General features: G+C 40.1%; 5 protein-coding genes and 1 long non-coding RNA gene across 6 annotated transcripts; 3 read left to right on the top strand and 3 right to left on the bottom strand.

The window, feature by feature from the left end:
- Positions 1 to 665: 665 nt before the first annotated feature.
- Positions 666 to 11,395, top strand: LOC135472302 (uncharacterized). Its single transcript, XR_010444521.1, has 3 exons — positions 666 to 799; positions 8,317 to 8,415; positions 11,288 to 11,395. It is a non-coding gene; the product is annotated as an uncharacterized LOC135472302 (long non-coding RNA).
- A 1,719-nt stretch (positions 11,396 to 13,114) lies between these two features.
- LOC135473111 (monocarboxylate transporter 12-like) lies at positions 13,115 to 20,401 on the top strand. Its single transcript, XM_064752930.1, has 3 exons — positions 13,115 to 13,226; positions 13,728 to 14,627; positions 17,861 to 20,401. The coding sequence occupies exons 1-3, from the start codon at positions 13,133 to 13,135 to the stop codon at positions 18,028 to 18,030; spliced, it is 1,164 nt and encodes a 387-aa protein (XP_064609000.1). The 5' UTR covers positions 13,115 to 13,132; the 3' UTR covers positions 18,031 to 20,401.
- Positions 20,402 to 22,377: 1,976 nt separating this feature from the next.
- On the bottom strand, positions 22,378 to 28,350 carry LOC135474107 (FAST kinase domain-containing protein 5, mitochondrial-like). The gene is made up of 5 exons (XM_064754117.1): positions 28,258 to 28,350; positions 27,105 to 27,261; positions 24,861 to 24,948; positions 22,898 to 23,012; positions 22,378 to 22,506 (listed from the first exon to the last, which is right to left on the bottom strand). Exons 1-5 carry the CDS (start codon positions 28,348 to 28,350, stop codon positions 22,405 to 22,407), a joined length of 555 nt encoding a protein of 184 aa, XP_064610187.1. The 3' UTR covers positions 22,378 to 22,404.
- Positions 28,351 to 30,644: 2,294 nt separating this feature from the next.
- Positions 30,645 to 32,365, bottom strand: LOC135473441 (FAST kinase domain-containing protein 5, mitochondrial-like). The gene has a single exon (XM_064753292.1). It carries the CDS (start codon positions 32,076 to 32,078, stop codon positions 30,645 to 30,647), a length of 1,434 nt encoding a protein of 477 aa, XP_064609362.1. The 5' UTR covers positions 32,079 to 32,365.
- Positions 32,366 to 39,119: 6,754 nt separating this feature from the next.
- Positions 39,120 to 41,240, top strand: LOC135473442 (uncharacterized). The gene is made up of 3 exons (XM_064753293.1): positions 39,120 to 39,251; positions 40,090 to 40,494; positions 40,684 to 41,240. Exons 1-3 carry the CDS (start codon positions 39,206 to 39,208, stop codon positions 41,238 to 41,240), a joined length of 1,008 nt encoding a protein of 335 aa, XP_064609363.1. The 5' UTR covers positions 39,120 to 39,205.
- Positions 41,241 to 54,180: 12,940 nt separating this feature from the next.
- On the bottom strand, positions 54,181 to 68,375 carry LOC135473826 (uncharacterized). The gene is made up of 2 exons (XM_064753735.1): positions 67,352 to 68,375; positions 54,181 to 55,098 (listed from the first exon to the last, which is right to left on the bottom strand). The coding sequence occupies exons 1-2, from the start codon at positions 67,909 to 67,911 to the stop codon at positions 54,792 to 54,794; spliced, it is 867 nt and encodes a 288-aa protein (XP_064609805.1). The 5' UTR covers positions 67,912 to 68,375; the 3' UTR covers positions 54,181 to 54,791.
- Positions 68,376 to 72,089: the final 3,714 nt, after the last annotated feature.

Consider the following 72,089-nt stretch of genomic DNA (forward strand, 5'->3'; position numbering starts at 1 on the left):
GATACGCGGAGACCGCTGCCATCCTTAGCCTGGACGACGTCTGCACCCGAGCACCAGGCGCTCAAAGTTATCTTTCATTATTTGAACAGGCGCAAAACATCGTTGGCAAGAAATCACGAAAGGCCAATAAAAAAAACCCTTTGATTGTAATCGCACTTGCTCGCACTAAACGAATGTCTCTCTTAATCCCTGTCTATTAAACATCTCGACTTTCGCGTGAACATCACCTCCGAAGGAAATGTCCAAAGTCTGTCAACTCCATCGTTTATTCCGGCTCTCCGCCATTTATAGCCTTTTCCACCCGCCTTCAGGAGCTGCACGAACTGGCGTGCATGAGCGTCACACTTGAGACAGATACCATCGAGCTGTTAATTCTGCAAGACTGATCGGAAGCTAGAGACTACTTGATCTTCTTAGTAACAAACAGCGTGGGTGAAGAACGGTCCTCTCAGCGTTATTGCATAGGAAAATGCTTATTTTTGAATCCCTATGAGTGATCTTGTATCCGTTGCATTTTTATAATTCTCAGCTCTCCAGATGGTCAGTGTAATGCGTTAACACTGGGCGGCCATCTTGTTTTAGACGCGAGGGTGGTCACGTGACTACTACGACCTGTATTACAGAATGACAGCCAGCAGTTGGCACCAGCAGAATGCTGTGTGAGGTTGTCCGAATTTGTCTGGACGGCCACAGTATTTGCCTCACTGGACAAGCCGCTACAGGGAAGACGTTTACAGTAAATTAAATCCAAGAATCAGTGAAAAACTTTGAAAGTCAGATGCAATAACATGCGTAAGAGGTAAGACAGTTGTTTTTATGATATTGATAGCTAAACACGGGCCGATTCCGCAAAGCCATTTCTGACTCTTTAGCATGTTCGATTCTGGATGTAGAATTTTGAACAGATTTATATTTAACTACTACAGATGAGGGTGACAAAATTTTAATTTCTGAAGCAGAAAAACTAGATTTATGATCGCATTTCAGTTTTGACTTCAGTCAGAAATGGTTTTGTGGAATCGGCCATGGTACGATGCTTTTTAAAGATAGTGTCGCTAACATTTTTGAAAAAAAAAAAAAAGACGAAGAGAGTAGAATTAATAATAAATAAATAATTACTGAGAGGATTAAAGGCAGAATTGCCTATATATGTACATTGGATGTGACTCCTTAAATATTTATTAACCTCAGGTAATACATGTATTTGGTGTACAATAATAATTGGTAAACTTAAGTTATCAAAAACATAAATTAAGATATGTTCAAATTTTAATGGCCACAAAGTACTGTACATATATTATTCTCACATTAATTTTACATACTGAACTCAGTTTTTATTTGTCCAGCTGTGTTTAGTTAGTAAGGTTAACTATTCAACTACAGTTGCTCTGTCTCTTCAATCTCTTCTGATGTCCCCATACCCAGGTGGTTGTTACAGGTAACAACTGCTACAGCTACTCTCCTCTTCTGTATTATAACTCCCTCTGATGTGCACATACCCAGGTGGTTGTTACAGGCACAGGTTTTCATCCATCCAGCTCTGTTTAATTTGTAGGCTAAACTGTTCACCACAGTTAACCTGTCTATTCTTTTCTGTAGTTGAGGGCCTCCGTGGCTCAGTCGGTTAGCGCGCTAGCGCAGTGTAATGACCCAGGAGCCTCTCACCAATGCGGTCACTGTGAGTTCAAGTCCAGCTCATGCTGGCTTCCTCTCCGGCCGTAAGTGGGAAGGTCTGCCAGCAACCTGCGGATGGTCGTGAGTTTCCCCCGGGCTGTGCCCGGTTTCCACCCACCATAATGCTGGCCGCCGTCGTATAAGTGAAATATTCTTGAGTACGGCGTAAAACAACAATCAAATAAATAAATAAATAAATAAAACCTCTGGTGAAGTGCACTTACCATGTGGTCGTTACAGGTAACAACCACTACAGCTACTCTGTCCCCTTCTGTGGTATAACCCCCCACTGATGTGCACATACTCAGGTGGTCGTCACAGGTAACAAACATTACAGCTGGTTTAGCCTCATTTCGCCTACTTTCACACCTTTATGAGTCTCATTTCGCCTACTTCAGATTTTTCGGACAGGCATCCTGTAGATGGTTGGGGGCACGCCCCCTAATGGGCTCCTACTGAGCGTCTCTCACTCATCGGCTGAGTGAACTTAGTAGAAGCGCAATGCTCACTGAAGTCTTGATGGTGAATACCGTTTGCATCAGAGTGACACTGGCAGAACTTTACTCACTTATCACAATAAATTCGCAGACGTCGAGACAATCATTAAGTAACATCATGGCAGCAGTGCAAGCACAACTTGAATTCATACCAACTACGAGAGGTGGGGTAACTCTTGTGTGGAATAATTACGAATACCGACTGAACAGAAAAAAATCTGATTGGGAATCATGGAAATGTAAAGTTGCGAATTGCAAAGCTACGGTTTCGACAAAAAATCGTATACTCTCTCACGTTGGAGAGAAACCCCACGAACACACGGCGAGTTCTTTCAGCAGAAAAGTTCAAGACGTGAAGAAAACTATCCTTAAAAGAGCCAGAGAAGAACTTACGCCAGTGCCAACAATTTATGACGACGAAGTGGCAAAGTTGCATAATGAATCAACGGAAGACGCTCTCCTGCTCCCGACATACTACTCTGCACGGTCTGCGCTGTATCGCCAAAGGAGGAAAATGATTCCATCAGTTCCCGAGTCACGGTCAGATGTTAAGTTGGAAGGCGAGTGGGCACAAACTGCTTCAGGATCACGTTTCCTTTTCGCTGATGATGGGAGCGAAGACAAGATACTGATCTTCACCACTGCAGAGAATCTCAGAACACTTTGCCAGTCACCTACTGTATATTGCGATGGTACTTTTTACCTTGCCCCCAGTACTTTCGATCAGGTTTACTCACTTCATGGAGTGGTTGAGGGGAAGATTTTCCCGTTAGTGTATGCACTGCTTCCGGACAGACGTCAACAAACATACCAAAGAATGCTTCATCAACAACGTTGAAGGGTGGCATCATAGGATGAATTCAGTCGCTGGTAAATCACATCCAAACCTTTTTGAATTCATCCGCATCATCCAGAGAGAACAGACGTTAACAGATTTGAAAATCTCTCAGCTACAAGCTGGTGGACGTTTCCCTCCAAAGAGGAGGAAATATCGGACTCTGGACGAGAAGTTACAAAGATTGAAAGAACAGTTGCAGGGAGAACAACTGACATTGGTGGAATTTGCCGACAAAGCATCGTTCTTGCTACACTTGTAATTTTTAACTGTCATCATTTATCACTTATCTATTTACCACTCTTATGTATTACATTCCTAACAATATGTTTTTTACTATGATCTATGCGTCCATCTTTGGGTCATTCTTTTGTCCACACGGTCCCTGAGGTTTAATCGGATTACACCCTGGAGTTTTAATCCCATTAAATGGTTATCTTCACACCTTGGGGATTATCATTTCGCCTACCTCCAATTTCTAATTTCAAACAAAAGAAGTAGGCGAAATGAGACTACACCACTACGGCTACTCTGTCCCCTTCTGTGATATAACCCCCTATAAAGTGCACATACCCAGGTGGTTGTTACAGGTAACACCCACTACAGCTGCTCTGTCCACTTCTATAGTAAATTCATATCTGATAAAGTTAGACAAAACTAGAGTTCAGCTGTAGAAAAAAATACACCATTTATTGTTACAAATGTTTTTAACTTTCATTATCACATTTCTGTAATTGTAAGACCATGCACACAATGGAACAGTAAGAAGTCTTTTCTGTTGGTGCTGAACTAAGACATATATAGTCCCTATAGTTAAAAAAAGAGACTTTACAAGTCATCACTTTAAGACAGTTTGAGACATAGTCATAGCTCAACTATAGATACATGTGCATGAGTGCACCTTTATATATAACAAATGCTGAACATATACAGCAACCAGTTGTACAACAAGAGCCATCAGAAGATGGCATACCCCCTGACCCCATACAGGTAAATCAAGAACTTTTCTGTGTGGAGTATCTTTATCCACCCCTCTTATTAGGATTATAACAGTTTGTCTTACCATAGAACTTACAGAGCTACTTTAGTGTTATGACATGTATGTCTCAAAGGCAAGGTTAAACGATATGGATCGAGATAGTTGGAATTGCTTCCTTAAATTGTAGAATAAAACGTATTGTATTAAAGGCGTTGTTGATAGTCCGGGAGGATAATATGGAAAAACAGAAGTTTTCTGCCGTTTCTAATTTTGCCTGCTGTGACGTCATGCAAAAACACTTGACGTCACCCATCACTGACTTATAACACAAATGACGTCATACTTCAAACATGCATGACTGTAACTGCCTTACGTGACGTCATATCAGCCTGATTCATTGTCACGTAAGGAACGTTACGTCACATCAGGAAAATTTTATGGAAACTGCCGAAGATTTTGTTTTTCCGAAGTCTTCACTTATAGGGGTTAAATAGCGTTATTCAGCATAAATTTTTTTGAACAGTGGTGCTAGCTATATTCCATAGGGTATCCTTTATATCAATTCAATATTTCAACCTGGCGTCTCTTAGAACTGAAATAGCACTTTAACATATCAGTTTATGTTTCCGCAATTAAATACCATAACAGTGTGTTTTACCAAAATAATGCAGCTGAACAGTATATTGTCACTCGGATATAACTAAATGTGTGTTTATTATACAGAATTATCATACCACACAGGACTATTCCCAACCACATGTAGGTGTCATTCTGTGAGGTCAGTGTACCATAATTTTTAGTAGTCAAGCAAAGGATCTTGAGCCGTTTAACAAAAAGGGACCCAAGTAAGGTTGATGACACGTTTGTGAAGATAATACCAATGACAAAAGTCTGAATACTAAAGCTGAACTGGAATTACTTGGACAATAATTTAAAATATGTAACCAATATCATCTTCTATCAGTTTGTTGAAAATGAAGGACAGGTTAAGCTCTCATTTTCTCAAAGCCAGTCTTTGACCTTCAAATATGCGTGGAAAATCATTGATGAGATTGAACAAAAATGGCACACGTACATGAACACATTAAATTGTTCCCAACAAATCTCTGAAGTATAGCACATTGCAAACTGTGTGAAGAACTGCAGTAAATAGCTCTCGTTGAAGTCAGATTTTATCTTCAGACAGTGGAAACAATTCATGAAAAAAAAAATCTCACACATATCTGTGTGTGCATACTCTGACCTGCTAAGTTTCATTATATGACTGTATTACTGTCAAAACTGTTAGAGATGACAAGGTATGGATTGACAGAGAGACAACCTGCCAGTGATCTCTACATTCCCCTGCATTATATGCCTTCACGGGAAAGATTGAACTGTTCAGTGAAGTAGCATCAGTAGAAAGACCACTGAACACTGTGTATGAAAACACTAATGCACTAATTATGTCCTTGTAACTAATACTATAATACATGTAACTCAGTGAAAGAAAAAAAAAAGATAACGTTTTCAATGGGTCTTTTTTACAGATTATTGCTTACTTCAAGTTTCTTTCCTTTAAAAAAAATAGTGGCTACTGACAAAAAAATTCTGACAGTGAATTTGATACACTGCAGTAAAAAAAAATTTCACTTTAACATTCAATAATTGGCTTGAATTGTCCATCTAAAGATGTTAGTTCAACTTTAGGCAGTCCTTCCTTCAGCTTAACATGGCTGTCAGCTGCAACAACAACCAGGTGAAATCTATTTCTTGCAAGGATCACAAAAGAATGTCAGTGGTGCCCTCCCTACACACCTGAAGCGCATCCAGAGGACACATTTGTCACATCTGATCCTTACGTTATGCACTTTACAGACAGGAAAGTCACACACATTTTCACATGATTTGGCTGAAATCTGGCACCAATGTACTTTCAGTCCAATGACTGGTGTCTCTGCTAAGCTGACATGCATTGCAGGATATTACTTTACAGCTGTGCTTCAGCATTCTGTAAGAAAGACATACATAGAGTAATACAACAATATGCTTAACCATAATGGAGATGCCAATTTCTGTCTTATATCTGAGTTAAACCCATGCATTATTAATAAAATATAGCGTATGAGGTACTAAGTCATAATCAATCATTCTCAAATTAGATGACAGTGAAAACTATTATCATTTTGTTACCATTGACACCACACTTAATTCCACACCCACATCAACCTACCATCAAAACAAAAATACCACAATTGAAGGTATCTCTTTGCTGGGATGCTTTTATGGTTTGCAGAGTCCATGAATCCCCAAGGCCTATATGTCACTGCACTGTGAACACTCACACATATATCTCCTAAGAAAAAAATTGAAATCTTCCGCTTCATCAGAGAAATGTCAGTAAATGGGAAAAGTTATGACTGGGCAATAATAAAAAAGTCATAAATAGTTCAAATTTTTACCCATAGATCTCTTCTTTTCTTTGACTTTGAGTTTTATCCACTGTGATATCCAATACAGAACTAGTTTTTAGGCACATCCACATTTTGAACAAATACTGATGTATGTTTCAGAAGTGATGAAATCAGCTATTTCTTTCCACCACAGATTTTTTTATGAATACCCCATGTAGTGCTACGTACTTCCAAAAGTCTCTAAACTGTTTTTTTTTGTTTTTTTTTTTATTGGTGTTTTACGCCGTACTCAAGAATATTTCACTTATACGACGGCGGCCAGCATTATGGTGGGTGGAAACCGGGCGGAGCCCAGGGGAAACCCACGACCATCCGCAGGTTGCTGGCAGACCTTCCCACGTACGGCCGGAGAGGAAGCCAGCATAAGCTGGTCTTGAACTCACAGCGACCGCATTGGTGAGAGGCTTCTGGGTCACTATGCTGCGCTAGCGCGCTAACCGACTGAGCCACGGAGGCCCCCTAAACTGTTTTACAAGCAAACATAAGTATAAGTTACCCAACATCATGACATATGCGGGTATGTTGTATAAAAGATCTAAACATATGACCGACGAGCTGCACGAGTCACTGATATAAGTTCATATGATAAGGGTGAAATGTATGAATATGTACCAAATATTATCTCACTTTTATTGTATGTATATACCATTTACTAGTATATCTTTTAGGGTTATCGTTAAAACAGACAGCTGCATTGAAATGTTTAACACCTAAGATTTAAATCCCCATATACGCTTCTCAACACGCGGATAACAAATTGTCAGCTGTCGACAAGTGATATTCAAGAGACATCACTTCTCTCAAACTGACAATTCCCGATATCCCATCCCTCAGCATGCATTATCTGTTTAATAGCTGACTGCCATCGTATTTACTAGTGAGTAAAAAAGCTACAGTTATTCTCCATTTTGCTGGCATGTAGAATGGCTTTCTATTATGCCCGACTTTACTTCAATTATTTTGTACTATAGAAAGAATATTTTATATCAGCTGTCTTGATTAAAATTCGTTAAACGATGTAGACTACATGTCACAGCTGTTTTCACACCAGCTTGATGAAGAACAATTCTCGCCCACTGCCTGCGGTAGTTAGAAAGGTTTGTGCTCAAGGCTATATTTAGCCTATAGCGGTGGGCGTAAGCCTATATATGTAAGCCTATATGGACCTCAAGGGTCACACCACGCACATTTGCTGCTAGCAGTGCTGTGCATAGCTAGGTCTCTATAATAGCGCTGCTGTGCGTGTGTACATAGGCATACTACTCGTAGCAGGCCTGTATAAATGACTGTGGGTGTTTAGGTTAATTGTACACCGTAAAGCAAGCTTATATCAAAACAAATGTGTATAGTAATATGCTAATTTATGCTAATTTGGTCTGTCACGTTGAATCCTCCATGCACATTTTTAACCACATCGGAAGCGCTTAATTATAACCACGTGCAGTAAGTATTATGACCCAAATTTTAAACTCTCATTGTCAGTAAAAGAAAATCGCAAAAGATTTTGAGAGATATAGGCTACCCAGGAAATTTGTGCAATACCATATGGCGGTTATCTACACATGTTGTAAGTTTTAAGAAAGATAAAGCTTATAAAACATATTTATGTAAATGATCCGCATATATAGAATTTTTAAAGGGACATTGAGGAATGGGAACGATATCATCAGATTTGTATGTATGGATAACAAATTCTGTAACTTATTAGTTTGCAGACCAGTATATCCAAATGCTGCGAACTCCCACAAATAAATAAATAAATAAATATTGCAAACTAATAATTCAGAAACTACAGCACCTGTGACGATGCACATATACAGAGCTGGGTTATATATATATATACATCCAGTGACAAGTTTACATCCGTGATTGTTGCAGATCACAGCATCGTTAAGATTGTGACAGCGTGACATACAGCAGAGATGGAAGATGAGGGATTACCTATCGACAGAGGATGGGCCTGGGTAACTCTGGCAGGTATGATATAATCATGAAGTCACAGTTACTACACTAAAAGAATTAATCTTAATTTTGATAGAAAGTCTGTTTTTTAATGATGCTAGAATGGAAACAATATCCTGTTAATCTAATAGAATCTTTATTTTTGAATTAATAGAGTATGTGTGTTATATTTAACGGAACAAGCTGGTGCAATAACAGAATACATTTTAGCATCACTCAGATGACATACTTTCTGTTCAAATTAACATATTCATGTTTGAGTGCAGAACTAAAAACTTCTTTGGTAAAAGTGAATTTCATTTACAGTGTACATACACAGCAGATGGTCATGGGATTCCCCCAGGCTCGGCCCGATTGTCTCCCACCATAATACTATAAGGGGAATATTATTTTTGGAACACGGCGTAAAACGGCAATCAAATAAATAAATAAATAAATATACGGATGTTGTATATACACACGAGCATTTGTTTTCCTTGCAGATCTGCTCCTCTTTTTGTTGAGAGGAATTGTACAGTGGGCTTTTTGTTCACTTCACCTTTTTTAATTATTATATGGCTACTTATTTACTTATATTCTGTAATGTCCTTGTAAATACCACCTTTCATTTCTTACACTTTTTAGGGCTTATTTACATGCACACCTGTATCAGTTTCAAGTCAGTTATGCCCTACGGGGTTCTCTTTTCTGGTAGCAGCATACATGAGGCAGCCTCAATGTTCCTGTTTTTTTTCTTTATTTTTCAGCTACTATATATATGAGTATGTTCTTAGTCTTACTGATCACTGAATTATTTATTTGGAAAATGGTGACATGAAATCCCATGCATTTAAACATAGAATTCCGTAACGTTTGCAAAAGTGCAAGTCACAGCCTGAATATGCTTGTTTTGGTGATGTTTTGACAAATGTTGTCAGTGCACGCATGCATAAAAAAGTTATCGTTTTTTGAGCCTTGTCTATTTTATTTATCAGGCACACTACTTATGTTCTTTTCTTTTCTGTCTAGTATGGAGTTAAAATGCTTCAGTAATGTTTTCAGCTATTGCGAAGCTTTAACCACGGTAACACATCTAAATGGTGCACACTGAACACAATTTTCTTTATAATAACATATCGTACGGAATATGACAGGTGGTACCACATGTTACATTCATGTCTAGGATTTACCACCTGTTGTTTTTTCTTTGTTGTTTTTTTTTTGGACATTTGGGATATAGTATACTGAATTTTCATTATCACCATACAGTGGGTATTTTAATGCAAGTGTCAAGTTATCAGTGCTACAAAATGTTGCATTCATGCAGGATTTATCTTTTCTTTTTATCTACAGTGTGTATTTTAATGCAAGTGTCAAGTTATCAGTGCTACCAAATGTTGCATTCATGCAGGATTTATCTTTTTTTTTTATCTACAGTGTGTATTTTAATGCAAGTGTCAAGTTATCAGTGCTACCAAATGTTGCATTCATGCAGGATTTATCTTTTTTTATCTACAGTGTGTATTTTAATGCAAGTGTTAAGTCATCAGTGCTACCAAATTTTGCATTCATGCAGGATTTATCTTTTTTTTATCTACAGTGTGTATTTTAATGCAAGTGTCAAGTTATCAGTTCTGCCAAATTTTGCATTCATGCAAGATTTATCTTTTTTTTATCTACAGTGTGTATTTTAATGCAAGTGTTAAGTTATCAGTGCTACCAAATGTTGCATTCATGCAGGATTTATCTTTTTTTTTATCTACGGTGCATATTTTAATGCCAGTGTCAAGTTATCAGTGGTAACAAATGTTACATCCATGTATGGTTTACAGTGTGTTTAACACGTGGGCATGCATAGTGGTTAGATATTAAATGGTTCATTATCACCATATTGCTCTCCAGCCGTACCTGGGAAGGTACACTGGCCAGGTCTACTTGAGACAGTAAACCTAAAACATTAAATAAGGATATAATCCGAGTGTTTTAGAACACAATAAAGCAGGAGAGATTCTTAATCCAACAAAATGGTTTCGATAAATTCGCAAAACTGTACCGATACAATAAAAAGGTGTCACAAAAAAGGTTGAAGAACTTTTACTGGCACCATTACATTATATATCAACCAAGCGTCAAAGCACAACAGAATCTCCATGCTCTCTGTGTTGAACCCCGAATGCAGCATCCCCTATCTAATGATAATCCTTGCAGTCACTGAAACTGGAATCGAAGTCTGTTGGTCATTCCCGCCCTGTTTGCGATGGCAATTTAATTGTGAGTAAACTGGTAATGTTGTACCCATGTGTATGTATATTACTAGAGAAGAATAGTCAGTCCTGCTTCGACCAGAGTTGCCATGGCGTGAGAAAAGGTATACATCATAGGAATGTATGCCAATAAATGAATGAATGCTTGGGGTTTTACGTCGTACTTAACAATTTTACAGTCATGTGACAAACGACGAGTCATTAGGTGTGTGTACATATAATGTGTTTTCTTGTGGCAGGGAGAAGGTACAGTAATATGATTACTGAAGAAAGCAGCGTGAAGTATATCAGAGTGAAGACCATTTCAGTATATAGTGATGATTCTTCACTACGTCCAGTTAAGTAGTTAATAAACAAGTAACAAGAAAAATTGGCCAATGTGCAGTCACTGTATCTATGACGCATGCGTATTGAAAAAATGCAGCGACAATCAAGAACGAGAGTTCCCATATCTAAGAACACCGTTAGATTTCAAAAGTGAAATACATGTATATCACTATTAAACAAGAAGTCCATGATTTTCTCATTTACAGGTACGTGTCTTATCCCGATGATGGTGGAATTATGCATTATTAAACGATTTGAACACACCATGATGTAAAAAACATAATAATCAATCGGTAATTGTCCGGTTATATTTACAGGCACTTTCCTCATTCAGATGGTGACTATTGGTTGTCTGAAGTCCTTCGGCTTGATCTATGCGGAGTTCCTGGAGTACTTTGACACGAGCGCTGGTGGGGCTGCCTGGGTGCTCAGTCTCTGTGTGTTCCTCCTGATGAGTTGTGGTAAGCCGTCAGTGAGGGATAACTAGGCTATCTTATACGAATGAACCTATTCAGCAGTGCATTCTACAAGCTCTGGTATTCACCCGTGAACGTGATTTCAGCATCGATCACAAGGATGATACGAAAGACAAACTGGATGAAATGGCGGGAATGTGCCTCAAATTTAGTCCTTTACGTTGTGGTGTGCAAATATATAAATAATTGGTAAACATTTTGTAACCGGAGTGACAGCCGTGTGCAAGACTGGAAGGATAGCAGATACAAGCATGGAGAAATGACAGGCAAATAAGCGACAGCTTAACTCAAACTGACCGCGATTGGCGAGGCAACATCCATGTCATGGATACTCGTGTCAAATAATCTCAGACAGCATACCAAATTAGTCACATGTTACATCCACTTATCAATTATTGTATATCACATTGTAGCTATGGTAAATACCAGAAATACTCAGTACTTCGGTTTCCAGCTAAGTATACCTGTTATAGGCATTTAACCACATTAAGCATGTCCAACTGAGTAACGGCGATCAACCAAACTCCGGTCACGTAATTACACAGCTGAATGTACTGACAACGTCACAGCATAACACTTGACAGAAAATCAAACAAAAACAGTGACCTTTGCGCTTGCAGACTTATCAGATGTCATGTCAACTTATTGAATACTTTTACATACCTGAAGGATAAAGAATACAAGCTGGAGCGATGACAGGCAAATAAGCGACAGCTGAACTCAAACCGTCCGCGTTTGGCGAGGCGGCAGCCATGTCATGGATACTCTCGTACCCAAGCTGGGCCTTGTACATACGGATGTAGTTAAAACTTCCCTTCCCGTATAATAACAGCATTCAAATGGTACTGTCAGTAGAAGCAACAAGTCACAATAATGTACCCAAAAACGAAAAAAAAAAATAGTTCTACACATCTAACACAAATACAAAGGAGGTGTGAGCACTTGTGCACCTTCAACATAAAGTATATAACGTAGCGATAGCACAGTTGGTAGAGCGTCCGCTTCGGTGGCAGTAGTTCCACGGTCAATCCTGGTTCAGGTCACACCTAAGACCTTTGTTCTTTAAAAAAAAAAAAATAGAAAGTTGTAAGTTCTTCGCTTGGCATTCAGCATTAAGAGGATATTGCAACAACTGGTTGACCCGTATCAGTATAATGGCTCGGGTGGTGCGGCTTACTTGCCTTCGGTAAGTCGCCTCATTGGTAAATTGTTAAGTACGGCGTTACACCCCAAGTAGTCACTCATTCGGTATGAAATAGCTTCTAACCTAGAAGGCTAAACACTGACAAACTCGATGGCCCCCCTGTCACAGTTTTGTATTGCCGTTTTCAGCACACCACCACGTTTTACCACTTGCAAGTTTCTGGCTTCGGTTCCGCGTCAGCATCGCCACCTCACTTCTTCGTGAAGAGGATTTAATTTAAAATCGGTTATGAACAGATGATACTTAAAGGATAATACATTCACAAATGTTGACCTCTTGTATAAAGAACTTGTAAAACCGTACCATGACCTACAAAATTTACTAGTGGTGGCAGTGATGTGAAGTACACGTATACAACGGAACGTCCGCTGTAAGGAGTATGTGTAATGTCTTGCTTTATCAATACATTTCCCCATATGTTGGATTTTCTAGGTACCTTGAGCTCCACCCTTGGGAGGAAGTTTGGCTTCCGACCCGTTCTAATGGTTGCCACCATCCTCTGTAGTATTGGCTTTGTAAGCAGTGCCTTCGTTCCTCGGATAGAAGTGCTTTACCTGACCATTGGAGTAATCACAGGTGAGTTTGACGAACTGACCCTATCCTATGTACATTTACAGTGACTACCCTGACAGCGTATTATCTGATTTTTTGATGATATGAAAGTGCTACTGTTTCGGCTTTTGGAAGAAGAAAAAACATGATCTGAAGAAAAGTGTAAAGAGTCTTAGGGAGAGTATGTAGCGTCGGATTGAAAACACGAAACAATCAATATGTATCAACTGAGGCTGGAATATTAAGGAAGAGTGTTTATTCAATCTATTTTTTTAACTAAAAATACCATTGCAGCTTTTCATGTTGGCGGTTCTTTAAACACACTACCGGTCCTATAATTTATTATTATTGTTTATTATTACCGGTATTTTATTATTACCGGTACTAATACTATTATTGAGATTGTGGCAAAAAGTTAACATGCTAAAATTAACGTGCTAAACGTGCTAAAATTAACATGACTTCAGAATTAGTATAGCAGATCATCGCTTTATGGCATATTTCATTTCGAATTTTTTGCTCCAGGTATCGGCGCAGGTTTGACGTACACTCCCACGGTCGTGATGGTTACCCTCTTCTTCAAAAAGAGAAGATCGTTTGCAAATGGCGTTACAGTGGCCGGCAATGGGATTGGTTATTTCCTGTATCCGTTTTTGATGAAGTACCTGTTCGACGAGTACACACTGTTTGGGACCCTGATCATTATAGGTGGGGTAATGTTACACAGTTGTATAGGTGCGGCGTTGCTGAGGCCATTAGAGAGTTTCAGGAAAAAGACGCCAAGAGAGATGGATGATTTGAATCCAGAGGACGACGTGAACGAGATACAAGGGGGCGCAACTCAGGAAGAAGTGGACACGATGTTTGAAAAGAAAAACACAAAAACTTCGGAACATTCAAAGGCACAGTCCGAAAATTGCTGCCAAAGTTGCGTCAAAAACTTTTCTTTTAAGGATATATTTGATTATACGTATTTATGTAACCCTGTGTTTTTGTTATTCGGACTATCCTTTGCCTTTGCTAACATGAGTTATTCTAACCTATTCATAGTAGTACCTCCACATGCGAACGAGTGTGGTGTGACGAAAAGCCAGATGGCGCTTCTTGTATCAATGGCCGGACTTGCTGATCTCTTTGGTAGAATCATCTTTGGATTTGTGTCTGATCTCAAATTTGTCCGTCGCCGCTTTGTATACATTCTGGGGATGCTGGCGGGTGGGACGTCTGCCCTAATGGCACCTCTTGCCAGAGATTTCGCTACTCTGGCCGTGTATTCCTGCTGGTACGGGCTCTTCGGTGGCTCCTACTGGTCTCTGGTTGCACCTCTTATGGCAGACAGCTTTGGAGATCAACAGATTTCTAAAGTATTTGGACTGACAACAAGTTTTATTAGCATCCCTTCCCTCCTGTCACCCCCGATACTAGGTGAGTACATACAGATTCGCACCCATTTAATTATGCGTCTGATTCGAATTCTGTTGTGTGATCAGCATTTATTCATGATAGTCTGGCCTCATGACCCCATGGTGGGCTCACCAGAATGTCCCTTCAGATACACGCTCCTGATGGGCCCACCAGATGGGGTTTCCACATGAGCCCTTCTGATGGGCTTTCCTGTAGGAGTCTCTAAATTTTCCACCTTGATGAATCTTCCACATGAGTACACCTGATGGGCCTACCTGATAGTGTTACCAAATGGCCCCTCTTGGTGAGCCCTGCTGTTGGGCTTTCCTGTAGGAGTCTCAAAATTTTCCACCTTGATGAATCTTCCACATGAATACACTTGATGGGCCTACCTGATAGTGTTACCAAATGGCCCCTCTTGGTGAGCCCTGCTGATGGGTTTTCCTAATGGCCCCTCCTCCAACTTACATGTGTCCAATGAGGTTGCGTGTTGGAATTCAGCTCTCAACTGTACCTCGGCCCTTTTTTTCACTGTAAACTGTCCACCCCATTGTGCACCGGATCCTTAAACCGTACATGACCTCTCTAGCATAGATGAAATAATCTCGCGTTAAACATCAAAGAAGAAAGTCAAATATTCTTTTACGATGGTTTGTGGAATGACAAAACTGAAGCCCTACTATAAAGGTGTTTCAATAGAATTGTCTTAAATGAAAACATGCACACATGCAAGATTCGCCATAACATTTTGTTTAACATTTAGTTTAACATAACGATTTTAGCTGTGAGAGCGACGAACATTGATGGTGCCAGATTATTTTAGTTATTCCTTGACTTTAGAACCAGTGTGAAGTTTTTTTCCTAGCCTTGCAAATTTTGTCCAGAATACTTCCAATTTACATTGATTTTGTTTCAAAACTCATAATATAAATAACTGTTTCTGGTTTCCATATACTCAACCTCACGCAAACGCTTCACCGGTATTAACTATGACTCAAAGAAATGACATGCGCTTTTGTCAGAACAATAATGCGCGAAAAAATGTAACATTAATTTTTACTAAACGCCCTTTCGAAAACCGCTGGACTGTGGCCTTCATGTGTATATAAATAAATCTTGATATCATCGTATAGTAATGTTGTCTGGTTCCGGGTTTCTGTAGACTTTCTCCTCGAAGGTCTGCTTTAGGAATATCTTCGTGTAGTAAGACTTTAAAAGGGAAGAATTATAGAACTTGGCGCTTGATATAAGAGAATAGCATGAATATAAGCCTTTGGACCGGCCTGATAAAAGAAACATCGTTTTGATGACACCAAAGTTAAAACCGGACCACACACAAACGAAATATAAGACTAATAATTACACATATATCTGTTATATAAAGCTAGTTTTTAAACGTGTAAGATGGGATGTATGGAAGTTTTGGAATATGCAAGAAAATGAAAAATGACGCAGACGAAAAAAAAGCAGATGTTCGATGTGAAGATCGGTTGTCTGTTAAGTATATGATTGTACAAAAATGTTAAATATATGTATACGTTGTCAAGGTAAGCCGACATTTCTCTCATCTACTATGTATACAGTATTTCACCTAAAGCTTACCATTCTTCAAGTGAAATATTTTTGCTTGATTCATCCATCTTTTAGGGCCACCTAGACGTTTTTGATGAAGATTGATTAATTTCTTCTCAGAAATATACTTAGGTGTTGGCATCAGAAGAATCATTGTGAAGGCTCTATGTGCTTCTGAAAGTGCTGTTTTACATACCAAACATCTAATGAAATACTGTAAGGAATTGGGGAATGTTTGATGGCCAATAGTATCCACTCATGTAAATGGGTTTTTAGGTGTCAGCATAACGACTGGATGGGATGTCATGTCTAGTGTCCTTGTTATATGATGTTGTACTGAGGCATGCATGCATGCAGTACAAACAAGTTGGCATTATCAGTGTGTTTGTATATGGTTTATTGTCGCTTGAACCAATATTTTGATCATACATATATATCACACTGCCGCAACCCTTCTAGCAGGCTCTTCGTCATGTCCATGTATTTATAGTGCTGCCTCACTGGAACACCATACGGAAGACACCGGGCACACCGCCTAATGCAATTAGAGTATATATGTATGTATACTCACACCTTGTCAACCATACACACACTCGTAACATACTCGAAATAGTGCTGCCTCACTGGAACACCATGCGGAGGACACCGAGGCACACGGCGAAATGCAATTAGAGTATGTATGCATGTATACTCACACCTTGTCGACCAGACACACACTCATAACATACTCGAAATAGTACTATGTTACTTAGAGTCCAATAGGACTCTGGTTCTTGTCGATCTATGTAGGCTGGCGATCACCGGTAACTGCAGAGTTCTCGGAGTTGAACATGTTCAACTATACTGCGACTCGGAAGATCCAGTTCTGTCGATCTATGCATGCTTGCGCCCAGTTAGTCACAGATGCTCATGATTGAAATACGTTTTCAAGCTTTTCGACGTAAACGTTACGCTTAGGTCGAACGGTCGAGTTGGACCCAGTTGCCTGGGATTGCGAATCAACCTATACACGCTTGCTTTAAACCCCAGTTAAAACACCCATTCCCATCCTAATCAGAATATATGCATATACTTCCAATTATAAGACGTTAAAAACTTGCCCATCAGAATCCATGTAAGCCAAACATTTTGCCACTTGACGCTTGGTTGATTCATTAAGCGCAAAGTTGTTTCTTAGGACATTGAAACATCAAATTATAACTCGTGTGTCGATCTATAAAATGAAAATTTACCTCTAGACATATAGATTTTGATAACTGCGACGATTATACCACATAAAAAAAAATGTTTGAGGAATTTGAAAGGCGGCGGAAGACCTGCGTGACCTAGATGTTATAGTGCTGGCGCACCCATGCGATCGTGAGATCAATTCCAGCTTATGCTGGCTTCCTCTACGGTTGTATATGTGGGAAGGTCTGCCAGCGACCGGCACATGTGCGTAGGTTTCCCCCGGGCTCTGTCCTGTTTACTCACACCATAATGCTGCGTGGCCGCCGTCGTAAAAGTGAAGTTTTGTTAAGTATGGCGTAAAACTCCAATTAAATAAATCTAATAAATGGAAAAACGATCTCCAAACCGCACAGCGATATCCTTTTAATACAGGACAGGAATTCAGTTGGACGTATAATACGTCTAAAACGAACATATCAGCTTCTACTCTTACGAGCTTTCTTATGTTTCAGGTTGGCTGAGAGATGGCACAGGGAACTGGGATATGTCATTCCGCATTGCTGGTATTTGGATGCTAATGGCGGCGTTATTCGGATTGTTAGTGCAGCTAGGAGAACGCCATGTACGTAGGAGAGAAGCCGCTGAAAAAGCTACAGATGTGAAAGATCTACCCATAGCATAACATATCTTCACTTTAGGACTGCATTTCGTAGACTATGTATATCCATTTATAAAATACGTAGATTTTTGTTACTTGAAGGCCAATGTTATTGTTGTTATTTTTAGTAATATACTGTCCAAAGAAGGCAGCCAGGTTCACGTGGATGTCGTGCAAAACGTATGCCCGTATATTGCTGTGCTTTGACAATTGTGGTGATCCGTCGTAGGTAGCCTATAAATCTACCCCTTATTCATTCATGCTTATACAATCGTATATTTTTGTGAAATATCAAGCGTGATAAAATATAGTTTTTGGTAATAGTTTATATATTGTTGTTGTTTGTTTCTTTTTTTATAACGTTATATCATGACGATTGCCGTATATCGCAAAGCAATGTTCGGTTAAGTTGATTTTAATCGTTGGTTCAGTTGATTGTGTGGCAACATGCCTTAAGATATTTGTTGCCATGGTATCCTTACAATCTAACTTTGAGTACCCTTGTTTTGTGGAACCAGACGAGTTACTTTAAATACCTATTTAGTGTTATTAGCATTATATGTGTGTGTTAATTGATATCATGACAAGACATGTTGTTGTTGTTTCTCGGAATATATGGTCAAATGACTCCCATCTGTTATGACCAGAACATTGTATGTGATTTCACTAAACATTGTAAAACTTGTGGAAATATGAGTATTTATCTTAAAGGCAAAGAAAACACAAAAATGAAGTATGTATCAATTGAAAGATCGTTGAAAAGTATCAAGGAAAATAGTTGGCTTCATTCTTTTACAATTTGTTTAATCTAGTAAAATGCATATGAATATTTTATTCTGTGGTGGCCTTTTCAGACCACATGGGGACCAGAGACGTCATATAAGGTTTTTGCTACTTAACACGTTACACTACTACATTCCATCATTTAAAATGTATATAGATCTATGAATGCATTCGCTGATTTGACCTTGAAACGAATTATTTCAGGCGAAAATTATAGATGTGAAGTAACATACCTTCTGGGTCACAACAGACCACCGTAGAATCTGTTCTTTTAACACAATTTTTCTCGGTTAGAAAAATTCTAAAAAAAAAAGTAAATTCAACTATTTTCCTGGACAGTTTTTAATGTACTTTCATGTGATATATACTTCATTTTAGAGTGGTTTTTGCCTTTAACGGGAGAGCCTCTCCCGCGAAAAACTAGTCAGGTATAAGCCATCTACTACTTTGCTCATTCCGATTACGTATAGCTCGCCAATCGATGACGCAGAACTCATGTATTGCTGTCATCATCGCGACCATGTACGCACTCTTCAGCTTGAATCAGAATCCATTATCAAAGGGCTAACACCATGAATACTCAAGGATATGTTTTGTTTGTGAGTTCAAAAATGGTTTTCAATATTGCGCATAGCGTAAATGCAGCTATACAGTGCGATTTAGAGAGGATAAACTTATTTTATACTGTATCTACTTTTTAAACATTTTATGTAGGAATTGTCATACCTAGCAAGTAGCATGTGCCATATGTACCATTTCAGTGCTTTATGCACCAAGAGTCGAGTTACATGTTCACAAGTTTAGAGGGAACATTATTTTATGACTTTTTGTAGTTGATTACCTGCTGAGTCTGTTCTTGTACAGAGATGTGAAGCATCAATTCCATATGTTTTTGTTGTTTTGTTTTCAAATGTTCCTTCAAAGTACTGAACCATACATTGTTTACATTAATCAATTTTTCGAACGTTCCAAACAGTGAGCAAAATATCATGAAATTGTTCAGAATGTCACATTGTTAACGTAACCCATAGCACTAATTGTACACGAAGGCCTGTTGAAATAAGTTTCATTTCTGCATCACCAGTTATGAATTCATTTGTTTAGTGTGTAGGGTATAAATTTGTGAGGGTTTCCGTGGCTTAGTTGGTTAGCGTGCTAGCTCAGCGTAATGGCCTAGGAGCCTGCGATCGCTGTGAAGGTCTGCAGCAACCTGCGGATGGTCGTGGGTTTCCTCTGGGCTGTGCCCGGTTTCCTTTCACCATAATGCTGGCCGCCGTCGTATAAGTGAAATATTCTTGAGTACGGCGTAAAACACCAATCAAAGAAATAAAGGAATAAATTTGTGTGAATTTGATTCGTCGTTTACAGAGACCAAACATTATTGGTCAGCTTATCGTTTTCTGAAGATAAAGCAAAATAGAAGAAAAAATGAATTCGCAACGAAGTAGGCTGACTTGAATATTAACTCATGTATACAAGAGGTTGTATTTATTGCCTAGTGAATAATGACTGCTCCCTGCAATTAGTGATATTCAAACTGTGTTGTAAATATGTTAGTCGTATCTGTTTTCATTGCAGAAAATTAACAGAACACATGTTAATAAATGGTTGTGATTTTGTTAGCAAATGAGCTTCTAGTTGTGAATAATTTATATATTTATTTGATTGGTGTTTTACGCCGTATTCAAGAATATTTCACTTACATGTATACAACGGCGGCCAACATTATGGTGGAAGGAAACCATCCCCACGACCATCCGCAAGTTACTGCAGACCTTTCCAGGTGTAACCGGAGAGGAAGCCCCGCATGGGCTGAAATAAGTTAGTTTGAGACCACTTTTCGTTCACTGATAAACGTGGCATACACTTTGACCTTAAAAATGGTACTTGTTGCTGCTTGGCACTTGAGTGGCGGCAGCTCTTTGGCGGCATGGACTCGTCCTGCTGCTAGAAGACACAGTATATACTCCCACACCTAATGACTCGTCGTCATATGACTAAAAAATTATTGTATAGTACGGCGTAAAACCCAAGCATACATGTACACTTTGAACTCTATCTATGACAGACATTCGTTGTCACATATGAGAATTTTCTTTGGTTACTTCCCTCATTCTGGTTAATGGTTTACTCCTACACCCAGTTTTCCTCCAACCATGATAGTTACCGTCGCACAGGTCAAATACTCTTTGTTCATGCGTACGACGTCAAAGAGGCTATACCGGAAATGTTCATCGAAAATTCCATATTCGCTTATGAAATCAAATCTTGTGTTTACCAGGAACAGCCCACATTATTGCTTTTCAATATATATCAGACACGCGTTAAAATGACCGGCTTCCTCTCCGGTCCGGTCGCACGTGGGAGGGTCTGCAAATAAATAAATATTCTAAAATTCTAAAATAATAGCCAAAAATTAATTCGACTGGATTTGTGCTGATCAATTCTTTGGCCAAAAATCTACGGTACTGCCTCTTCTTACATACCTGAATCAATCAATCCTTCACTTATACACAACCTAAAACACTGGGCCCTTCGTATTAGTGATATATCAAGTGTCCACACCAACCGATCGAATCTCTGAACGAGTCACTACCCGAGAATGAGTACACGAGACAGCAAGAGGGCAGAACGATTGTTATCATAACACGTAAAAAGAAATTTTGAAATTCACCGTCAAAACTTCCAAGACATGGGTCATCGCTGAGCCATCACTCGGAATGGAATGAGGTGGGATTACATGGCATGCGCGGGGTAGGAAAAGAGAACTATAATTTGCCAATCAACATAAGAAATTGCATGCAAGAGATATACATGCATATCGGTAAATTTTCCCTAGGCAAATTCAAATTCAAAATACGTGTGAAATGATCTGGCAGTGGCACACAAGGCTGTTCATAGTTGTGCTCCGCACAAAATATCTGCAACAACCAGCTGGCACGGCAGCCTGAACAGGGTCAAGTTTCGAGGCACCGATGCCAGGATTTGTCATGATACAGAGCTCGGCGTCTGTTGTGTTCCAGTTAGGCAGCACCTCTTGATTCAACACGGTGATGCCAAATTTTGACACTGGGATTTGTCTGCTGAAATGAGACATCACCCAGCGTGAAATATTATAGAAATTAAAACCATTCAACCAAGAATGCACTGGCCGGTCATTGGATGAGAGTACAATAGGGGAATTTCGAGTTGGAACTTTTTTGTCGCCAAAAGTAAAAACAGTCCTTCTGTGCTACGTGAATAGTGAAAAATGTTAGACAACCTTATTGAATTTGGTTTACTGATCACCTGTCTCACCCTTTTCCAGAGGCACAAATGACACCTCTTTCTTTTCCGGACTTCTCCAGTTCACAAAAGGTTCAGATTCTCAAGTTTCTCTTTCATTCATCTGCTCTAAATTACTTTTCATGACACTTTTTACAGATGCACATGTTGTACTGAATGGGATCAAAAATAGATGACGTACATTTTTGACAGGTCACATGATACCCTTGGGCTGTTTTCACCTTTGTCGACGTAAGAGTTCCAACTCGAAACTCCCCTGTTGAGCTTTTCCCACATAACTTTTACAATGCCGAAAAGAGTAAGTAAATTTTGATAGCAAGTGTTTTATTTTCATAATTTTGCTTTCAACTCTGTACGCAAAATACTTCTCAAATATTCTTCTCTGCTAGGAGAATCCATGGTATCAAGTTTCTTGGCATCAGTAGCAGATATCTGAGGGGAAAAAAGAAACAGTACTAAATGGAACACATAAAATCCCTACTAATATCTTCACAATTAAAAAAAGAACATAACATTAATACGTAATAAGTAGCGTGTAATCAAACTAAATTATAAAGTAATTAACATAGGCCATGCTAACATAACAGTTCTAGTCCAGATCTTACCCACCACTTTTCTATGCATTTATGATACAAATATTAGGAACGTGTTTAGAAAGTACTTTGACCTAATCCACATTCAGATTTGTGGAGTTTTCACAAGTGGAAAATCTATAGGTCTTTTCAGAATGGAATATTCAAAGTATCCACAATTTACAGAGTTTACAGAGTCATATACATTATCCATACAGACTTCATACAAAACTCAAGTCGACACTACTTACCACATGAGTGATGTAACCAAGTTTGTTCAGTTGTCTCAGCTTACTGCGGGGATTCCCCAGTAACATTTCACTGTCTACAGCATACTGATTCTGTCCTGTTACCTCAATAGCTATTCTGAAAGAGAAACACAAGCAGGTCTGTACAGAACTGGGATACAACTGACAGCTTGGTGAGGGGATTTCCCAGTAACATTTCACTGTCTACAGCATACTGATTCTGTCCTGTTACCTCAATAGCTATTCTAAAAGAGAAACACAAGCAGGTTTGTACAGAACTGGGATACAACTGACAGCTTGGTGAGGGGATTTCCCAGTAACATTTCACTGTCTACAGCATACTGATTCTGTCCTGTTACCTCAATAGCTATTCTGAAAGAGAAACACAAGCAGGTCTGTACAGAACTGGGATACAACTGACAGCTTGGTGAGGGGATTTCCCAGTATCATTTCACTGTCTACAGCATACTGATTCTGTCCTGTTACCTCAATAGCTATTCTGAAAGAGAAACACAAGCAGGTTTGTACAGAACTGGGATACACTTGACAGCTTGGTGAGGGGATTCTCCAGTAACATTTCACTGTCTACAGCATACTGATTCTGTCCTGTTACCTCAATAGCTATTCTGAAAGAGAAACACAGGCAGGTCTGTACAGAACTGGGATACAACTGACAGCTTGGTGAGGGGATTCCCCAGCAACATTTCACTGTCTACAGCATACTGAATCTGTCCTGTTACCTCAATAGCTATTCTGAAAGAGAAACACAAGCAGGATTGTACAGAACTGGGATACACTTGACAGCTTGGTGAGGGGATTTCCCAGTAACATTTCACTGTCTACAGCATACTGATTCTGTCCTGTTACCTCAATAGCTATTCTAAAAGAGAAACACATGTAGGTTTGTACAGAACTGGGATACAACTGACAGCTTGGTGAGGGGATTTCCCAGTAACATTTCACTGTCTACAGCATACTGATTCTGTCCTGTTACCTCAATAGCTATTCTGAAAGAGAAACACAGGCAGGATTGTATCGAACTGGGATACACTTGATAGCTTGGTGAGGGGATTTCCCAGTAACATTTCACTGTCTACAGCATACTGATTCTGTCCTGTTACCTCAGTAGCTATTCTGAAAGAGAAACACAAGCAGGTTTGTATAGAACTGGGATACACTTGACAGCTTGGTGAGGGGATTTGCCAGTAACATTTCACTGTCTACAGCATACTGATTCTGTCCTGTTACCTCAATAGCTATTCTGAAAGAGAAATACAAGCAGGTTTGTACAGAACTGGGATACACTTGACAGCTTGGTGAGGGGATTTCCCAGTAACATTTCACTGTCTACAGCATACTGATTCTGTCCTGTTACCTCAATAGCTATTCTGAAAGGGAAACACAAGCAGGTCTTTACAGAGCTGGGATATAACTGACAGCTTGAGGGGGTTTCCCAGTAACATTTCACTGTTTACAACACACTGATTCTTCTGAAAGAAAAATACAAGCAAGTGTCATTAGAGCTGGAATATAGTTCACAGATTGGCGAGTGATTTTTTAGGGATTAAATATTAGTCTTGTTGGTGGTAACTCATTGTGGGAATTCTCAATCTATCTATATTTATAAGTATACAAAGTATGTATGCTGCTTCTGTCTTATTATTTGTACAACAGCCCATGAGGAGGCAATTTACAATAGGTCTATTCGAGGAAGAACACATTAGTGATAGCTTGGTTTGGGAATTATACAGAGAACACATAGATGTTTGATATCCCCAAGTTTGTTCAGTTGTCTAAGCTTTATATACAGGAATTCTTCAGTAAACTCACAATGTTTGACTCTATCTTACAGCTGCCACAGCAATTCTAGAAAACCTACCAGATGCAAGTTTTATGCTGTTTGCCCACTAATCAAACTTTTTTTACATAATATTTCAATGAAGAAATAATATTTCTAGATCAGTACCTTTTATGAACGTCGGGTTTTGTACTTTGGTCAGATACACCATCAATTTGGACCGGCCTGCCGTCCACATCCAGATGGACTTCCAGATCTAGATAAACAAGATAAACAAACAATGATTTATTTGTGGGCATTATATGATTGTTGTTTATAATTTTCCTGAAGAATTTTCACCCATACAATGACAGTCAGGATTTTAGGCAGAGGAAACCGGAATGTCCAGGTTAAACCACAAACCCCTGGCAAGCTAAAGGATACATGAAAACACTTGATTCTTATTTCTTAATATAAAGTTTTAGGATGTGGCCTAACATATAAAAGTAGAAAAAGGTGGTCAGATTCCTTTTTGAGAAAAAAAAAATTGTTTGAAACTACAGTTTTCCTAAGGAGCCAGCAGTCGGTCCATAAATTAAGAACTCTGCCTTGGTGATGTCAACGGTGATAGTTGTCATAACAACTGTGTTGGTAAAGAGCATGAATTGGTGGTGCCAAGATGGCCCTCAAGTTGCATTTCCAATATAGTCATCAATGGCGTCATTACTGAATATTTCTGAGCATTGACAGAAAATGTGCCTAAAATTGAGGAACTATTCAGAATATAAAATATGCTTTAAATATGAAACTTTGTTCTCATTTTTCTTACATACATTTTCCTTAAAACCATACTCTTTGTATATAGTGCCTTTTTCATGTGTCCCTTAATGATATAAGATTACTATAAGATTACATATAACATTTGTATAAGGCAAATGGTCTTCAACGAATTGCACAACAGCCAGACATTAAGTGTCATTGACCCCCTCATGAACATTCACAGTGAGAGATAATTAAACCATGTTATAATAAAGAAGTATGAGGTCTCCGTGGACAAGGTGTTTAGCACGCCAGCACAGCACAATGACCCAGGGGCCTGTCATGAGTGTGGATGCTGTGAGTTCAAGTCCAACTCATGCTGGCTTCCACTCTGGCAATATGTGGCGGCAACCTGCGGATGGTCATGGGTTTCCCCTGGATTCTGCCCAGTTTACTTCCACCATAATGCTGGCATCCGTAGTATAAGTGAAATATTCTTGAGTATGGCGTAAAACACCGATCAAATAAATAAATAAAGAAGTAAAAACTTTTATTACAAAACTGCTTAAAAATACTACAAGAAAAGAATGAATGATTATGGTTTCATGCCACATCTGCAATCTTTCAGCCATATCGTGGAGAAGCAAGAAAAGGCAACCCAGGCTAAATGTATACATGCATCAAAAAAAGTATCCCATATGAAGGTTAAAAGGCATACACTTGCTGTCTTTGTGATGAATTGAGATACTGTTGTTCAGTCTAAGCAAAATCACACACGCTGAAAAAAATCGATTATGTCGCCATCTTATCAATTTTGATCAATCAGGCTCGAGTTATGTAAATAACCAGAGAATGCACCTGTTTTCACTTACGTCGAGAGAACCCTATTTTACCTGTTATGTGTGTGGAGCTGTGATGAGACATAGTGTTTGCTTTAACATGGTGCATCCAATGGAGCATATCAGTGAGAAGATATAATGTTTTCTGGTTAATCTAACATGGTGCATCCAATGGAGCGTATCAGTGAAAAGACATAGTGTTCCTGGTTGCTCTAACATGGTGCATCCGATGGAGCATATCAGTGACAAGATATAGTGTTTTCTGGTTGCTCTAACATGGTGCATCCAATGGAGCGTATCAGTGACAAGATATAATGTTCCTGGTTCCTCTAACATGGTGCATCCAATGGAGCATATCAGTGACAAGATATAATGTTCCTGGTTACTCTAACATGGTGCATCCAATGGAGCGTATCAGTGATGAGATATAGTGTTTTCTGGTTGCTCTAACATGGTGCATCCAATGGAGCATATCAGTGACAAGATATAGTGTTTTCTGGTTGCTCTCACATGGTGCATCCATTGGAGTGTATCAGTGACGAGATATAGTGTTTTCTAGTTGCTCTAACATGGTGCATCCAATGGCCTCGTTAGAATTCAGATTAAAAGCTGATTTACTGAATTACCAAGCACATCGGAAAATATGGTTCTGACTTTCCAACTCTTTTCCTGAATAACACAGGGTATATTAGTTGTCCTTAATTTTAAATGTTCACATCTGATTCAAATAAAATGTGCTTACTTTCTGCAATAACTTCTCCACTCTAAAACTTACTCTTAATATGTAATATACCATGATGGTAAATTAGAAAAAAACTTCATTGTGTACTCTTACCAGCCGTATGGTAATGAGGGAGTATAAAAGTACAGCGGACTTTATCCTTTCCTAACAACCTCTGCAGTGTGGTTAGGGATGAGGCCAGGCCCTGACGGAATGAGAGCTCTCGGTTCATGTCACCATAAATCTTTGATGGGAGGCTGTCTAAGAAAGTCTGAATCAGAAAGAAACATTGTTCACTCCTTACTGGCATTAAAAACATTATTGCAGAACTATCAACAGGGAAAATCCTGAGGGTTGGGTACTGTAGGAGTCATGTTAATGTATTAGACACATATATGTGACAATCTGACTGGATTGAGACTGCACGGTAAATCTGACTTCACTGTGACCACACTGTGACTCTGACTTCACTGTCAATCTGACTTCACTGTCAATCTGACTGCACTGTGACTGCACTGTGAATCTGACTACAATGTGAATCTTATTGCACTGTGAATCCGACTCCACTGTCACTGCACTGTGAATCTGACTCCACTGTCACTTCACTGTGAATCTGACTCCACTGTCATTGCACTGTGAATCTGACTCCACTGTCACTGCACTGTGAATCTGACTCCACTGTCATTGCACTGTGAATCTGACTCCACTGTCACTGCACTGTGAATCTGACTCCACTGTCATTGCACTGTGAATCTGACTTCAGTGTCACAGCATTGTGAATCTGACTGTGTTGTGAGTTGAGAGAACATTCCCCCCAGAAGCAATACACGTTCCATTTTAAGTCATACCTTTAGATCTTGAAATTACCAATACTGTCACTTTGTTACATGGCCCTCAATTTGGCAAAATCATGCATATATATTGCTACATCATATAAATGAAAAAACAAAAAAATAAAAAAAATGACCATTAGCACAAAGAATAAATACTTTAGAAAACTAAATATTTACAGAAACCTTAGTTTTTTATTTCATTAAATTCAGAAAATGTAAGTTATCAAAGTTTCACCATGAGTAAGAAAATATATAGTTAGCTAGTTGTGTAAGAATACAGAATTGGTTAGTGTTTCGGTAGAAACACTCTACACAGATATGACATTTGCAACAGCATCTCATAATTATACTTTAGTAAATAAAAATTTTATCTGAACAAAAAGATTAAGGCTCATAAACAAAAAAAACAAAAAAAAATCACAATAATGCCAAACCTGTGACAGTGTGTTGCCATGGTAACTTGGGTGCTCTAATTTCACAGAGTGGTGTAAACAGAGCAACTGGTTTGTTTTCTCCAGGACTGGCATGTCTAAACAGAAATTAAAAACTGGTATTAAATGGCCTATAGGTTAATCATCAATAACAAGAAAAAGGAAAAACATACAATGATGTTTGATTTCTGTACTATTATACATTTAAGGGGCCTCCGTGGCTCAGTTGGTTAGCGTGCTAGCGCAGTGTAATAAGGAGTCTCTCACCAATGCGGTCACCGTGAGTTCAAGTCCAGCTCATGTTGACTTCCCCGTACGTGGGAAGGTCTGTCAGCAACCTGCGCATGGTCGTGGGTTTCTCCCCGGGCTCTTCCTGGTTTCCACCCACCATAATGCTGGCCGCCGTCGTAGAAGTGAAATATTCTTGAGTACGGCCAATCAAATAAATAAATAAATAAATTATATATTATTTTACTAGAGTATTTAATGCTCTATAGCTGTCCCCCAAAATATTTCACTTATATGACTGCAGTCAGGTTTATAGAGTGGAGGAAGCCACGTGCCCATAGAAAAAAAATGCCTCCATCATCACTCCAGGCATCTGTCAAGCCTCATAGCTGTAAGACATAGTGAGAATAGTTGGATTTGAATCTAGGGTTGAGGTAAAAAACAGCCTATTAGCTGAGAATGTATATACTGTAAACCTTCAAGCTTTTTGACTTCTAAGGCACTTTTTTGGTGGAATTTATGCATACTATTATTATGAAAATGACAGAATAAAAACAATTTGTTACTGTGTCATTAAAGATGCAGGCTTCATACAACTATGCAGAGTATTTCTGCACCCCATAGTTTTTCAGAATGTTTCAAAATATTGGTCACAGCAATGGTGAAGAATGTATGTACATGTTTATATGCTTGGGGTTTACGTCGTACTCATCAATTTTTCAGTCATATGATGACAAGGAGTCATTCGGTCTGTGTGTATGGAGTTGTATCATTTTGTGATATGTCTATGCTGTCAAACACTGCCGCCATTGATGTATCATGCCGAAGACACCAGACATGACACCCCTTGCACCTAGTCACATTAAACTGACACCATGCCAAGCAGTCCTGTTTCCTTGCAGTAACCTCTCAGCGCTGGGCACCAAGTTAGGCAACAAAACCAGGGGCCTGACCCATGCTTAATCTCCGGTCTCACGATATCAAGTCGCTTCTAACAGCTAGGCCACCCAGGCAGTCTTTAGCTGAATGAGTCTTCTGTCTTCCATGCCTGTCAGTCAATCAACCTTTAAACCCTATGAAAGAGCTCTGAAGTGATTTTCTTTCTTTATTTATTGATTTGATTAGCGTTTTACACCATATTCAAGAATAGTTCACTTATACGACAGCGGCCAGCATTATGGTGGGAGGAAACTGGGCAGAGTCTGGTGGGAAACCCACAACCATCCGCAAGTTACTGGCAGACCTTCCCACGTACAGCGGGTGAGAAAGCCAGCATGAGTTGGATGTGAACTCATAGCAACCACATTGGTGAGAGATTCCTGGGTTACTGCGCTGCGCTAGCGGGTTAACCAACTGAGCCACGGAGGCCCCTATTTACTAAAATAACAGTGGATTAATTGTCTATATACTCAGAGTACCGATTAAAACTGACTTCTGTTATAACACATACACATACAAGTGATTTTCTGTCCAAAAAATAGAGTACTGGTGGTCCTAATACAAGATGAACTTATTTCAAACCATTTTTCTCTATTCTGTAAAGCTCATCATTTGCAACACAAATATGTATACTGTTAATCTTCCACCTTTTCGCGTGTTTGCAAGGTGTTTATTCAAGCACATTCGGAAGGCATTATTTTGTGTAGACTGATAAAATTACACTTTTTTATGAAGCCCTAATAGGGGCTAATCCAACCCATGTAGTTTTGTCTCCAAAGTCCTATTAAGAATGTGCATAAATTGCAGTGAAAGTGGCTCTTTCATGTGGGAAAAGGTTGAGAAATTAGGGTACAAGATTGAGTGAGTGAATGAGTGCTTGGGGTTAAAGGTCGTACAAGGCCAGGTGACAACGAAGGAGTCCTTAGAGTGCATGTAATGTCCTGCTTGTTGCAGAACGGATTTCCATCACTCTTTTATCTAGTCCTGCTTCACCAAGACGACTTACTGAAGGCAAGTAAGCCGCCCCGCCCCAACCAATATACTGATACGCGTCAACCAGTCTTTGCATTATCCCTTTAATGCTGAACGCCAAAGCGAGGAAGCTACAACTTCCTCTTTTAAAGTCTTAGGTGTGACCCGACCCAGGACTGACCCTGCATCTACCGCCCCTGAAACGAACGCTTTACCAACTGAGCTATCATATACTACAAGAATGTTTACTTTCACGTGTCTGTGACTTCATCCTTACCTCTCAACTTGGCTGCTGTACTCGAAGAGAATATAGCATTGATTATATCATCAGAGTAGAGACCGAGATACGCCATGCCCACGGCCACATCAACCAGTGACTCTGGATACTGCACAGTGACATTTCTACTCAGACTCTCTGTAAACACTGGTACCACAGTGTTCAAGAGGAAGTCTTCGTCTTTGTAACAGAATGTTCCTAACGCCCACACAAGTCTGCCCAAGTCCTTGGTGCGTACCACCGAACTACGAGTGGTGCAGAGAATCTGTTTGCTCCTGGAAACCAGAGACGCTAAGAAGGCTTCGTGGTACAGACGCAGTGATCCAAATGCCACCGCCAAGTGCATGACTTGATTCAGAGAGGTAATGTTCGGCAGATTCATGGAGGTCAACCTTTCAGCAAGCTCAGTGAAAAAGCTGACTTTGGTAAACCCTGAATGTCTAAAAGTCTTCATGATGCTGACTAGAGCATCTCCAGATACAATGTTTAGGTTCTGCAAAAGTCTGTCAGCAAGAGCGTTCAAAATGGCGTAATCATTAATTCGCTTGTTTGCCCGGAAAAATCCCAGACAAGCTACATGAACTTCATTGAAGTCAAAACTGTTCATGTTTTCAGACAAGTAATTTTGCAGGTTGAAGAGCAGTCTTTCTGGAGCATCTCCATGGTAATAAATGTAGAAAAGTATCTTGGCAAACTGTGATTTCGTCAGTGACAATTCATCAAACTCTTCGAGAATATGGTCAAAAAAGGAGGTCAAAAAATACAACCTTCTCCCTCTACTACTGAATGCTGCGTGAGCACAGTGAAATAATGTCTCCAAGTCTTCCTCCTTCACCCGTTTGGACAGTTCCACCTGAAGAAGCAGATTCGCATCAGCGCGTCCTGTAACTCGTGTCTTCTTATCATCATACAGGCTTTGGACGATACTCGTTGTTTTGGAGGTTAAATCTGTTTGTTCACGCCAAGCATATAAACACATTATAATATCAGACGTGGACAGTGTTTTGATTTGTTCTTCAGGACTGCCAGCTGTAGCAAGTCTTCTGAGCAGGGAAACTCCATCTTCAGTATTTTTCGGTTTTATCCTTTCGTGGTTTTCTATAAGCTGCCCATATAGATGATGCGCCATGTTAAAAGGTACAGGGCGTCTGACGTGTCTGAGCAGATTTCTCTGTTGAGTTTGGAAATAATTTGGTAATACCTTGTTAAAAATACCCTTAGGACGAACATAAGAGCTGTAAGCTGACAAAACATTTGTCGAGGATGGGCAGACATTAATGGAAACGACTGTAGAATTCAAAAGTCTAGTTTGAATTGATTTCAGCGAATCTCTCCTTTCACTGCTCAGTAAACACCTTTTTATGTATGGTAGAATACTGGCAAGCCTTACGAAAACAAATGATGTCATCTTTACGATGAGAAAAGCGTTAGTTCTCAGCTTTTCGGAACTGCAAAAAATCACCTACTAATGATATTGAACCGGTTAAAGCGCCGGCTAACGTAATATGTTGTTGTTGTTGTGTCGAAATTTTCGATTTCAATTTTTCGTTCATGTTGTATTCTTTTGAGCATTGCTCGTGTAATCTCTCAACGCTGACATCATCACATGTGCGAAATTACTCACTGCAGGACTACCTCATGACTCAAGAAAATCAAGTTTACAATGTTCAACTGTTACCATGTCCATCCCACATGGCCATGTTTTCAAGGGGAATAATTTACTCAGTCTATCAAAAGTTACCGCCCTTGAACCGACTGGGCGCATGTATTCCCTGCGACACCCGAAATACGGTACTGTTTCTGTCCCCAGAATCTATGTTTTCTTATTTAATTTCTATTCATTCAAACCTTTCTAACATTTCAAATACACACAAGAAAGCCATTTCTCCATTTCTTTCCTGGTTTTTCGTACATTGTACCTCAAGTGGGTTACTTCACATGTATAGCCTACATGACTGGATAACCCAATCTCTTTGTGTGCCGAAAATTATTTTACCTCTATACCACCGGACGTAAAATAAAACATTCTTTTTTTAATAGTACATTAATATTTAAATATGGTATTGGCCTTAAAGATTCGCTTTGTGATGGGATGAGAATTACAAGAAATGTGATTATAACTCTTAGTATACACATTTTTGAGATAATGTTTAAAACTAGGCTGAGGGACTCAGAGCCAGGTGGGGATAATCTTTCTTGTCAAATAATTTTACAAGTAATCAAAACGCAAAACGGAAATCTGGGGTATATCTGGGAACTACTTTGGAATAGCTGATTTTCGCAACACTTTTTACTAGACAGCAGTGTCAATAAGTGTATAATATTCATGACCAAAGATCGGGTGTCCCCATCGCCTAATTTACATAAGTTGTGCTTTTGCCGCCGCCAATCCCCCCTCGACCAGTGAGATCACTAATAAGACCACCAGCGAGATCTCCAATGAGATCACCAGTGAGACCACCAGCGAGATCTCCATTGAGATCACCAGTGAGACGACCAGCGAGGTCGCCAATGAGATCACCAGCGAGACCAGCAGCGAGATCACCAATGAGATCACCAGTGAGACCACCAGAGAGATCCCCAATGAGATCACCAGCGAGACCAGCAGCGAGATCACCAATGAGATCACCAGTGAGACCACCAGCGAGATCTCCAATGAGATCACCAGTGAGACCACCAGCGAGATCCCCAATGAGATCATCAGTGAGACCACCAGCAAAATCGCCAATGAGATCACCAGTGAAACCACCAGCGAGATCGTCAATGAGATCACCAGCGAGACCACCAACGAGATCGATAATGAGATCACCAGTGAGACCACCAGCAAAATCCCCAATGAGATCACCAGTGAGACCACCAGCGAGGTCGCCAATGAGATCACCAGTGAGACCACCAACGAGATCCCCAATGAGATCACCAGTGAGACCACCAGCGAGGTCGCCAATGAGATCACCAGTGAGAGCACCAGCGAGATCCCCAATGAGATCACCAGTGAGACCACCAGCAAAATCGCCAATGAGATCACCAGTGAAACCACCAGCGAGATCGTCAATGAGATCACCAGCGAGACCACCAACGAGATCGCTAATGACATCACCAGTGAGACCACCAGCGAGGTCGCCAATGAGATCACCAGTGAGACCACCAGCGAGATTGCCAATGAGATCACCAGTGAGACCACCAGCTAGATCGCCAATGAGATCACTAATGAGACCACCAGCGAGATCGACAATGAAATCACCAGTGAAACCACCAGCGAGATCGACAATGAAATCACCAGTGAAACCACCAGCGAGATTGCCAATGAGATCACTAGTGAAATCGCCAATGAAAGATGTAAGATCATCACAGAGATCGACAGTACGATCCCCAGTGCGATTGCCAGTGCTTGAGAGTACCACAGAGACAGTGAGATGAAAAGTGTAGAATAAAAACATCTCGAGCTATTGACCTTCGTGGCGGAGGTGGTTAGCTTCTCCCAATGCGGCCGCTGTGAGCTCCTGTCGGCTTCCTCTCCTGCTCGGTCGTGAGCATGCCTGGGCTCTGCCCGGTTTCCTCCCACCATAATATGATGCTGGCCGCCGTCGGATAAGTGAAATATTATTGAGTACGGTGCATAACATCAATCAAATAAATAATTAAAATTAGTTCGCTTTATTTTTTTTTAAATTTGTTCATCCTAGTAAAATGCATTTAAAAGTTTGGATTCTACAACGGCCTATTCTAACCATATTTATAGTAGTGACCTTTCATTATGTTCTTGCCCCTGAACACACATATACACCTAGATCTCATTCAAAGTGCATTTAAATACTAATTTATGAATGCATTCGTCGAATGCACCTTGAAACGAACCATTTCAAGTAAAAAATGGGTGTGACTCACTGGTGCCTTAAATACATCAATACAGACTGCCTTAGGATCTGATGCTTTAAAGTCATTTTAGTCGATTTTAAAAATTCTTAAAAAAAAGAAAATAAAATCAAACTGTATGTCCCGTACAGTGTTTATTGGTCTTTAGTCTGATTTATACAGTGTACTTCATTTTAGTGATTTCTTAGCCTTTACCTGGGCCCAGACACTTTCAAATAAATTGGACAGGTATAGGTTATTACACTAGTTTATTTCCCGGATAACATGTACCCATTGAGCAGTGTTATCCGCTTCTTAAACTGGAAACCTAAAGTTTTTCCCTGAGAACATAACTGTCCCTCACCAAAATTTACAAGATCGGATGAAAATCCGTTTAACAATGAGCAGGTGTGTGTGGGTTTTTCTGTATACTTTATGTTTATTTTGTTGACATTTCTCACCTTTATAGAGCCGATGCAGAACACACTGAAACATTATGTATTCTCCGTTAAAAGCCATTGTAGCCATCGATGTACAGCAATATAGCTTTGAAGTGTCTGATAGGGACACCATTAACAACACAACAGGTAAAATATTTCTGCTGCTTGGATCATATAACAGAATGGTCCATCCACGGATTGCTGATCAATTACGCGTCACCATTCTTCCCATTTTGCCATAGTTCCTGTCGAAACTCATGGACAAGGCTCATCGTTTTGCACATCCTGTTTGGCAACCAAAGAATCTTATCACTGAACTCAATATTCCAGCAGATGGTTAATATCAACAATTGCCTAAGCTTGTTCATTTACTCTGAGACCTCAAATTTCCTCCTTCTATAAAATTTAAGCAGTGTTCACACCGTGAACACGGCTCTACCGCAATCGTATATGTCGAATATTTTCGCGCTTGAATCAGATTAATAAATTTACAGGAAAGCAGGCATGATCAGTGATGTAAACAAAGGCAAGCGAACGACTACACAGAAATATATGTTTCGTAAAGCTAGTGGTGAATTTCCATAGCACTTCACGGGCCAGATCAAGCAAGGGTAGAGCTAGATGACCTTTATTTCAAAGGAGCCCATAATAATATAATAACTCCTTACTCGTCAAATAAAGCTGGATATTATTGTAGTAGATTTTCTTCGACAATGGTCTGTACGTAACACCTTAGGTATTGATGCCAGAGATAAGTCGCCCCATCATTGTGATGGACTTGGCGAAGGATTGAAGATCATGGTAAATACACGCGTCCTCCAAGCCATACCGTCCTCTTCTAGTCCACGATTATGTGACCATATGATGTCCATCTATAAGGGCTGGTATTTTTGCACATTCACTGTAGCAACCAAGGAAGCTTATCACTGAGTACACAGCCCCAGTGTACAGCCCACATCATTAAGGATGATCTGTTGGGGAGATACCAATCGTACATCCAATTCAACTGGCAATGGATTGCCAATATATTCGCTTGCTAATAAGTTTTATAGACATCTCATCATAAGATTGAGACATCAGAGCCTTTTTCGAGGATGCATCTTCAATCTGTTTTTTTCCTTCTGCTCGGGGTGTTAACATCTTGGACTAATTCCCACTTCATCGCCGTCATCCTGGCCAACAGGTCTCTCCGGACTGCAACGAACTGGCTTCTCGTCTCTCTCTCACTCAGTGACATGTGTGTCGGATGTTTCTCGTCCACGTTTCTTGCCGGCCTTTTGAATCCCAAAAAGGAAAATCCTGGAAAGATGACTGAATGCACTTTCATCGTCGTGGTTCTTCTGGCATTTCCTTGTGTCTCCGTTTTGCACATGACAGTCGTAGCCTTGGAAAGATATGTAACCATCATGTACCCTCTTCGGCACTTCGTTATTCTCTCCCGCCGCATTCTCGTACTTGCGGTCGTCCTTTGTTGGGTATCACCTCTTCTGGGATTTAGCATTGCAGGAACAGTTTGGCACAAAATCGAGAGAAACACGGAGAACTCTACCAATTTTATCTGTTCTTTGGATCTTGTTACGCCTTGTTCTGTTCTGTATTTCTTATCAGCCGGCGTGGTCGTGTTTTACGGCTTAGCCGTCGTCTTATACGTGAGGATTTTCCGTGTTGCCATAAAACAGGTGCGGCGTGTGGCAAGCCAGACGATGACGACAACGTCCGAAAATGGTCATCGGGCTAAGGTAATACGGAGTCAGGTTAAGGTGGCGTTTCTGATGTTCATGACGGCAGGTGTATTCACCATTTCTTATCTACCCCTGAGTATCAGCCTATCAACGCTGTGTACCGATACTGGTGAACTGAGAGATTACAAAATCCTGAAGGTGTTTAGCTTCTTGGCCTTTCTGAATTCTGGTCTCAATCCGTTGATCTACGGCCTGGGCAACAGACCCATTCGACAAGGCTTTGTTACCTGTTGCTCAGACTGGAAACGACGAACTTTCTCCAGAACAAGAAGAGTTTAGCATTGTGGTGATGGATATCTATTGTTCATCAACGTCGTGATCAAGAATTTCGAACGCCAAAGAATCTGAACATGGGTTATATTCGTGAAAAATATTCCAAGAATATAACAAGTGTCTGTGGACGATAGCGCGAATCACTGATGTCTGCTGCCTGTTGCTAAGACTGAAAATGCTGAACCTTCTCCAAAAACAAGATGAGAACTGCACTGTAGTAAAGGTTATGCATATCTGTTGATTACAAACGCCAAAGAATCCGGACATGATGAGTCACAATCGGGAAAATTCTGTCAAGAGCGCACAAGTCTCTTTGGACGACATCGCGAAATACTGATGTGTGTTTCCGTCAATCAGTCTTACATAGGCCGACAGCCGCGACATACTGATGTGTGTTTCCGTCAATCAGTCTTACATAGGCCGACAGCCGCGACATACTGATGTGTGTTTGCGTCAATCAGTCTTACATAGGCCGACAGCCGCGACATACTGATGTGTGCTTCCGTCAATCAGTCTTACATAGGCCGACAGCCGCGACATACTGATGTGTGTTTCCGTCAATCAGTCTTACATTGGCCGACAGTCACGACATACTGAAGTGTGTTTTTGTCAATCAGTCTTACATAGGCCGACAGTCGCCAAATACTGATGTGTGTTTCCGTCAATCAGTCTTACATAGGCCGACAGTCGCGACACATTGATGTGTGTTTCCGTCAATCAGTCTTACATAGGCCGACAGTCACGATATACTGATGTGTGTTTTTGTCAATCAGTCTTACATAGGCCGACAGTCGCCAAATACTGATGTGTGTTTCCGTCAATTAGTCTTACATTGGCCGACAGTCACGACATACTGATGTGTGTTTTTGTCAATCAGTCTTACATAGGCGGACAGTCGCGAAATACTGATGTGTGTTTCCGTCAATCAGTCTTACATAGGCCGACAGTCGCGACACATTGATGTGTGTTTCCGTCAATCAGTCTTACATAGGCTGAAAGTCATTTTTCCGGAAATTGTTACCAAAGTTGTTTTTTACAAAACAGGTCTAACCTTTTCCCAGCTCACCGATGGCAAACGAATTTCGACACTGAAGTTTAGATACACATAAAGATCGGTACATACTACTTGATTAATTTTATTTATAGTATTTCACTTCTCACATTTGTTTTGTTAATGTTTGGTAATCACTTCCTGATGAAATAGTTCGGGAACATTCTGAATAATCCATGTTTTGAGTTTCTTTCATATTGTGTTGACTTCAGTGGACAAAAATGGGATTTAAGACCGGAAATGAGATGCATGGCTGTATGAAATTATCGCAACTGCACAAAGTACATGACAAATTTGTCGACAATATCGACACAAGTTTTATTTCAGCAAATATCTGTTGACGTGTTGGGTGACGTGGCAAAATGTTTTACCCTGGTGACGTCACAGTTGTGGGTGAATGGGGTATGACGCATGACGTCTCTTGACATGTGTGACGTCTACTTCTATTTGACGTCTTCTTCTGTTTCGAACAGAAATAAGAAGGGTCAGAAGAAACAAAGGTAAGTCTGATATCAACTGCTTTTACAGCTGACATATATGATGTATGTTGACGACGGATTTTTATGTATAGTGTGTCGGTAAATGAGAAGTTAAATGAAGAGGCGACTAACGTTAGTCATTTATGGTGACCTCAATATTTACACAGGCCCTGCACATCGTTGGACTAAGCCTCAACAGCGCTAAACGTCTTCAGCGTAAACTATTTTAAAAACATTAAATAAAAACATTTGCTCAGGCGTTTTTATTTTAAGAAAGAGACACGGCTGTATGTATACTTTAATAGGATACTTCAATTTTGGCAACAACGGGGTATTTCATATAGGAAGATAATATTTTCAGCGGGCGAACAATTGTGACGTGTCACTAGTGACGTCATCGGCGATAAATGCATGTATATAATAACACGGGACGTTGATTATGACGTAACAAACAAGTCCAGTGCAGTAGCAGATTTGTGTCAGTACACACAATCGCTTACGAAACACTGATAGCTGAAGGTAAGGTTTTTAGACAAAACATCTCAATCAACCTACATGAATGTACCACTAAAGTTGAGCTTCTTTAGCCTTGGTTCAACGTATGACATCGCACGAAAGTAGATGTACTGAGTTGCAGTGTTCGGATATCAGACATTTTACGGTCGCTGTTTTACGCTTTCAGATAATATTGCGAGAACATGAACATTGATGAATATTCATCTAACGTATGGGGAACGGACATAGGTATGTACCCCATATATAAAGTCCTATTATACACCATGCCTCAAAAGAAAGCTTTATCTTTAAATGCAGCTTGTCTCTAAGATTTGATTTCGGAAACAAACTTGAAGAAATAAAGTTTTCACCCGCCATATCACGGCGAAGTTGCAGAAATCGGTGCCGAAATCTGTACCTGTCCATTGAAATATGTTTATGTGATCATTTTCTGACAAAGTTTCCAGTCTTTTTGTACCATCTGTTTGAAGAGACTTGTATTTTGTTGTAGCTCCTGACCATGTGATATGTAAAACTGTAGTTAAAAATTGTAGCAAGGAGACACTCTGACAGCGCAAACCTCCGTCAAGGTTTAATGTGTACAAATTCCCACACCAATGTCAAGGGGCGTAATGTGAAGAATTCAGGTCCAATCAAATCAAATTTCCGTAAAGCTGCCCACAGACTAACAGACAGATAGACGAATAACCCCGGCAAATATATAACGTTCTAGACGGAGATGATTTTCATGTAGAGAAAGCCAAATGAGAGATACATGTACACTGAAATGACACTATTCTAGGACAGTCCGTTTATTTACAGACATCATAGTTCGATACCTCATGAGTAGTTTATCAAATTCAGCGCACACGTACGGATATACACTAAGTCATGGTCACGTGGTATTTTTAAATTTGACGTTTTAGTTACTACAAAACCAGATATTGTATTATAATAGGCTTATATGTCAAATACATATATACGCACTATAATATGCCTCTTTTTAACTATGCGTCTTTATATGTAGCTTGATTGATAGCTTGCATAATTTTTACATGATATCGAGTATATTCTCCTTCTCCAACAGGTTCTGCATGCGACATACTACTGGCCTCTGAATGTAGCCTGGCCGGAGGGTTCTTCCATATAGCCACCGGATGCAGGAACCTGTGGGAAGACATAGATAGCCACCTATGGCCTGAAGAAAGGCAACCGGAAGAAGTCGTCTTCAAACAGGTTGTGAAACCATTTCCAGTGCGCTGCCAGACTCCCAGAGAACAATCTGTCTCCCGATATCTGGCTATGATCTTAACAAAGCCGGGAACCACCAGCGTGACGGAGAAGACCTGTCCACCTCAGCGGACACTGGCCGAACAATCTTCTCCGCAGAAAACACTGAGAGTACCTGAGACGAACCCTGTTAGCAAAGACATCACACACGAACCTGCAAACGCCCGTATCCCGTCAGCCAATAATAGGTCAAAGACTTCAGGTAAGCAAACATATATATTCTAAAGAACTGAATTCAAAAAATAAAAATGTGTTAAGTTGTGTATGCGTTATAACAGAAGTTAGTTTTAATCGGTACTCTGAGTGTATAGACAATTCATCCACTGTTATTTTAGTAAAAATAAGTTGTGGGCACGCCTTCAGATGTATTTATAAAAATATTTTTTTCCAGGTAACGCCGACCAAGTTAAGAGGCCTAAGTTCTTCCGTCTGGGAGATTACTCAGGTACTAAACCCTACTGGGGTGCCTCCAGCTCCCAACACCGCCAGAAAGCGCCCAACATGCCATATTTCCAGGAGGTCATCTTCACACAGGTGTCCAAGGAAGAGCAGTTGAAGAAGGACATGAGAGAAGACCAGCTGAAGAAGTACATTCGGGAAGAGAAGTTGAAGCATGACATGCGGGAAGTGCTCATCAAAACGGAGGACAAGGAGACCGCGTTTGGACTAGGTGCAGGAAAAGTGGCAGTGGAACCACCCGCAGTCAATGTCAAGAATGCCAAAACACGACGACCAAAACGAAGGAAACTTGGCAAGCCCAAAATCATCAAGGTTATGCCGGTAGATCACGTAGATCCACAAAAGAAGACAACCTATCGTCATATGGACAATGTTGAGAAAAATGAAAAGAAAGCGAATGTTTTTCGGCGTGTCGGAGCATTTGTACGAAGCTTCCGCTGTGTATTTACAGCGTGTTTCTCTTCTCGTGACACTAAGGATCTACCATAAAACTTTAAACATTATTGGGTAGGAGGTGGGCTTGTTGTGTAATCCATGACATACAAGACAATGGCGAGTGGCACATTTTCCCCAGTCCACACTGACATTAAGTATTCGTGCAAACTTTTCATTTATTATTGTGTTGTTTGTTCCATTTTGTTAAAATTAAAAATTATTTTAAAAAAAAAACTGTATTCTCAGTTTTTGTTGTTAATTTTTCTCATCAAAACAAACTCATACCAACAGGCCTATAGTGATAAAGGAAAATTTATTATGTTCACTGATCAACGAAATTCGAGTATTGGTTTCTTCCATTTGTGTCCCAGTGATACATTCGTTACGCAAGCTCAGCCTCAGGGCAAGCTTATCCTTACGATTACTGCTATGCTTATATCACTAGGGTTAATATATTTATTCCGTTGTTGTTTAACGCCATACCAAAGATTTTTTTACATTTTAATAGCTGTAGGCATTAAGGGCAAAGGAAAGCGGAGGATCCGGGATAAAGCACCAACCTTTAGCGAGTTACTGACGCACTTTTCTATTTATAATGTATACATGTGAGCACCTTATTGGTGGAAGACACGGTAGTGACGAAACGGCCCAATGAGTTCATTCGATCGTTCACTGTCGCCAAGGCCACTATAAGAATATTGAAAGAGAAGGAATCTGCAAATTCATTGTCGAAGGTTGAATGCCATGCTATAGAGAATTTCCCTAACCAGTGGGTGCTGTATCCGAGCACGCGACCTCAATGGCCAAGTGTGGACAAACCGTGTCCCGCTTTAGCCGAACCAGCCAGAGCCCTGCGAGCGTTTTGTACTTCGTACACATGTTTTGGATACTTAGGTGTCACTTTAATTTCAACTAATGATGGTCACCTTTAAAGGACCATCATAAAAGACCAGGAATTGGTCCCAGTGCAAGAAACCGCAAGCACCTCAAGAAGCGAAATTGACTATAGCTGTGAGTGACAGCTACTGACACTCTCGTAAGGGGACTTCTTTTTTCAGTTCTTTTTTACTATTCTTTTCCTGATATATGACAAAGCTCCAAATATGCGCTGAAGCAATGTATAGGTCATAAAATCGAAAAATGGTAGCTTGCTTCATTTACATTGAAATATCTTTTTTTGTGGCATTAAACATTGTAGAGTGGGGAAAATCACTGCACCACAAACGTAACTTTATGAAAACTTCTTGAACACGCAGATATCCATCAATCAATTAAATACATATATAACAAATATTCAGCCTTCTACTTCAGTTAGTCATAAAATCTTAATGTTAATGATAGCTAGAGGACCACATGTGCTCTCAACCAGGATTCACGTATGACTTCTCCACAGTTACCACACGTTACGTAAAAACCATACCTTATCCATTCTAATCCATAATTACACTTATTTAATGCAAGACAGCCTATATCAGCTCATTCAAAAGTATATTGCCAACGAAAAAAAAAGAAAAGAACCACAAAGATTCGAACTCTTCTCGAGGTGCAACTTGTTCTCTACAGTGACTTCGTTAGCTCACGGTACTATGAAAGATCAAGTGAGAGACAATAACAGAAATACAGGTTTTAAACTTGCAAAAATATGACAAAACTGATCATATTATAAAGTGTACTTTTTACATATGAACACAAACAAAACTTGGACAACAGGTAGAAATACTCACATAAAACTTTCAGTGGTTAAAAAGATATTTTTCTGGTTAACGGTGATCGTCATACTATAAATTAAAGACACAGCGCCTCGTTGGAACGAAAAAATGGCGTTTTTGACCCAGAATGCATTTTTGGGCGGGTGTTCACTGAGCAGCCATCTCTTTTATGGCCATGTAACTTTTATGGTTCTATTCTTCTGAATTGGAAAGTTGAAGAGTTGTGCTGGGACCCTGAAATCTGCACTTTCGTATCGTACCTCTCTGGGGCCGATTCTCCGCCTTTATGTACCAGGCCCTTTGAACATATCATTCAGAATGCCCTTCTGAAATATTCTGTATAATTCCATTATGAAGGAAAATCAAAATTAGAAATGAAAATAATTATAACCTGCATTACCTCGGTTTAGCCAGCACATTAGGATTTTTTTGTGTGTTACCATTTACAACCTCATTACAGTAAGTATATATATGTACCTTACCTACGGTAGACCGACTCCTAATTTAACCGTCCAGATAACTAAACTGACACCTTAAGTATAGGTTTGTACCACGAAATATCTAACGGAAAACATATACCAACATCAAAGACAAATGTTGAAAACACATATCTTAAAATTGCTGTTTACGATTACATGTAGTTCTGTACCTGAACCAGAGTTACGTCCCTAGGTCTAAAAAGAAATGGCAATCCGTTCTAGCGTCAGAGTTATATTTACTCTTTGAATCTTGGTTGGTTTGAGGAAATTTTCTAAGCGTTGAGGTACATTGAGATATATATGTACATTATGCAGATATGGGTAAAACCCGCAGTAATGATTTCACATTTGATCCACGACGGGACATAAAGTGCCAGATTAAAAACCTTCCAAAACTAATTGTTTCAGCTCTTGTTGTGTGAAAACGTGTGTCAAACCCATGCTATAATTGTGTTCCTTGGCAATTAGTACAGGTATCATTTTACTTATTGGCGTTCTCCAGGCTGTATTCAAGATTATCACATTTAAAGGATGGTGTAAATGTTTATGGGTATCTAGAGGAAACTGGTCAGAGATCATATGAGAAGACTATCACGCCTTGCCCGTCACGTGGCAAATTCCCTACCACAGCATCATAGCCGAGACAATCAGAGCTGAATTCGAACTCGTGACCTCCATCACTCCATGTCTGTATAGCTCTTCATTGAGTCAGTAAGGACCACTACGTCCTCGTAGATAAACGAATAGTGTACACGAATATGAAGGCGGAAAAAATGGAATGAAGCAGGCATTGTCAGAAAGGCCATTGAAAGCTATATCTAAATTGAATGTTCAGATTGTAACGTTGGCTTCATTGGCCATATTTTAGTATTATATGATTTTCTAATGATTTTTTCGCCGTATTCAGTGTATAACATTCAAACCACTGACTGTGCACAAACCTAACCTGCAGGAGCTACATTCCAGTACACGCATGTAAATGATATAGGCACGTGAATAGTGTATTAATAATACTGCAGGCCTATTATAGTTTATTCAGTATAATTCCTGATAACCTAATTACGCAGATGATTTACAATTTACAAATATAGTCTAAATGGTAAGTAAGTCTGATACATACTGACAAAAAAAAAACAGTTAAGTTCCGTCAGAGGTCAAATGCGTAGTTCTGCCGACCCCTGAGACCTGGAATAGCTGGCTATGTGTGGCATTTCATGCATGGAGAAGATTAGTAATGTCAATACAGACCATCCTCGTGGTATCCTAGAAGTCCAGTAATTCATACCGGCCCGTTAGCGTAGTCACACATATTAGAACTGTGTCGCCGACTTTCCGACCGTGTACAGCACACGGTCTGTTCACGCTCATGTACGACAAGTACTCTATGGTTACTTCTCCGGACTCTCCGCATACTAGATTCATCTTCATCACACGATCTTTACGGCTGTTTACAATATACAGAAAACTGTCCACCGAACATACCCCCTGCGGGGAGAACTGTTCATCAGCCAGGAGTTCATCCCTGAAAGTCAACAAAAAGATAATAAAATAATTAAAAGTCTGTGCTTATTAATTAACCATGGATTAGTACAAACTCAGACAGATTCCCACAATGCGGCGTTCCAGGTGAATGACTCTCTACCATTAATACGTTTGGAGTGAATTCATATGGCGGTCTACTATGTTACAGGCTTCTTATGTTTTTAGATGCGCTAAGCTATTCTGTGTCACTCTCTCTATCAGTGTGCAAGCCGGTTGGACACTTTCCGACATCCTGTCTTTTAACATAAGTTGGTTAGTCAAAGTGTTGATACGCTATTTTTTTAACATGTCCAGCCCCTAAACGATGGGCCAGAGTGGAAGACACGGACTTTTTGTGGTATATAATACAGCAGCCAGCTACAGCAACGACATTGCGCACATTGTATTATATGTTGAGCCATTCACAAACTATTCGTATGAGCATGTTACATGGTTCGCTATAGCGTGCAAGGACCGAGTTGTACAATCGAATCCAGCTGACACAACTTTTCGTCGAAGCCTTTCTCGCCATGTTGTAGCTCTCTTTCGCGTGGCGTCGTGTAATACTAACTGTGCTGTAGTCAAACATAACTTCGAATCTGCGGTGCGAGCAACTCAATCTTTATATGGAAAATTACATTAGTTATTACAGCGAATCGTGGTTTAATCTGTTTCGCAAGACAGAAATAAGGCAACCGGCCAGTGTTCATGGTATAACTGGATATTCATTTTGTTCAGGATTGACCCTGGATCTACCGCTGCCGAAGCGGACGCTCTACCAACTGTGCCGGGCCATTCACTGGCGATAGGTGGACAGTTCAATATATATATATATGGAGATTTATATGTGTTCATAATTGGAATTAAGAGGACGTTTTCAGTTTTATTTTGACCCCGGCTTCACGCCTCTTTTCGGCTCGACGATATTTCATATGAGCCTAGTAATTACCCAATTTACTAATACTGTTAATATGAATGGGAGCGCTTAACCCAAGTAAAAATACGTTTCTACAAATCTACTCATATAACTTACCTTGATACCATCGTCCAACCTTCGTCCGGTGTCCAATGTAACGTGGCAACGAAGACCCCTCTCATGCTGGACAAGATTAAAACGTCCCGACCCTGAAGAGGGCAATAGGCCAGGTATCCGTGAGTCTCTTGTAGGCCGAGCCTGTGAGGGAGGCCAACTGACTGAACTCTCTCGCCGCTTGGGGTGAGGATGTCTAATGTGTTGTTGGTGGCATTTAACAGAAGAAGTCTAAGATTCGAAGAAGGGGTCTTCTTACTTAACCTGGCAACCGCGATGCCGGTGCATATACCCTTTAACTTGACTTTGTCTTGTATTGTTAGATCAACGGCTACAAACATCAAAGTCATGTTATCCAAAGTTATCAGTATTCTCTTTTCCTGATCGTCATCGCTAGCTAGGTAGGCCACAGCGCGTGGGCTCGCGCCACCTGGTTGCCCGCTGGTCAGTTGTACCTTTAGAGGCCTGTTGTAGCACATCCCATCCTCCCAGCAAACGTGTTTCTCTAGGCAGCCGTTGTTGTTGTCAATCGTGTAAATATCACCATGCGAACCGAAGGTTGTCCCTCTCAACCACGGAGGCATTTTTGCCGCCATTTTCCCGAATAATCCACAAAATGATGAAAACTACAGAGAAAACCTTGCAATGGTTTTGATACAAATTAATTTAAAGCGCATGCGAATTCCTTCGTCTTATTTTCAGTCCGTGGCGGCGGTTTATCACTGGCACAGTGCCCCGTAGGTTATGCCAGGATAGCTACACCGTGGTCTACAAGCAACCAAGATAAGAGTTTAACAATGTGTTTACACGCTTCGCCACGCGCATGTCACTCAGAACTATTATTAATGCAAATCTAACTGCTTTGACATCGTTTTACATGTAGGCCTACATCCCGTGACTCGATCAAACCACCTATAAACTGACAGCTTCGTCTGGAGGACACACATGACAATGACCTTCCTTAACAATTAGCATAACTTTATATGTGTACACTTGAATTTAATAACTACAAGCGAACGGAAGGGCTGTAATTATCGATGAAGACATTCTAACCGATGTCACGCTTTACCCAACCGGCCATTTAATTTCTACCCAGCAACATCCGCTCAGATCAACAGAAAACCGTTATTTACCTAACAGGTGTGACATTTTAGAGGGGACTTTTATACATATAATATATATGCAAATACCTGTACGTCGTACGTGGTGTAGACTTGCTACCCCTATATGGTATCGTATATCTATGGAAGCCAATAGCGGGTCATGTGTACTTTCGTCCTTTCTAAGCTGATTATTTAGATCAGAAGTTAATACGAAACAACGAAAGGATGAGGCAAAGATGCAGGACAAAACTGTGGTAAAGGTGAAAGGATGAAAGAAAAGTACGCAAGTGCAAAGTAAAACAAAGAAGTTTTGTCACCTCGCCCTGTTGTATTTTCGCCTCGCTCTTTCGTACTTTTAAGCGAAAGTACGAAAGTATAAGCTTTGGTGGGACCTCGTCCTTTCGGGGTTTCGCTCTTTCGCATGTTTCATACGAATAAAAAGTCGAAAACAACAGGACGAAAGAAAAGAACAACATGACGAAAGAAAAGTACAAATGGGCGAGATGAAAGTACAAAAACCTCGTCATTTTGCTTTGTATTGTTCATACTTTTGTTTCGTCCTTTCATGCCTTATTTTGTTCTTTCATAATTTTACCTCGCAATTTTTCCTCGTCCTTTCGTGGTTTCGCCCTTTCGAATTTTTTTTTGGGGGGGGGGGGGGGGCTAAATAATCAGTAGAAAGGACGAAACGGTGCATTGCCACTATCGGTTTCCATATATATATATATATATATATATATATATATATATATATATATATATATATATATATATATATATATCACCTATATCGGATACACAGGGCCTGAAGTCTAATTCGCGGGTTGTCCCATTCACTGCCACTATCACGCACATCAGGTAATCGGAACCTTTTATCATTCGATCTTAAAGTCAGGTAAACGAGAAGAAGTCGTATTTCCCCAAAGCCATTAAGATATGTTTTGTATTCACGTTAGTTTTTGGTTACTAGGATACCGAGTCAGTTTTCATTGACAGTGAAGGAAATGTAGATAGTGTAGAAGATAAAGGCCTATATCTACAGCGCACGCTGGCAAGATCAGATAATCGGAAACCTCTATGTTCCAATTTAAAAAGTCAGGTAAACGGAAGTCCTACTTCCCTACAGTCATTAAGGAATCCGAGATATATTTCTTATTCGCTTTAAATATAAGTTACTAAGATACCAATTCAGTTTACATTTTACACGAGGCACATTTATACAGTGTACACGAGAAATCAATTGTACAGACAAATGTAGACCTACTTCTCCTGTGCACACCTGCAACACTAAAGGATACATGAAACGATTGGTTTTTTGTTTCTTAACACGTATTATATTATGTGGCCTTACATATAGGGCTATAAAGAAAATCTCATCAGTTTTCGTCTTGGTCATAAAAATTACTGTAGAGTTTTTAATAGTAGGGCCTCAGAGGTCAGTCCGTTAGTTAAGTACTCTGCGGTAGGGATGTCAACGCTGTCAAAACAAAATTGTTGGAGGAGAACAAACTCGGTACGCCAAGCTGGTCCTGCGTTCCCAGTATGGAATATTTAAGTTCATTGACGGAAATATCCAAAAAATATTAAGAAACATAGTTATTAAGAAACATAAATGCTGCCTCAAAAATGATCTTTTTTTAATTCATTTTTGACATATCCTTCTCCATGCTCCTCAAAACCATACCCCTCGTTTTATAGTACCTTTTCATGTATATGCTTTAATGTGGAGACAAATTTGGAGAATTTATATCACGCCTCAAATATCTAGGACTTATGCATGGAGCAAGCTTATTTTGAAACTTGACCTGTAGGGTAACAAAATGAATCCGTACACAAACTTTTATCAAAATCGAACAATATCTTAAGCAGTCATTGCACGGAAACCAACAAGTAATCCGAATCAAGGAAATCGTTGACTTCGCCTCAAAAACAAATCAAAAAGTGCCCGCTGGTTTTTGAACGCGGTCAGGGATTACATATAATGAGCCTGGACATTAAAGGTGATAAACGTCGGGCATTATTTAGACGAGTTGCATGAACACCAAAGCGTGACAGACGGGAACACAGACGGACAAACGCAAATTAATATCATTCGCTTTTGTTGACGTCACTGACAATAAAATTTGGTCCAAAAGGCTTATTCTTAGAATTCAAACCTTGCTCAGCCTCTAGTTCAGCAAAACGTCAAAAAACATAGGATAATTTCCCATATAGAAGGAAACAGTTTACTTATTAAATGTACTTCTTTCCCTTCACAATAAAAAGCATCTGTTTAGACTATAGATGATACACCTGAGTTAACAACTGACCATCACAGAGATGGTAAAATTCTTAGGTTCTAAATTACACATATCCATTTGTCATTTTAAGTCTTGTTTCTCAGACAGTGAATGCAATATATTATAAGTGTTTTATACAACAGTCACCACTGCACATCTTCCATTTAGTTACCTAGATGTATGCAATCTGGAAATTGGCAGAGAATGTTTTAACATAGCAATATACCTTAGAAACTCACTATATATTATTCATTGACGTACGTAAGCCTTCATTTTCGTTGTTATGGTAACGGTTGGACGGTGGACTGGTAAGATAAGTCTTGTTATCGACCTGTTAACTCCAAATGTTAAGGAAAATCTGCTATGGACTGTTGACACGCAAGACTCCAACTACCTGTTATACGTGTACGTCAGTGAACCCAACAGACTTTACACATCAACGTAGGCCTACGGTTTATGTAATAAGGCTATGGACGGCAAAGCTACCAGGAGCTTCTCAGATGCTCGTGGGTCGCCGTCGCCCAAATGAAATGTTCTTGAGTACGGCGTAAACACCAAGCAACTAAATAAAATAAATAAATCAAGTCTGATGCCGAGATGTAGTTTTCCTTGTTACTCTGGAACAGGCCATGCATTTTCAACAGTTAACCAAAGTCACAACTCCTTGAAACAACAAACAAAAACTGTTTGTTTCTATATTTCGGTTTATTGATTCGTCACCAACACGAATTCTCTAAACCGAAACATATTTAAGTTAAATTATTTAGAGTGCACCATAATATTTTCAACACCAATGCAACCATCAAAGTTTTAGTTATAATAATGGCTTAGCATTTAAATACCAATACGAGAGGCACTTGGAGGTTGTATATAAAACACATGGATAAAACCATTCCATGTTCAATAAGCATCCAATATTATCCTTGACTTGACAGCCAAATGGGAGTTTCGTCTGAATATTATAAACCTATTATAGATCGTCCGATTATTATAGTTTCTAATTTCCTCTCACTCGAAAAATGGTTTCAGGCACCTTGCGTATTGTATGCTGATGTTAGACAGCGATTTTGGTCAAGTGAACATTTAAAACTTGAGTATTATAATATTTTGAAAACGAATTCATATATTTGTCACAACATACACGTAGAACATATTCACAGTGCACATGTTTACCTTCTGAAATTGTAAACAAGCGGGGGCCGATGTGGTTAGCCTGTGGTCGTTGTGAGTTCAAGTCCACCTCATACTGGCATTCTCCAGCCGTACGTGGGAAGGTTTGCCAGCAGCCTGTGGATGATCATGGGTTATATCGGGGTTCTGTCCGGTTTCCTTCCACCACTATGCTAGCCGCCGTCTTATAAGTGGTATATTCTTGCCCACAGCGTAAAAAACAATCAAATAAATAAAATTAATAACTATAAAGAAGCGTTACAAAGTTTGATTCAGGTCAAACTAGCTTCGTAAAATCCGTCCAAATATTGTTTAATTCAATGCATTTTTGCATTTTTCCTTGAAAAAGTATTATCTAAGTAGAACATAAATCGACGTTTTTTGTAGAAACAGACCTTACGGCATCTTGTCTATCACCCAATAAATTTTGTGGACCGTTGTTGTGTTGCTTCATATGTATTTGTGCATAGACATTACCAGGTCAAATATAGCTTTAGAATATATCCTACTGTCAAAAACGAATTTAAAAAATTACATTTTCATTTTTTGCGACTACCTTGTTTCGCTAAGAATTACACATGGCGATCACATAAATATGAAACTATAGCATGGAGGGTAAAAACAGGTGGTTCCCAAATGGCATCGGTGAAATCTGACCGCTTGGCCATACACCTCAACCCCCAAACACCATGCATATCTTTTGTACAATTATGTAAAGAGAAATCCGGTCACGTTAATTACAATTTATTACATGTCACTAACCTCAGGGATTATTCAGATGCTGAATTGTCATTACATTTAACAAACTTTAACATAAAAACAATGCAAATTCGTCGTTTCAGTTAAATAATCGTAATTTTAGTTTATACATGATCTTCGTATTTACACATTTACAAAAGGACCTACAAACGGGGTTTAATTTTAACTGGTTCAGAATGAAAAGAGTATGGATTTGAGAACTTGACATCTGCTATGACCAACATCAGCCAGTAGTGATTTTCCATGACGTTTTGTCCATAGTGTGATCGTCAATTAATCTTCGGCCGGAGGTGTCGCGTGCTAACTATACACACGTCATCGATGGCGTGCTAAAGTGACGTTGGCGTTCAGTAGTCTTCCCCCAAAGAATCCGTCTTAATAAGACTGACAGTTTGTACATGTATTTGGGCCTTACTCACTTGTCGGATTCACTTAAAATACGATGTCTGATCGCCAGAGCCTCCAGGCATGCATGTCTCATCATGGCGCCCTATGTCGATTTTCTCTGGCGCAACAGCTAAATTATCCTCAATTTGGAGATAAGAGTAGGGATTTATCGAACCGATAATTGGGCTGATCTTGGCTGAGCTATGTATGAAGGACTCCTTGGCGGCGTCTCTGTGATGGTCGTGTTGCGACAGACACTTTACGACTGGCGCAGTTTTCGTCTGAGCCAAAACAACACGCTTTATAGAAGCTGTCTTGTCCAAGATAACAGGAAACGTTTACCGTTAACTGGCAACATGCCAGAATATCAGCGCTAGATTAATAAAATTGTCTCACAATTTTACTTAATTATTTTGTTTATTTGATTGTTTTTTCACACTTTATTCTGAAATTTTTCACCTATACAACTTATGGCGTTCAGTTGAATGAAGGAAGAAAAACGTGTAGCGTCTGGGGGGAAAACGTTCTTTGACAAGATTAGGTCTGTGTACATGGTTTAAACAATAATAGTATCAAAATTATTGATAAAACCGCTTCGGTGGCTCAATGGTTAGAGCGTCCGCCTCAAAGTCGGGAGACTCGGAATCAAACCCGGGTCGGGTCATACCAAAGTTTTTACAAATTGTACTCGCTGCTGTCTCGCTTGGCGTTCAGCACTGAGAGGTTAGAGCAAGAAAACAGGAGTTACTGGCCGGCTGTCAGCATAATGTGACTGGGTGGGGTGTCATGCCCGGTGTCTTCGGTTCCTGGTGTATCCTGTTTATTATTTAGTAGTTGTTTGAGGCTGATTTCGGAAATAGTGCAATAATATTTGTACCTGTGTGATACACCAGTCTTCAAGCGCAGCCCTTCATCCTGGGCAAAGAAGCAAGATTAACACTGTTAATGTAACGGGAGCCCTGGCCCATTTCAGCCTTAACTGAGACAGAAACAATCGATACCCAAATATCTTCCCGGATATCTTATTACTTAATTTTACAAAGCGAGCCAGAATATATCGTTGTTAGATTCGTTGATTGCCATAAAGAATTTTCGCCAGAGCCTCACTGAACTCGGGTCTCTCATCCACTGGGCAGACACTCTAACGATAATGTTGTTTTTCGATCATCAGTCTAGAATTAAATGTCCACGATTAAAGGATCAGTGTCCAGATTTAGCTACTGGTCCTAATTATAAAGATTTTAACATGTTTACACAGTATGTTATCGGGAGGTAATGATATATACACACAAAAAACGATTTGTTAATTGTGAGAGAAAGCCTGTTGTTTAAGTGATGCTAGAATGTATTCTGTTACTATAACATAATACAGTATCATATTCAACATAAATATCCTGTTCGTCTAATACAGTTTTTATGTTGATTTCATTGAATATGAGTGCCGTATTTAAAAGAATAACTATGGTAAGAACAACAGGATACCTTCTAGCATCACTCAAACAGACTTAAATTTAACATATCGGTTTTTGACAGTATTTCTTCTCCATTCCACACGTCTGGTATAAGAAACATGTCTGGTGTAAGTATTGTTTGCACAGAAATGTTGAATTTACTAATCTTTAACCGGGAACCGGGAAATGTGCATGGTATAAGGATTGAATGAGTATGGCATGACGTCACGGCAGTATTGCAGCCGTATCGTAACAGGACCAGGAAACTGTACCAGGGTTTACTCTCAAAAAATAATCTGTTTAATTTAACAGAAAATTTGCTGTCTGAGTCATGCTAGAATGTATTCTGTTACTGCATCGGATTATTGTCTTAAACACAGCACATTTGATCTATTACTTTAACATAATGATTGTGTTAGACTAACAGGGTATTGTTTTGAATATGACACACTACTATATCAGAATAACAGAACACATTCTACAGCACCACTCAAACAACAGACTTTCTGATAAGAATAACAGATAATTTTTAAGCGTATAGAAGTCGCACGCACTCTACATGTTAAATTACGTTTATTAAGAGAAACGTAAACGCCTTGAAATATGAAACGCCAAAAATGCCAATTTGTAGGTAAACCTTTTTATTCATTGGTTTACATGAAGATGTCAAATGTTGTGTAACTATATTTGCCTATATAACTACAAGCTATTTAGGTTCTAGTCGGTTCAACTGTATAAATGCTTACTGAGAGCAAGATACTTCGGGACCTAGTTAAGGCTATACAGACATAAGGATTTGTTTGTTTGAAAAATATATCAATTAAATCCATCGATGTAGGTTATATCAATGATATGATCAAGCAATATGTAAATTAAAATAATTTATGGGGAAAAAAACATTCCACAAAATATAACTTGAAGTTGTTTTTCGCAAAAAACTGTAAGCTTAAAAATGTCTAATAGCATTAATAACAAACTTCAACTGGATGACAAAATCAAGGGAACATAATTCTTCGTCCCCTTTTTTTTGGGGGGGGGACAAGGAGTTTATGCAGAAAACTGGCATGAGGTGACAGAGCACTTTCCGCGACTTGCACGTATAGTATAAGCACGTCTTGATGGCTAATTTTCACTAAAATTTTAATTTTGAAAACAGTGCACGCATATTTGGTTAGTGAATGAATAACTCAGTGGCTCTACACCAATATATGCATATATATAAAATTTCGAAAATCAACGTTTATCAACGATTTTCCCATAAAAATAATATGAATATACAATTTACCCAAACACCAAGACGACATCCACAGTGCATCACACAAAATATCCGCAAGGCCGTGTTTAAGAGGGCAAGACAATAATATTGGTCAGACCGATTGGTTGCTGTCCTGAGAAGTCGACTGGAAGTATGGCAGTGGTCGACTGAGTCTCGTAGTATAATCACGTGATACAAGTCTTATCAAATAAGATCATTTCACGCCCTTTTGCCTTCACGTGCGTGCGCAAATCTTTGCTTACTCTTGAACAGTGCATTCAAGCATGAACCTCTGGACATCACTTCTTTACCACGAAACCTTGTGCGGGATCCAGTTCTCAACGGAAATCAAACGACGAGATGGTCTCTCGGGATTTATATCAATACTCCTACACCACATAACCAAAATTCACAAACACACTTCTTGGGTGGAATTAGCTTTCAGCCCTGCACCGCTGTTTGTCAGTTTTCTTCAGGCCCGAAGTCTTTATAAAACAAAAGGTCCATTCCGCGGGCGTTGTCGTGTCGGCGAGACCCTCCCAGACGGAAATTGTCCTGGTCTATTTTTAAGATACAGATAGACACGGGGTCACTTTCGCCCATCTCACCGGCTTCAGTCAGGACTACCGTCTCCGGGGGTTTGTCGCGTAACGACAGGGAGTACCGGTGAATCTTCGGCTCGTCTTCGGAGCCATTGGCCACGAACAGGAGGTCATTTAGAGCTGCCACGCTGATTGGACAAAAGTTATCCGTCTTCTTCATGGCTTGCCTGCCGATTAAGAAAGAATCATTTTTATGCATTACTGTATTGCACTGAGAGAGAAAAAATGCAATATGAGATAAAACTACACAAACTTTCCACGCAAATAACCCACATACCTAAGAAACTATGCAAACAAAATATTTGAATTAGCATGGTATAATTTATAAAATACCATTTTCGAAACCACAAAATCCCGCCATGGCCACCTAATGCACACTCTAGCAGTTACCATCGTAATAACGCTTTATTGCGTGTGAAATTTCAAACATGTGACCCCTCTAGGGCTGATTAGAAGACTCGCTCCTTTCCATAAACCAGATCAACATGTAGAAACAACTTCATACTGGGCTCCGTTGTTAGGGGTAGGATTACTACAACTGCCCACAGAATGGGTTCTGTCATCAGATTCCCAGATTAAAAGACCTAAGCTACACTAAAATGCAGCTCATAAATGAAGACTAAAAATCGATGCAGTCCACAGTATGCATGCAGAAGGTTCTCAAGGAGCATCTGCAAAAACACGTTAGGGAGATTAGAACGCGTGAATTGGCACTATAAAACGTCCTGAAAATGTACACTGCCAGTTAGGTGTGTAAATTGGGTTTTCTAAAATTAGCCCAGCTCGGGTGAGATGTTCGCGTTATAAGTACAGACGGGTCGATCGGAGACGGACTGTAGGGAGTAGAACCAAAAGATTTCCAGGATTACGCACACACGCCAGAGCTAATTCACCATGCTTCGATGAAATATTGATTTGTGTCCTTATAAAGGTCCATGCGATCAGGTGTTGTAAATTTCAGATACAGTCAGATAGATTCTTAGCTTGGTCTTATCACATCTAGCCGCACAACAGCTGCCGTGACGGTACACCATGCATATTCCAAAACCGTGGCAACGGTTGTCACAGATGCAGCGAACCAAACAACTTCGCGCACTTATGCTTCGCCGCCAAAATGAAGCCATCAGGCGGGATTGCTATACCTGTGAATCATCATATTGATCATGCCTACTGAACTGAAGCGTTTCTGTCTGTGGAACTTCTGCCTTGTAGACCATTGGGTCAAGGACTTTCCACAGCGCACGCATCAAGGACTCCTACGTGATTTACGCCGATCAGTGCACGAGCCAATAAATATCAGTGCCGTGTTTCCACACCTGACTTAATGTGCTTAGAGCACTGGCCAGGTAATTAATCACGGAATTATATACACATATGCATGCACGTGGAGAGTTTTACATCCTTTTCATTTCGAAGGTGCTTGAACACTTAAAAGCCCTCAGGAAGCATGACTTGGACGAAGATTCGATTAATGTTGAAAACACTGGATGAATATAAATATACCTAAACTGTGATGCATACAGTGCTGAGCAGGGGTAAAAACTACGTCAACTCTAAAATTCAATCCGCAGATTATTTTTCTTTGAAACAAGATTCGTTTCAAAGGATTCGTTTAATATGTATTTGACTGTCATTTAACGTCAAAATTCAGGAATTTTCACTGATAGCATGGCGGTTACATTTCATGGGTGGATGAAAGCGGAGTGCAGGCGTAAACCACCGACCTTTGGCAAGATACTGAAAAACGCACAGAAAACCCATCTGGTGTGTTCTCGCGACTGATAGACAAGCACCGCAACCACTTGGCAACAGTCCCCCCTTGTGCATTATATCATGTTCTTAAGTACCATACTATCATACAAAAGCACAGAAGAGCCTTGCTGGCTCATTCGTCCAATGCGTTCTACTATTGATACATTACCCGTTGATAACTTGCTTATTAATGACTATAAAACACGCAAATACTTCTATTTCAATTACATGTTTCATTTACATTTTGCTTAACTGTGCCCGTATTACCCTGGAAATGAATTTTACTCAGGGCGTGAAGAACGATTATAAAGAAAGAAACTCTAAAGCAACACATATCGCCTGTTTGCAATGATCAGTGCCAAATAACGAATTTGTATTATCACCGTGAAGGGAAAAGAAAAGAGTACCATAAAACGGGAAGTAATCTTGATATGTGGAAATTGTAAGATGATACTCATCCTCCGGCGACATTGCAGCCAGTTAGCCGCATTCCTTTTGTAAGGGAGGCAGAATAAAAATCGATATACATCCTTACCACAAGTATACATCTCCAGTGTTACGGATATGCTGAGTATCAAAGACAAAAGTGGGGCCATATAGGGCGTCTTCAGCCGTGGAGGAGCAGGATTTGAATTTAATGAGTGTAGATGCATGAGAGCGTTTCTCAACGGAATGTATAGAAAGAACGAATAAATGATTATGGCTTAATGCCACATCGGCAATATTTCAGCCATACGGTGCCGAGAATATGTTTTAAACTCGAAGCAGTGAATGGTTTTCGACAGGAAAGTATTAAAAAAATATGCCCATACGGTCATCGTAGAATTTGATTTTACTTTGTTCATGCAAATCAGCATCCTATAAATTTGGACTCAGGGACAGAATTATTTATTTATTTGATTGATGTTTACGCCCTACTCAAGAATATTTCACTTATACGACGGCGGCCGACAGTCAGATAAAAGAAGCACTGCAAGGGTCGTGCTCATAACACCACATTTAAAAAACAATTGCCGTGTATAGGAAGGTCTTCCAGCAAACCTTCGGATGGTCGTGTGTTTCCTTCGGGCTCTGCCCGGTTTCCCCCCACAATAATGCTGGCCGCCGTCGTGTAAGTGAAATATTCTTGAGTGCGGAGTAAAACAGCAGGCAAATAAATAAATAATTAAATTAAAAAACAAATGTGAAAAATCGACTTTTCTAAGAACATTTCTTAGAACATAAAATGTACCATGTATTTCATTCACCTGGTCCCTTTGTTTTTCAAAGAAAGAACTGTCGTCTTTCACTTTTCTTCAAGTTGCAACACTTTTGTAGTATTCGGACTGCTGTATGTAATTAAATATTCAGTCGAATTAAGATTCGTACACAATGTATTACGTAATGCTGGGTGGTGCATACATTTAGATATACACCGTACACCTCTTTAACATTACATGCGAACTCATCGACCTAGGTTAATAATAGGAAATGAACCGCCAGAGCAATACAGGTGTAATTACATGCCATTTTCTTCATTGATTTTATACCATATTACCGCCGGAACTGTAACGTGAACAGGCCTGTAATAATAAAAGCATCAAGCAAACCTTTCCGCGTAGTCTACATTGAAATTCCTTCATCTATACAAAAAGTCTTTATCCAGGAAGGATGAATTTTGTGACGTAGTGTTTACACCGTGTGATGTTATTCCACTTGACAACGACATATGTATTAAGGGCTGCTTTCGGCAATCAGTGCATACTGTCTGTACAACGGAGGTATGGTTCTGTTATATCTGCTACCGTCTTTGCCCAACAAAGCTATATTGCAAATCATTTGTCTTAACGACAAAAGCTTACATAATTTACGTTTTGAGGTTTGAATTCGTCTTGCTACATTGATGAAAACGTAACTTAGCTAAGTGTAACAAATAAAAAACTAACTTCCCCTGGTCGGTCAAACAAATTCCATCCATATTCGTTTTAAAAAGAGCTGGAAGTATCCCTCAGTGAGTTAGGTGTACAACTCCTCACCATGTGCCACACCTTGGAAGTGCGAGTTCAATACCAGCCTTGGATATGGAATTTGTAGGTTTATACTTTGGAGGAATTATAAACGGCTACTTGTCACACGTTCGTTGAATACCACTTGCCTTCCATCAATATGGCGTCAAAGCCGGTAGAAATCCTGGAGAAGTTTGTCAAAGGACGATGGTTTTACCCGTGGAACACGTGGTGTTCACTGCCTACAAAACTACCATAGTGAAAATCTCTCTGGAGTGCATCTTTTATTAGCATCACGCGATCGATATATCAGTCAAACTTTTAAATTAAAGCTTCATGTTGGCCCGGCTGTGGTTTAAAGAAATTTCTAAGACAACGTGCAAGCTATGGTAGTTTTCTCTGGCCGATTTCTTCATTCCCTCCTTTGAAGTGTGTACCTGAAAGCTGTCGCACAAGTGAAATATTTTTGAGTAAGATGTAACACAATCAAGTAAACACATAAAATGAAACCATATTATAAGCTATATAAATTCATAAATAAACTGAGCTTATCCAGATAAACGTCTTTCACCCTCACGCAAAATACTCATATGCTAAAAACATCCTGCTGGTATGATTTATACTTCCTGACTTATCCGGAATGTATGTCGTTAACTCCTCTGTTTATAAAACAAAGTGCGTGATTAAATACAGATTCAAGAGAAGTCAGTTATGTATTCTGAAATGAGCGCCGACAATGTCACGAAAGGTTATCCGCCTTAATGTTTGTTCTCTGTCAGTATGTCACGTTGTAACGAAACCCTTCTGTTTAGGTTCATTTTGAGCAGGGAAACTATATCGTTGTGCATTAGCTGTGCCTGGGATATATTACATGTATATACACCTGAGATGGTATAGAATAACAACCACACATTCATATACTTTAAATAACATGTTCATGTCATTTAGTCCTGACTGTTGGTGGAGTTAAGCAGTAAATGGGCTATATAGGTTAACCCAAATGGTCTATCCTGACCGGAAAACAAACACATGTCACATTAATATCCAGATGAGCTTTCGCTGAAACTGATCCCAAAATAATAACCAGGGTCTGATTCATACACATCATTGGGAAAAAAATTTGGAAGCGGGCTCTATATCCTCCACCCGTTAAACTGAACGCTTTTGTATGTGTAGTATACATACTGTGGGTGAAGCAATCTCAATAATGACGTTAAAAAAATCACTTGAATAATTTTATTACAGATAGAAACATTAATAGATGTTTGTGTGCTTCGTTGCTTAGGGTGTAACGGCTCCACCATTATATCGAACGGTAATAACAGTAACAGAAACTCATGTTAGCACGTTGGTTTCAACGGCGACATGTTTTAAATGCTGCCTCACTAAATTACCATTCTGTAGCACAATCAGACAGACCTCACCCAGCCACACTATAGATCATTGCCAAAGTTAGCCTATATCTTATTATATGCTGTGCGCCAATTGTTAGAAAAAGTACCAAAAATGCCAATTTTCAAAAGAGTCGAAGGAACAACCCCACTATGAACTGAAACCCAGTGCATTTGGACTGGGGTGGTTATCTTCTCGCCTTAGCAATACTGGCATTTATTTTCAGCAACGTGACATGAAGAGGTAATTATAACGACATGGTGGACACTGCCGTCCGAGACATTTCACTTCTGTAGTAGGTGTACTGAACACACGAGCGGATATAACGCAGACCTGACTTAGGTGGACGCAGCCAGCCGAGATATTTCACATCGTACGTCGGCGTGTTAGAGAACGTAGCGGATATGCCACAGACCTGCCACTGTCACTATCAGTGGCTTCCATTATTACGGTGAAAAATGGGTCACCTTGTTATCTCAGCTAAGCATTTCTTCACTCTGTCAAATGTCATAAATCTCTCTGTAACCATACACATCAAGGCGATCTTGTTTACATATAAGCTACTGGATATACCAATTTGAGTGTCAGTTGTACAGTAGCTGTCTCATCCTAATACCAAGCTCATGACATATTCGTGGTTACTGCTTTTTCGTTCCAATTCTGAATAAGGGAGCAGTCTACCAGTCATTTGACTTCGCTACTATAGAATGTATTATTATCTCAGATTATTACTGTACTGATCCAGTGTAAAGGTTAATATAAATATATACGATCCTGTGTACAGGCCACCATCAATACGATCCTGTGTACAGGTCACCAATACGATCCTGTGTACAGACCATCATGAATACGAGCCCGTGTACAGGTCACCATTACAATCTTATGTACAGGTCACCAATACGAGCCGGTATACAGGTCACCATCAACACGATCCTGTGTACAGGCCACAACCGATATGATCCTGTGTACAGGTCATCACCAGTACGATCATGTGTACAGGTTACCATCAATACAATCATGTGTACAGGTTACCATCGATACGATCATATGTACAGGTCGACATCAATACGATCATGTGCACAAGTCGACATCAATACGATCTGTGTACAGGTCACCATCAATACCACGGGTGCAGGTCACCATCATTACGATCCTGTGCACAAGCCGCCATCGATACAATCATGGGTGCAGGTCATCATCGATACGAGCCTGTGTACAGGTCATCATCGATGCGATCCTGTTTACAGGCCACCATAGATACGATCCTGTGTACAGGTCATCATCAATACGATCTTGTGTACAGGTCATCATCGATGCGATCCTGTTTACAGGCCACCATTGATACGATCCTGTGTACAGGTCATCATCAATACGATCTTGTGTACAGGTCGACATCAATACGATCATATGCACAAGTCAACATCGATACGATATGTGTACAGGCCACCATCGATACGATCTTGTGTACAGTCCACCATCAATACAATCATGGGTGCAGGTCGTCATCAATACGAGCCTGTGTACAGGTCATCATCGATACGATCCGGTTTACAGGTCAACATCAATACATGTTGACCGGCCCGGATAGCACAGTTGGTAGAGCGTCCGCTTCGGGACCGGTAGATCCAGGATCAATCCTTGATCAAGTCACACCTAAGACTTTAAAAGAGGAAGTTGTAACTTCCTCGCTTGGCGTTCAGCATGAAGGGGATAGTGCAACGACTGGTTGACCCGTATCAGTATAATGGCTCGGGCGGGGCGGCTTACTTGCCTTCGGTAAGGCGTCTCAGTGAAGCAGCACTAAATAAAAGAGCGGTGGAAATCCGTCCTGCTACAAGGAGGCACATTACACGTACATGCACCCTAAAGATTCGTTCGTCGTCATATGACTGAAACATTGTTGTACGACATTAAACCCCAAGCACTCACTCACTCAATACATGTCACCATCCATGCGATCCTGTGTACAGGTCTCCGTCAATACGATCCTGTGTACAGGTTACCATCATTACAATCCTGTGTGCAGGTCATCATAAATACAAGCCTGTGTATAGGTCACCATCTGCGCGACCCTGTGTACTGGTCACCATCAATACGATCTTATGTACAGGTCACCGCCAATACCATCCTGTTTATTGGTCTCCGTCAATACGCCCCTACATGCATGTACAGGTCACTGTCAATGCCATCCTTTGATCACTCGGCCACCGTAAATAGGATACTGCGCATTAGGCATGTAAACGTCACGAACATGTTCCTAATCGACAACATATACGCCTGCTTGACCTAGTAGTTAAATCCTGTCCTTCCCCAGGCAAACAGCTCGTGTGACAATTCGTATTTGGCATCTGTCAGCATGGTGTTGCGTGCAGCCATTAGGCTACATGACCATTCATATGCACGGCGATGAATCAGCATGGGTGTATAAAAGGGCGGCATTGGAAAAAAATAACCCATTCTGTTAAAGAGAAACTTCAAAGGCTGTCTAAGAAAAAGAAAGTCTAGTATATCGGAAAACAAGGCCATCTGTTCAAAGCAACATTGTATTTAATATGCTTTGAATAAACAGCAGAGAATATATTCTCCATACATACACATGTATATACATCATTCCAGGTGGGCGCATGAATATTCACATTATCTGACGCGAAATCTGAATATGTCATCACCGACGCGATGTCGACTTATAGCATTTTGCATTTCCTGCTCCCCGAAATTATCCACACTAGTCGCATAATTTTGTTTTCTGATTTCACTGTTTGACAAATCTCATCGCCGCTATTGTTATGATAATTCGGTATGCCCAGATACGCGCGCTACTATCATTGTATGCGCAGGTCGATATCTGCTTTATGCAATTCCGGTCTGACTTATATAGTCACATACACGCTGCACAGCTGGGCTCAATCCTTGGACGAGGGATGTATAATATAGCATGCCATATGCGTTTAACTTATGAACTACGATATGGCCAGGGGTGAGCTCAGTCCTATAAGTCATGTTTGTGTATGTTTAAATGAGCAGGAAGACTGCATACATGTATAGAGTTCGTCACGCATATGTAACACTACAAACATGTAAGTACAACGACTGCAAGATTTGTATCTGCAAAACACGTCGTTCAGTCTGCTCAGCGTTTTGTACACACGTGACATATGCGCAGTGTCAATGACACTGCCAATTCCTGAAACTCTACTCTGGCAAGGCCAATATATATCCCATGTCATGCAAGTACCACGACAGCTTTGAACACTTCGGTATGTAATACATAGCATGCATTTATTTCGTCTTTTCGCACACACCTGAAAAGTGCGCACCATGGTTATTTTGTAACTAATCAATGTACATAAATAACAGCTGTATCTGAACACACATATGTCCCCAGTCTTCGCAATACGTACATCCATACTTGGCTAAGTGCCATTCCGGTACGTGTGCATAACCTGTGCGCGCTGTACCTTCAATTTATTTATTTATTTAGTGTTTTACTCCGTACTCACGCATATTTCACGTACACGACGGCGGTCATCATTATGGTGGGAGGAAACCGGGCAGAGCCCTAAGAAAATCCACGACCATCCGTAGGTTGGTGCAAGACCTTCCCACGTACTTGTACCTCTAGCGGTAGTTTGACTATTTTTTTTACAAAAGGATATAGATACCCAGCTCTCACTGTCCCGTAGGGACCTAAGTGACAAGCAGTAGAGACGGTGATTGTACAGTCTTGTTTGGGAACCTAACGCTCACTGAAGACCCACATACGGTATGCAAACCTGTACAGCATGCACACGTGGGAAAGTTCGTGAGTAGTTTGCCGAAAGTCAGGGGTTTACGCCGTACACCGGGCTTCCTCCACTAATGCAACCGACCGCCAGTGTATAGGTCAAATATTGTATCGAGTATGGCGGTAACAATCGAAGCAATAAATAAATATACAGGTATGACGTATCTTCCCCATACATTTATGAGAATATGAAAACATTCCACTAGAGGTATAGCCTTGACTATTTTTTTCCGTTAAAGGGAATAATGCTTTTTCAAAAAACAGCTTGCCCCTTCTAACCATCCGCCCTTTTTAAGTTGGTGCAACATGATATACGCCTCCAGACAATTAGATAATCATCCGTGGGTGTAGAGTTACTTCTGGTCTTGATGTCAGGCAAAAATATGGTACGTTAGTTCAGCTACATAATACCATAATGCGATTTGGTCTCGTGTCCAGGGACGATAAGCCGCTGACTGAATACAAGCCTGACCAAGTCGAACTCATAGCACGGGTCGATGGTGACCGGATCGGATCATATACGCTGTGTGCAACAGCTAATTAGTTTACCACTAGTGGGATTTGGAAGAACCAAAAGTATAGTGCGGGGGCACTACATACAGACAGGCTTGCACAACTAATACACACAGCGCAGAGGACTAAATTCACTATTCTCTACTTCATCTTAAGGATAGATCTGGGTTAACGATTCCGCTCTTCTGCAGTCAGCAAGGATATCATTAGTTTGCGGTATATCATTCGTGAGTGAGTGAGTGCTTGGGGTTTAACGTCGTACTCAACAATTTTTCAGTCATATGACGACGATATATCATTCGTGATCGTACATATACCTCTGATGTATTGGTCGATATTGAAGACAGCCTTAGAACCATCCTGTTTATAAGACGTTGCCTGATTATAAATCTATTAATCAGAGGGGTAAATCTGTGACTTCTTATTGGTAAACGTTCATATCTCTCTCCTATATCTCCCAACAGCTACCCTGGAGGGAAAAGCACAGATCATTATCTATCCCAGACCATTAGGCCCAATGACTAGATAAATAAGACGCCGGTTGTCCACAGCCTGAGCTTCTTCCAGTTAATCAAGTTAAGCTGGTATTACTTCACGAGTGGACGGTTAAGGAAATCATAATAAACAGTCATATAATACCACACGGAAACATTCAGTATCGACTCTTCTGACGAGTCTCTCCGCTTGGAGCGCTTCCGGAAAATTATCGTAACCTATTGGCCCATGAACTAAGTTAAAAAGGCCAAGAAAGTGTGGCAACTTCACACTTATGGTTCGATATAAATTCTGCATATGGCATGTTCACTTAGAAACAAACCAGTGACTGATTTGCATTCGATTAGCAGCTGTCACTATATAAATCATGCATTAACGTCAAACGCATATGTACGATGATAAAAACTGGAATCGAAATGATCGTTATCACCATTGATTCACACTTGACGCGCCACTTCTTAGAAACATTTGTCAAGCAAAGGTATATGTCTAGTCAGCCTAATTAACGGTATCGAACTCATAGATCATGATCCCCCTAACTGTCGTTATCAAATCGTAACTATAGCTGGATGATAATAGAGGGAATTAGTCTGACCTGATTTGAACACAAATAGGCAAATAACCGACGTGGTCATCCAGTTGGCCACCCTTGTTTCCAAAATCAGTCAACACATTAGTAATAAAATCCAGCGTTTTTTCTCACCATGGGTCAAAACCAAACTGCTCCTCATATCGGAAGTGTCGAATTAGCTTTCATTAATACTCGTAACCGCTCCGGTGGCCTAATGGTTAGAGCGTCCGCCTCGAAGTCGGGAGGCCCAGGATCAAACCCAGGTCGGCTCACACCAAAGACAAGTGGTACTAGTCGCTGCCTCGCTTGACGCTCAGCACTGAGATGTTAGTGCCAGTATAATGTGACTGGGTGGGGTATCAAATATGGTGTCTTCGGGATGATACTACTTTGGCGACAAAGACTCGCCCTGCCACAAGAAGGCACACTATGTATGTATACACTCGCCGTCATGTGACTGAAAAATTAAATAGGAGGTAAAAATACATACATACTACTACTCTTTAACAGCATGATCCAGCAATTAGAAAAGCTATGTCTATGTAAAGATCTCTAAGAAAACAACTTCAATTCTGATCCTGAAGTTGAACTTTAACAACTGCATGATTTCAGTTGAAGTTTTCAACATCAGCTAGTATGTTGGTATGTTGTATGTTGATTTTGGAAGTTTCAACATCAGCTATACGATTTCACTTGTAGTTTTCATCATCAACTACATGATGTTAGTTGTGGTTTAGAACACCAGCTATACGATTTCAGTTATACGATAATGGGATTTCAATTCTGGATTTGCACCTCAGGCATACGACTTCAGTTGCAGTTTTCTGCATCAGCCATACGATTTCAGTTGCAGTTTTCATTATCAGTCGTGCTATTTCAGTTGCAGTTTTCAATATCAGCCATACGATTTCAGTTGCAGTTTTCAGTATCAGTCATGCGATTCCAGTTGCAGTTTTCAATATCAGCCATAAGATTTCAGTTGCAGTTTTCAATATCAGCCATACGATTTCAGTTGCAGTTTTCAATATCAGCCATAAAATTTCAGTTGCAGTTTTCAATATCAGCCATACGATTTCAGTTGCAGCTGAAAATGGTTTAACGGCAACACTGAAGCAATACTGTGGCGATATAAGCACATTATTAATATAGCGTGGAAGCTAATGACTATGAAATGACTAATGACATCAACAATTAAATAACCCTTCGTTCACCTTTCACCCTATAACATAGCTCACAAAGAACACAACGGATTAACTTTGTCTGTCTTGTATCTTAGAAGACAAAGTGACATTGTGCTCTTAGCGTTAGCAGTTGATACGTCTTAACGCTTAAGTACAACCATTGCTATAATATAAATTAACAAACATAAGTTGGTAATAATAGACCAGTAATAAGAGGCACTTCGTTTTGTATTCATTCTAATTAGAAATATCCAAAACATACCACATAGTTGATGTTGCACTCGAACTTCCTTCATGAGGTAAGCGTACTTCCCTATATATACATTTTTCAGTAATTAAGTTTATAAAATTACAAAAATTAAGTTTTAAACGCATAATGAAACCACTGCATTTCTGTTAAAATAATCTATTTCAAAATAGTTTTTCACAGTTTAATCACGTGTACTTGCTAGAGGTACACAAAGTCGATCTCATTTCGTTTCTATTAACTTGGTGTAGGCCTACATATTTAATACACATGTGAAAAGCCTATACTGTTGTGTACAGGTGTATGTTCACATATGAAGGAAAGTAACGCATATCTTGTGTTACGAATGAAATAGGGCGGAACAGAGCTATGCGTTAACATTGTCCTAGGCGATATCAAACGGATTATCGTACACGTTCCCAATTATAAGTTGTTTATATCTTTATCATGCGGCTGAATTAATCATCTGTGAGAAAATAAAACCTGAATGAGTCACTTACCTAGGCGTGAGAATAAGTGTTTTAGTTTTATCAATGTCCACTGTCATCACATACAGGCCCGTGTCTGAGGCGACGGTCACCACCTCCCTCTCCCCGAGGGTGGACAGCGCCACAGAGGCTGGGCCCATCAACTCTGGTCCCGGGTTAAGTATGTCCGGCAGGTCGAAGCGCTTCATCGGCACGCCGTAGATGTTGATCACGTCTATCGAGGCGGTCTCAGAGTTGACGACTAGCAGCGACTGGGTGTGGGGCACGGCGGTGATAGCCGTGCACCTCCCGTATGAATACACCGTACGTCTCACGTCGAGGAAGGGACAGGAGATGAAGCGAATGTTCCGCGTGTCTAACGTGATCACAACACCGTCGAAATCGAATCCGGTTTTCACGGACATGTACGTGATGGCGAGTGGTTTCCCTCGGAATGTCTTAGTAGACGATAACCGGTAGCCGTCTTCTTTCCTGTCAAATACATGGCGCTCTAAAACACGATTAGCATTGTCAATGGCGTACAGGTCCGTATTGGGGGCGAACACTGTCCCCCTAAACACCGGCGCGGGCATTATGTACGTCCGGCTGTTCGCTGAAATTGGTTAAGGTAAAAAGATCGAGAGGCTGTATAAATTATACACGTATGTACTTAGATCTGTATACACCGGCCTGCGATTCTTTGCCAAGCCGAGCTTCGCCAAAGCAGTGTGACAGACTGGCTGAACGCTGTGTCTAGCTACTGCTGTCAATGCCTACGTACATCTGCTTGGCCATCAATATGTGAGCTAGGGTGCCCTTGTATATCGGTCAGCGTCAGGTACACGCTATAGGTGAGCCATCCACAAACACACTACTCGTTTGACAGCTACTCACGTCACGTGATATCCGCCGAGAAATAAAAATAATACTTGCCACTGACGACAGGCGTGTATGTTGCAATGCGTGACGTCTTTGTGGCTGAATCGACGATTCTCTTGCAAACTATATCACAGCTTAACACCTTGCTGCTTAGACACCTCGACTCACGTGCCGAAAACCTGTTCGCTCCCCCTTTATGCAGTCACCGCCCGCGTGCAATCACTTGAGCTGACACTATGTTCCCCGACTGCCAGGCTGGAGCGAATTCCACACAGTCTCTCAGCCATACACAATACATGCAGCCAAGTTCATGAATAGCACAAATGTAAATACTTCTCATGTTTAATACAGCCTGCCCACCCCTGTTATTTAAAATGGCTCATTCGGTCTATGTACAACCTTCTTTAATATTAATTGTTTTTGGGACTCGAGGCGCTCATAAACGAAACAAAACGTCTTGAATTTGTAAAGGATGTAGCCAAAAAATGCACTTGATCCATAAATATACAATATTTAAAAGCAAAAAATGATGATATTTTTGTTCGCTCAAACTACTGTATGGCAAATGTCTATGTTTGCTGTATTGATTGTTTCTACTCGCGGAGGCATATTATCGGTTCGTGGGCTCTCTCGTTATATGCCGGTTTCTGACGCCTGATTTGAGCTTTGAGCATTCAAGACGTATTGATTTCAAATCCAGATATGTTCAAATTGAATTTGTCTGTCGTAGCAAGATAAAGTAGAATGCAATGCTGTTTAGGGTGAGCGGAAATCAATTCATTACGGTGTCGAGTTACACATCAAATTGGATTATCTTGTAGATAAATGCTACCATTCAAACGCACAAAGAAATGATCTGCATGGTCAATACTAAAGATGGCTTTTGTCGGAGATCAACCGTTAGATTAACAGTACGTTGATGAGAACACTATGTTTGTTTATTCCTGCCTGTGTCGAATACGCAAATACACAAGCATTTCAGATCATTTTCTGGGCAATTTGTCAATGTTTAGAAACCGAAGCTGCATCCCACAAAGGCTGAAACAATTTCATCGATTTTACTTCACACAAAATGCAAATTTTTTCTTGCACCTCATCCAGGAATTCTCCACAAACATCATCGATCATTGTAAACAGCTCTTGTACAGTAAACATAAGGGTATTATATACATTGCTTTCGGTTCGAAAATTTATGGATTTTGCAACATATAGTATACCACTTTCATTGACGCAAGGTGTTTTGTGAATTTGTCTCCGACTGCATATAGGGGCCTACATGGCCGAGGGAGTTAGCACGCCAGCACAGAGCAATGAACCGAGAGATTCCCATCAATGCGGTTGCTGTGAGATCAAGTCCAGCTCATGCATCATTCTGGCTTTCTCTCCGGCTGTACGTGGGAAGGCCTTCTAACAACATGTGGATGGTCGAGGGTTTCACCCGGAGCTCTGGCCGATTTCCTCAAACCGTAAGGCTAGCCGCCATCGTATGAGTGAAATATTCTTGAGTACGGTGTAAAACACCAATCAAATAAATAAATCTGATTGCATGAACTAAACACCTACCTCCTATAAATTAAAAATTGACAACATAAGATATATATGCCATTACAGACGGCACAAGGAGATCATTTCAAAATATAACTGCATTGTGCACGGATGAAGGACATGTACATTGCATTCGACAGGCACGGGGATGTCCGTTCATTTCTTGGTGGATAGCCAAACCGAAAATGGCATCTGAAGATTTGATTTTTTTTTATTTCCTTTATTTATTTGACTGTTGCTTGACCCCACACTCAAGACGTTTTCACATACACGGTGGTGGTCAGTTTTATGATGTATAAAGGAAACATAAGTGTACAGCATAAACGACCGACCCTTGACAAGTTACGGACGAACTTTCCCACATGTGACGGATACAAATACGCACACCCTATTGTTGAGAGATAAATGTGTCTTCACAAAGAGGAGGGGGGGGGGATGAAAATTTGATGTCGTTGGAGATATCTACACAAGAATCAATGTACGTACGCTCACTGAGTTAATAAACATCGCGTACCATCCTTGATTTGGAAGCCGGCTAAGGCAACTATCGTACCATCGCACAATCGCAACGTGGTATCATTCGAAGATGACGCGAAGCTATGTCGCGAAGTGATTGAACAATAGTATGAAACGATGACGTATATACCATCGTACATACCATCGTTTCGTTCCATCGCTTCGTACCATCATGTTATCGCTCTTTGCCATCGTGTCAACGCCTCTGTCTACCGTAATATCGCTTCACGGCATGATTTCATCGCTTCGTACCACCGAGCCATCACTACGTGCCATTGTTTCATCTGTCTCTGGACAATTCACACCTTACTGGTGAATCACTTTAGTAATCTCTGGTGGAGACCCTTAGTAAGTTGTACCTTCAAAGTAGAACTCGTTTACCTATTCTAGTTTAAAGTTACAAGTTACAAGTTCAACTTCTAACTTCTGTCTAAAACTCTCTAATATTTCAAGTTCCGCTTCTTGAAGGTGTGTGTCACTGTGTCACTCGACAAAGCACAAAAATACCGAAAAAGAAAAGATTTGTCTTCTTTGTGACCTAGTTTATAGCTGTTGATTTCATGTTTAACTGCAGCCATGTGTTTTCTGGAATAGGACATGCGCGAGATGAGATTTCACATGCAATTATTTTCTGTTTGTAGTTATATTCACATCTGGTTCCATTGTTTATAACGTATAATTATGTATACGCAATACTCTTTTCTAAAGCTTCGTTAATGTCCTTTTAGTTGTTAAGTTTTCAAGTCATAATGTCATCAACATGCACCTAGATACATAACGAGTTCTTTTGTTTCCAAATTACGTATAATATGCGCCAATGCATATAAACACTCTTTGGACACCTTCCAAGTGTGAAAAACTGTATTGTATCGAGTTAATTTACCTGTAACATTTCTACTTAATCTTAATTTTTATTCACGGCGTGATGTATTCCGTTTCCACTCAATTAAATGCATAACAAGTGTCCTTTTATGTCAATGTTGCGTATATAGGTCTCCTGTGATACAAATTAAAGCTGGAAAGCCCCACGTAATTATGGATGTAATTTGCTTGACATCTAACTTTATTAATACATTTTAAACCGGATTTTCAAAAGATTTATTTATTTATTTCATTGTATACTCAACACTGTTTGACTGTTACGTCGGTGGCATGCATACCCCTGGGATAACCCATGACCATCCGTAGGTTGCTCAGGGGCAAACTTTCTCGCCATGAGCTGGAATGAACCCCACAGGAACCACATTGGTGAGAGGCTCCTGTGTCATTGTGCTGCACTAGAACGCCTATTACTACGCCGCAGAGGCTCCCTTTCCGAAAGACTTGCCGAATGGTACTGTTTGCATGTATGTATTGGCGCGAACGCAATACATTTTCCCGCGAAATGGAGAATCTGACCCAAGCTGAATTGACGAATCATGCGTTACTAGTTTGCTCACGAAACGTCATGGCATGCAAAGGCGGGAATAAAATATAAAGACTGTACACAGCTTAATTTCGAATTCCGTCATAGGTTTGTTAGGCTTGTGGTTGACCATATATGCATTATACCAAATAGTCGGGCTCTGCGTGTTGGGTAGGGACAGATGTCAGTTATCACATTTTCTTCGCTCGACATGTGATTTATTATAGGAAAAGAAAACACTACCATGAAGTATATGTCAGATGAAAGCCAATTTAAAACTTTCCACAAAATTAGTTGGATTTATTTTTTAAGAATGTTTTCAACCCAGAAACATGCAGTTGAAACTTTGGATTCTATGGACACCTTATCTGACCATAAAGGGACAAGTGACGTCACATCAGGTTTTTGCCACTTACCACAAATCCA

The sequence above is a fragment of the Liolophura sinensis genome, chromosome 8, assembly GCF_032854445.1.
Source record: "Liolophura sinensis isolate JHLJ2023 chromosome 8, CUHK_Ljap_v2, whole genome shotgun sequence".
Lineage (NCBI taxonomy): Eukaryota > Metazoa > Mollusca > Polyplacophora > Chitonida > Chitonidae > Liolophura > Liolophura sinensis.

What these genes read in the sequence shown, in the direction of transcription:
- LOC135473111 (XM_064752930.1), top strand. Translation starts at nt 13,133, where the DNA reads ATGGTTGCCACCATCCTCTGTAGTATTGGCTTTGTAAGCAGTGCCTTC. An exon ending in GACCATTGGAGTAATCACAG is followed by an intron (nt 13,227 to 13,727) that starts GTGAGTTTGACG and finishes TTTTTGCTCCAG; the next exon opens with GTATCGGCGCAGGTTTGACG. An exon ending in CCTGTCACCCCCGATACTAG is followed by an intron (nt 14,628 to 17,860) that starts GTGAGTACATAC and finishes CTTATGTTTCAG; the next exon opens with GTTGGCTGAGAGATGGCACA.
- LOC135474107 (XM_064754117.1), bottom strand. Translation starts at nt 28,350, where the DNA reads ATGCCAGTCCTGGAGAAAACAAACCAGTTGCTCTGTTTACACCACTCT. An exon ending in AAACCCGACGTTCATAAAAG is followed by an intron (nt 23,013 to 24,860) that starts GTACTGATCTAG and finishes TTTCTCTTTCAG; the next exon opens with AATAGCTATTGAGGTAACAG. An exon ending in TTGGTTACATCACTCATGTG is followed by an intron (nt 22,507 to 22,897) that starts GTAAGTAGTGTC and finishes TTTTCCCCTCAG; the next exon opens with ATATCTGCTACTGATGCCAA.
- LOC135473441 (XM_064753292.1), bottom strand. Translation starts at nt 32,078, where the DNA reads ATGACATCATTTGTTTTCGTAAGGCTTGCCAGTATTCTACCATACATA.
- LOC135473442 (XM_064753293.1), top strand. Translation starts at nt 39,206, where the DNA reads ATGAACATTGATGAATATTCATCTAACGTATGGGGAACGGACATAG. An exon ending in CGTATGGGGAACGGACATAG is followed by an intron (nt 39,252 to 40,089) that starts GTATGTACCCCA and finishes CTTCTCCAACAG; the next exon opens with GTTCTGCATGCGACATACTA. An exon ending in TAATAGGTCAAAGACTTCAG is followed by an intron (nt 40,495 to 40,683) that starts GTAAGCAAACAT and finishes ATTTTTTTCCAG; the next exon opens with GTAACGCCGACCAAGTTAAG.
- LOC135473826 (XM_064753735.1), bottom strand. Translation starts at nt 67,911, where the DNA reads ATGCCCGCGCCGGTGTTTAGGGGGACAGTGTTCGCCCCCAATACGGAC. An exon ending in ACACTTATTCTCACGCCTAG is followed by an intron (nt 55,099 to 67,351) that starts GTAAGTGACTCA and finishes CTTAATCGGCAG; the next exon opens with GCAAGCCATGAAGAAGACGG.